A 72,089-nucleotide genomic window follows, 5' to 3' on the forward strand; every position below is an offset into this window, starting at 1 on the left:
TGTGGTTTCTACTTACAATTGAGATGTACAAACTATGGCATAAGGGGACGACAAGCGGATAAGAGGCAATCCGTAATTTCTATTAAGACAATGAGTGAGCTAGGACGGATGTAGTCAATATACAGTTTCAAGAAAAAGCATGTGAACCCTTTGGAATTTCCTGGATTTTTGCATAAATTGGCCATAAAATTTGATCGGATCTTCGTCTAAGTCACAACAATAGACAAACACATTTTAAATGGCTTTTTTATTTTGGAACTTTTGTGTGTAATGTTTACTGTTAATTTTTTGTTTATTAACTATTTCACTTGCTCTGGCAATGTAAACATATGTTTCCCATGCCAATAAAGCCCCTTTGTAATGAGTACGATGGGAGACAGAGAGCTGGTTTCAAGAGCAGGGCACAGCAAGTGTTTATTGGTAAAGGACCACAGGAGGAGGCAGGTAGCTGGGTCCAGGGGCAGGCAGAAGGTCATACACAGGGGGTCCAAAAAGGCAACAGCACAGGCAGGGAAAAGGCTAGTAACATCGTCCGGGAGATCAGGCAATAGGTTGATAACAGGAAATCCGATAGGCTAAAGTACAGGCAGGGAATAGGCAAAATGCATCATACACAGGAGGATTACATTACAATGTAACCTAGCGCTCCAAATAGACGTGTGTCACAAAACAAACAATACGTCACAATGATGGGGTGCAAAGAACTGAACTAAATAGAGTGTGATAATGACATACAGGTGTGTGAACAGGTGATCAGAATTCAGGTGATTGGGATCTGGAGAGTGAGCTGCGTTCAGGGGATCTATGTGTTTGAGAGTGTGAGCTGCGTTCAGGGGATGTACGTGTTTGAGAGTATGAGTTGGAAGCAAACGTTACGCCCTTGAATTGAATTGATTGAGGTCAAAGCCAGGGTTTGCCATATATTAGCAACGGCGACACTGGAGCAAGGGTCCCCGAGCCGACAGATTTTTCACTTTGTCGACTCAGGATTAGACGACCTTTCAGTTACTGCCCCAACGCTCTAACCGTTTTGGCCACCTACCGCCCAACGCCATTGTTCATTTTCTTCATTGACAAGTAAAAGTCCAAAATGGTCTGAGTAAAAAAACTAGACACCAAAATGGTTAACAAAGAATTAAGTTCTGCCATGGTAACAGCTAAAACAAGCAAACATTCAACTGATATCCCCATAATTAATGAATTGTTCAAATATGGCCAAATAGGCAACAGCTAGTTGAGAGGTCACTGCAGATCAACAACCTATCGGTTCTTGTGCCCTCACTTTCCAACGCCTTACCTCTACCACCTATCCTACATGAAAGCTTCAGCAGATTAAAACTTTGATGACCTATTATAATGTTGGCAAGGATGCATCTGTTTTTTATAGCGGCATCTCTCTATGGTAGCAAGAGAAGGTTCCATGAGAAAGGGGAAAAGTGGAGTATTTTATCAGAGCGTTGATCAAATATTTCCCATATAAAACTTTGCTGCCATCAACATACAATCACAGAGCATCCTGTCGGGCTGCATCACCCCCAGATACGGCATCTGCACCGCCCACAACCGCAGGGCTCTCCAGAGGGTGGCACAACTTATCACCGGGGGCAAACTACCTGCCCTCCAGGACACCTACACCACCCGATGTCACAGGAAGGCAAAAAAGATCATCAAGAACAATAACCACCCGAGCCACTGCCTGTTCACCCCGCTATCATCCAGAAGGTGAGGTCAGTGCAGGTGCATCAAAGCTGGGACAGAGAGATAGAAGCTGTTTTTCAATCTCAAGGCCATCAGATTGTTAAACAGCCACCACTAGCACAGAAAGCTGGCTGAATACCTACAGACTTGATATCATTGGCCACTTTAATAAATGGAACACTAGTCACTTTAATAATGCCACTTTAAGAATGTTTACATATCTCGCATTACTCATCTCATGTGTATATACTGTATACTGCATCCTTCACTATCTATTCTTTACTATATATTGCATCTTAGCCGCTCTGTCACTGCTCATGCATATATTTTATACATATATATATATATATATATATATATATATATATATATATATATATATATATATATATATATATATATATATATATATATTCTCATCCCATTCCTTTACTAGATTGTGTGTATTAGGATTTGTTGTGGAATTTGTTAGATATTACCTGTTACATACTGCTGCACTGTCGGATCTAGAAGCGTAAGCAGTTCGCTACACTCGCAATAACATCTGCTAACCATGTGTTTGTGACCAATACAATTTGATTTGATTTGACTGCATTGGATTGTCACTTTAATTTGAATACCGGAAGTGACGCTATTGATCTGCGAAAAAACCCAAACACACGTGTGTCCCGACCAAGCTAAAGTTATCTAGCTATCTAGTGACTGAACCGTCAACAATGGGGAAGAGAAAACAGAAGAATCAGATCTTCAATAATTTATCAAAAAAGCAGAAGAAACATTTGAAAGAATTTGGGGAGGAGCATCCATTCCATGATATGTATGCAGCAATTGAAATTCACTGTGACTTGTATTCCTTAATTAGCTATACTATAGCTAACGTAACTAGCTAGCAAACAGCTAACCATGCTAATCACTTGACCCTGCATAGAATAAAGTACACGTTTATAAATCAGATGTTTTAAATTATTTATTCTAGAGTCACAGAAAAGGCGGAGAAAACACAAATATTGGATCTGGTAAGTCTAACGTTATTGTCTCGTCGACTAACTAGCTTATCTGACTTTCAATGGCTAGTTAGCGTTTTTTTGTAAATGTGTTTTCTCTTTTCTACAGCCAGACAGCCCAGTACAGTCCAGTGCTGAAAGTGACGAGGACAACGAACCAGAGCACAAGTCAGCATACCAGAAGTTGTTGTCTACTCTCAGCAGCCCTGCAGACCACGAAAGCGAAGATGAGAGTGTAGATGATGAAGAAGAGGTAGAAGAGCATCTCAGTGAAGGCAAGTGAAAGTGTCAAAGTGCACACTGATTGAAGCATAGTTTTGCTTACAGATATATTGAGTATTGGTTATATCATGATTGTCTTTAGAACAGTCATGGAGTGACATTGCAGATCAGAATTTTGAATTTTCTATGCTCCTTGATTTTAGAAGGAAGTGATGGAGATGAGGAATATCAAGAAGCAGGAAATAATTTGACTGTGACACCAGAAGAGGCAGATGAGGGGGAAGCAGGACCAAATGAAGGGGGTGAGGACGCTATGGAGGATGAAACAGCGGGAGGAGTGGAGTTTGAGGACAACGAACATGAGTCTCAGTTCTGTCTGGAGAACAACTTCTCTGGAGAAGGAGAACAGGAGGGTGCAGAGAGCACTGCTAAACAAGAGGACAAGGAAGGTAAGCAAACATTGAGAGAAATGTAGTTCTACTTCATTTAATCTTCCTTCATTCTGGTTTTGTATCCACTATCCAGCTCTGGAATTATTCATAGCTCAGTGCAGCAACCAACTCCTGAAGGTGAGTTTGGAGTGAAAAGGCAATGCTTCAGTGTGTTTCCCATCTTTTTTAGACTCCTTTAAGCTGCACCTTGACACAGAGATTAGTGAGGAGGACGTAAAACGGATCACTGCTGGCACTAAGGCCAAGGCTCAGGTCAAGGTAAGCCCACATTCATCTGAGCTTAATTACATTTTTATGTGTTCTTGTTTATTCAAGTTTTACAGACAATATTGTGTAACCTCTCGTCATGTCCACCTTCACCACCCCCTTCCCCACATAAATCACACTACAGTGGCCAAAACTGGGCACCCTCCTCTGCTCCTCCCCTCTGGAGAGGTTTGGTCCTGCCGGCCAGGAGAAAGACAAAAGGCCTCTGGCGCTCCACAAAGTCCTGGAAACTAACTGGACGTCTCTGAACCACACCTCCAACCCTAAGGGGGCTGTGGAGGAGGTCAGTCCACTGCAGCTGGAGCTGCTGTCTCTCATGGGTTCCTACAGGGACGTGTACTTCCCAGAGAGCTCACCACTCACCGAGGGCCAGCAGGTCCGCAGTGCCTACTGCCTCCACGCACTCAACCACGTGCTGAAGGCCAACTCCGGCGTTCTGGGTCATAATGCCCAGACGAGGGAGAACCAAGCCGCGGACAAGGCCGGGGGGAACAAGGTCGAAGTTGAGCCACAGGATGAGCCCCGGGACCAAGGCCTGACCCGACCCAAGGTAAGGCACCTGTTTACTTGTGTACTTTGTCCTAAGTCCCTATCCAGAGTAGCACCAATGTGTGCTGATTAGTAGTCCAGCTCGGTTGGAGGGACTGAATGTTGTTTACACATCTGGTTAGTCTACCCCTTTTCACCACCAAGATATTGTAATCAGTTCCCTCATGGATCTGTGTACAGGTTCTGATCCTGGTGCCGTTCCGAGACGGAGCGCTGCGGGTGGTCCAGACCCTCATCAACCTCCTGGAGACCAAGGGGAGGAAGATGGATGTCAGCAACAAGAAGAGGTTCAAGGACGAATTTGGAGAGGAGCCAGTGGACACGCCACCCAACCTCTTCAGACCAGACGACTACACCGCCATTTTCTCTGGCAACATCGACGATCACTTCAAGATAGGTCAGCAAGCAAATAGGATGTGTATTACACTGCAGGCAAACTCATTGAGAATGTTTGTTGTCGTGTTTATATTTCCATAAAATACCTTTTTTTTTGTACATTTACACAAAACATAGACATTCATTCACAGTAGATTGCACCGACCTTTCACCCCACCCTCTTCAAACCAGGAGTTTCCATCTTGAGGAGAAGCATTCGGCTCTATGCACCCTTCTACTCCTCTGACATCATCATAGCGTCTCCGCTGGGCCTGCGTACGGTGCTGGGGGTGGAGGGCGAGGCCAAGCGGGACTACGACTTCTTGTCCTCCATCGAGATACTGGTGGTGGACCAGGCCGACGTCTTCCTCATGCAGAACTGGGAGCACCTACTGGTAAGGTTACCTAGCTATAGTGTTAGGGTTACCTGCTAGTGTGGTTAGGTAGGGTTACCTATAGTGTTAGGGTTACCTATTGGCTGGGTTGATAAACAGTAGCCTAGATTAAGTTGGGCGCGGCAGGTAGCCTAGTGGTTAGAGCGTTGGACTTGTAACTGAAAAGTTGCAAGATCAAATCCCCGAGGTGACAAGGTAAAACACTGTTGTTCTGCCCCTGAACAAGGCAGTTAACCTGTTATGGATAGGGGGCAGTATTTTCACAGCCGGATAAAAAACGTACCCGATTTAATCTGATTATTACTCCTGCCCAGAAACTAGAATATGCATATAATTATTAGCTTTGGATAGAAAACACTCCAAAGTTTCTAAAACTGTTTGAATGGTGTCTGTGAGTATAACAGAACTCATTTGGCAGGCCAAAACCTGAGAAGATTCTATACAGGAAGTGCCCTCTCTGACCATTTCTTGGCCTTCTATAGCCTCTTTATCGAAAACAGAGTGTCATCTGATGAAGATCATCAAAGGTTAGTGCTGCATTTAGCTGTGGTTTTGTTTTTTGTGACATTATATGCTAGCTTGAAAAATGGGTGTCTGATTATTTCTGGCTGGGTACTCTGCTGACATAATCTAATGTTTTGCTTTCGCTGTAAAGCCTTTTTGAAATCGGACAGTGTGGTTAGATTAACGAGAGTCTTGTCTTTAAAATGCTGTAAAATAGTCATATGTTTGAAAAATGGACGTTTTCGGATTTTAGAGGAGTTTGTATTTCGCGCCACGCCCATCATTGGATATTGGAGCAGGTGTTCCGCTAGCGGAACGTCTAGATGTAATTAACCTACTGTTCCGAGGCCGTGATTGAAAATAGGAATTTGTTCTTAACTGACTTGCCTAGTTAAATAAGGTATTATATATATTTTTTTTAAGTTGCCTCCATATTTCATCAGGTTCTGCTATAAGGACAATGTTAAACCAAGCCAAAAATATCCACTTCTACTATTGTAAATGTGTATAATTCAGGGAAGTATCGCTATGGCATTATACAGGCTGCCCTTTTAGTATTTTAGTGAATTACCTTCCTGTATAAAGGGACCTTCTACAACACAGAACTTTTCAGTGTTGCTTTAACCACAATCCCTGCTGTGCTTTCTTCCAGCATGTGATGAAGCATCTGAACCTGCAGCCCTTGGACCCCCATGGGGTGGACTTCTCCAGGGTGCGCATGTGGAACCTGAACAACTGGGCCAAGTACTATCGCCAGACACTGATGTTCAGCTCTATCCAGGACCCACATATCAACAACATCATCTCTAAGCACTGCTTCAACTACCGCGGCCAGGTCAGTGTGCACTTAGCCTGTGTGGCCTCAACTAATGAGTTATATGCCATTAGAAACATTGTTAATTGAGTATTATGAAAGTCATGTTTTCCACATTCTTTTTCCAGGTTGCCACCAAGAATATGCCTATAACAGGCTCTATCTGCCAGGTTCTGGTTCAGCTCCCTCATGTCTTCCAGATGATCAACTCTAACAGCTTCATGGACCAGGATGCAAGGTAAAGACACACACTGTACTCTTCAGCAGTATCCTACGATGGTATGTAATCTGGGCAGGAAATTAGGATTGGGTTGATGTATGTTTAAATTGGATATTGTGATATTTTACTTTGACGATATATTGTGAAGTGCTTGACAATATATTGTGATGTGCAAGACTATACTCTGTTTGAACTTCAGTTAGGCTTTATCAATATGTTGAAAATGAAATCTAAATTAATTAAGGCATATTTTTTCGCAATACTAATTTAAAAAAAAAGAGAATGCATCTATGATATTGTAAATAAGAACAAAAAATGCACCGTCTGGAATTATCTAGTCATTAACGGTGCAAACCGATTATATTGGATATCGCGATATTTGGAGTAGCATACTGTATTTTACAGGTCTACCCAGCCCAACCCTACAGCAAATAAAAAGTGAAGTCTCAGATTTGCAACAGACAGCCCCGGTGTAAGACACATAGTGAATACTAGAGGGCGCACTGCACTAATGCATTCCAAGTCAAGATCAACCCTACTCTGCAAGTGGAACATTTTAATACCACAAGATCAGATTGGACTACAGAGGGAAATTCATGGTTTATTTATTATAGTGAAATGTCATTGTAAACAATTGGAAGTCATTGACTACCTCCTATTGTGCTTAAATGTTATACTGACATCTTAAAATCAATCAATGAATAAACCTTTTCTTAATTTAACCCCATTTTCCTTGGCAGGTTCCAATTCTTTGTGGACAAGGTCCTGCCCCAGTACAGGGACTCAGTCATGTCCCACACACTCATCTATGTTCCCTCATACTTCGACTACGTCCGACTGCGCAACTACATGAAGAAGGAGGAGATCAACTTTGCCAGCATATGCGAGTACTCGACCAAGTCAGAGGTGTCCCGTGCCAGGCACTTTTTCCAGAAGGGAGATAAACAGTTTATTCTCTTCACCGAACGCTTCCACTTCTACAAGAGGTAAAAGTGGTGCTCCGTTTTTAATTGTCAGGCAATTTTTGTTGTCTGTAAACAGGAAGTTGTCCAGCTGTGTATAATAGTGTTGCATTGAACTTTCCCATTGAATTATTGTCAACCCCCTATCAGATACACCATCAAGGGAATCCAGAACCTGATCTTCTATGGGCTGCCCTCCTACCCTCACTTCTACAGTGAGGTGTGCAACATGCTGCAGGCAGGGGGCCAAGGAGAGGAGGCTAGCTGGACTTGCACAGCCCTCTACTCATGCTATGACGCCCAGCGCCTTGCTGCCATCACCGGGGCCCAGAGGGCCGCTCAGATGCTGCAGTCCCAGAAGCCTGTACACCTGTTCGTCACGGGCGAAGAGAAGGGTCCTCTGGGCCCCTAACACACAGATGGAAAGTGACTGATATCTGTAGGTAGGAAGAGGGAACTTCTCTTTCAACAGCCATTTTGTTTTTACGACACAGGTCATCAATGATGCCGATCATGAAAATGTATTGACTTTAGTCTGACATGCTGTTGAAAAGAATCTCTGCTTTCTAATGATACCAACTTTGTCTCTTTGAATGTCATTGAACAGTGATTTTTATATGAATACACCCAAAGTTTCTGTCAGTGTTTCAAGTATCAATGGTATTAAAGTGATGTTAGTTGAGATTTTAAGTGTCTTCAACATTTTTTACTCAAACGAGTCTATGAAATTGTGAGTCTACCAGCATATTGCTTGTAAATACTTTAAGTGATTTGGTACAATAATTCTCTACACAATGACTGCTTGTTTTGTCACAAACTGAAATTAGGCGCACTATTTTAGCAACCAGGTAAACGCTGAACCATTTCTTCATAGTGCAGTAAGAGTTAAGTAGTATAACTACGTGGACTGACATGGATACTACACCTGCGAGCCACTGCTGCCCCTCATCAGTTCAGAATTTTATATATACACTGAACAAAAATAACATGTAAAGTGTTGGTCCCATGTTTAATGAGCTAAAATAAAGATCCCAGAAATGTTCCATATGCCCAAAAAGCGTATTTGTCTCAAATGATGTGCACACATTTGTTTACATCCGTTAGTGAGCATTTCTCCTTTGCTGAGAATCTATCCATCTGACAGGTGTGGCATAGCAAGAAGCTGATTAAACAGCATAACTATTACACAGGTGCACCTTGTGCTGGGGACAAAAGGTCACAAATGTCTCTGCGATTGGCATGCTGACTCCTTAATGTCGAACGGAATGCTCATTTCTCTACCATAAGCTGCTTCCAACATCGTTTTAGAGAATTTGGCAGTACGGCTAACCGGTCTCACAACGCAGACCCCACGTATGGGGGAGCGTTTTGCTGAAATCAACGTGAACAGAGTGCCAACGGGGTTATGGTATGGGCAGGCATAAGCTACAAACACAATTGCATTATGGCAATTTGAATGCACACGTACTGTAACCGAGGCCCATTGTGCAATGCATCCGCTGCCATAATGCACGGACCCATGTCGCAAGGATCTGTACACAATTCTTGGAAGCTGAACATGTCCCAGTTCTTCCACCATGGCCTGCATACTCAGGCGTCACCCATTGAGCATTTTTGGCATGCTCTGGATCGACAGCGTGTTGCAGTTCCGGCCAATATCCAACAACTTTGCACAGCCATTGAAGAGTGGGATAACACTCCACAATCAACAGCCTGATCAACTCCATGCGAAGGAGATGTGCTGCATGAGGTAAATGGTCACACCAGATACTGACTGGTTTTCTAATCCACATATCCTTTTTAAGGTATGTGACCAACAGATGCATCTGTATTCCCAGTCATGTGAAATCCATAGATTACAGCCTAATTCAATTGGCTGATTTCCTTATAGGAACTGTAACTCAGTGAAATTGTTGCATTTGTATTTGTTCAGTCTAGTTAGGTAATCACTACTGTAGTAATATCCTGAAGGTGTGTTATCCAGTGTCCTATTCCCTCTACCCAACAGACACTGCCTTTCCCCCCCAGAAAGGACCACAACGTTACTCAGCTCTGCACCCATTTTATTTATATAGAATTACATTTAAAATACAAAATAAAAAGTTTCCATAGGAAAGCAATACAAATGTGCAATCCCATCTCTTTCGTATACATCTTAAACATGAATAATTATTAACTGATGTACTACCCAGCAACAAAAAAAAAAACATTAAATACAGAAAAGGAGAAGAGGGACAGTCTGCATGTTGAGTCCCTACACTGAGAGGATTCAGAGAAAATTAAATATCTGTAGCAGCCATTACCCGGCAAAGTAATCAGCACTCAAACAGCCCTTTTAGAGTCATGAGAGGTGGTAGTGGAGTCAACTGAAATGGAGCCTTCTAGGAGTTGGAGAGAAAAACCACTTACAACACCGCCATGTAACATTTACATTGTCATTTTACAAGTGCTCTCATTCAGAGCGACTTAGCTCAGTGCAAATGAAGGAATCCTGTGGCCCCTAAAATAAATGAACATTCAACCTTGGTGTTATAGGCATTAACCAATCAGACCCCCGTAACAATAGGACTACAACCCTCCTAGACATTGAGAGATTCAGCCTCAGCTCAGGATTAGATCTGTCTTTCATACAGAAAAGTAAGAAATGTGCACCAACATGCCCCTCATTCTCCAGTCAAGTAACTGGCCTTTCAACGGTATGAGTTAAAAAAAAAAAACTGAATAGGAAATTAATAACACAGGCTACTGGGCCCGTAGAGTGGCAGTGTGTGGTGGATATGTATGAGATTATGCTGGTGTTGTGTTTAGAGCACACGGGTCTGGCAAGGCTTGGTGGGCAGCTCCAGGCTGCTCTCATGGCCACAGCTGGATGTCACACAGGACGACTCCTCCAAAGGAACGGGCATCCCCTGGGCACAGATCTGCTGCATGCACTGCCTACACAGGACAAGAGCGATTTAGAATCAGAATGAAGGTTGAGGTTTGATGAGACACCACTGTATGGAAACATTCAGCCACAATCGCATTCAATTGGTGTCCATATAATTCTACTACATTTCCAATAACTTACCAAGCTGTGCGGGACATAGTGTAATAGATGTCTGGCTTCTGGAAGCCGTTGAAGGTAGAGGAGGCAGCCACGGTGTAGGCCCCCATGTTCTCAAACAGCAGCCACTCTCCCACCTGCATGTCCGGCAGAGTGCACACCTCAGCGATGCGGTCCAGGCCGTCGCAGGTTGGTCCCCAGATGCTGCAGGGGTACATACGCTCATCTGGCTTTGGCTTCTGTAGGAGGATAAGAGCAGGGATTAACAAACAATAGTCAAACTTATTTTACAAAATGTGCTTTGTGTGTGAGAGTTTGGTTGAAATGAAGTGTGTGAGTGTCAATCATCGTACCTTGTGCAGGGTAGGCAGGGGGTGAGCATGGTCATATAGAATACAGTTGAAGGAGCCGTAGACCCCATCGTTCACATAGTACATCAGAGTCCGGTCACTGGTCCAATCGTCATCCTCTGTAGGGGCACAGAGGAATGAAACTTTGCTAACTTTAAGTTACGTGACGCAATTTTATTTCACACATCAAGCAGTAGCCACAAGTTTGCGGATTGAGTCGAGTTCTCTCTTACCGTCAGAGGCAGACTGCTCGTTCATGATAACCTTCTTGGCAATGATGTTAACAGCTAGGGTGTAGGCAGAGGCCACGTAGTAGCGGCCTGGTTCGGCTATGATCCGGATCCCAGAGTCGGCAGGAAAATACTTGTCCAGCGCTGGGTTGATAACTGCTGTGATCTCCTCAAACTTGAGCTTGGTGTCCTCAGACCCAGGGAAACCACCACCAATGTCCAGGAGGGTCATGTTGAATCCCACCTCAGCCTGAAGAAACAAACCAACAAAGATGAGTTAGGCCTACCGCTGCGGTCCAACTGCGTCCCTTCACTGGAAACGAACCAAACTTACCAGGTTAATGATACATTTTATAAATGGACCCTTTCAGGTGATAGGTTAAAGCAGAAAAGGCAACTCACCCCCATGTCGAAGACACAGCGTGCGTCAGAGATGGCCTGGCTGTAGGTGTCTGGGTCAGTGCAGCCGCTGCCCACGTGGAAGCTGACCCCGATAACATCCAGGCCCAGCTCCTTAGCCCGCTCCAGGAGGCCCCGGCAGGCCTTCAGGGTGGCACCAAACTTCACACTCAGCCGGCACACTGCCTTGGAATCGTCTGTGGCAATGCGCAGTACCAGTCTGGACAAGGAGAGATAAGTAAGAGGTGTACTTTTCTAGAGTAGCCAAATAAGTTCCTGACAAATCCAAGTGTTTTCAGTGTGGCAAAGAAAGGGGGTGGAGGCCTCTTACTTGGCATCGTCGTGGTACCGAGCCACCTTCATGAGCTCCACATCGCTGTCGAAGGTCATCATCTGCACTCCGTGGGCAGAGGCATACTTGATCTGGGACACCTGCTTGCAGGGGTTGGCGTAGATGATCCTGTTAGCGTCCACACCCAGAGACTGAACGATCTGGATCTCAGTCTGATGGGACAAAGACGGACTGGGTCAGTACAGGAAACGCAGTCACAGGGCAGCAGGGTTTGGAGGGGGTCAAGGTAATTTCAAGTCAGGAGCGGTTTAGAAAGAGACAAACCTTGCTTGCACAGTCAAAGCCAGCGTTCAAGGAGGCCAGGGTCGTGACAACAGCCCGGCTGTCGTTGCATTTGACAGCATAGAAGGGCGTGACGCGAGGCATGGCACGCGCCCATCGCATGTGCTTCTTCAGCACGTCACCCAAGTCGCACACGTAGAAGGCATCCTTATCATCCTGGAGGGGCAAAGACACAGACGCAAACGAATAAGAAATACATCTTACACTGACAAATGCCTCGTCATCAAATCACACTTCTCACACCAAATGCAGCAAAATCAGAGACAACAGGAAGTGGTTCTTACAGACATGGATGTCTCGTTGATCTTTTGCTCAACAATGTCACGGGCACAGAACCCCTCCTCCAGGAAGACAAAATCAGGAGCAAAAGTGTTCATGGTCGAAGAAAATATTTAAAGATTGTCACAAAAGAACTGTGGAGAAAGGAGATTAGAGTTAAAATCTTAGCACAGACCCAAAAACACTTGTTTCCCAATGTTGGCTAGTTTATCAGTGGTCTAGTTGTTCAAGGAATAGCCTATCAATGTTGACTCAGTGACTTGCACACTTTACAAGGGCAATTCCCTGATAGTAAAATGTTTGTACAAAATTGCACATTGTCATCTGGAACATGCCTAAATTAGTAGCATTACTCCCAGAGATACAGTACACCAATTTCAACCAACCCCAGTTGCTCATAGGCCTGTACTATAACATCTATTCTAGAATATATTGTGACATGCATGTTGGAAAGCAACCCTTACTTGGACAAGAAAGAGATGGAATTTGGCAAAGTAGTTTAATCAGGTGCAGAGCAGCCACGGTGGTTCACCAGTGAAGTTGAAGCCTTTCAGATAAGACTCTAGGCCGGGGCCTGCAGAGTAGCCAGTGTGCGCTTTCCTAAAGCGATTATTCTGCAAACAGAAAGCTCAAATGTGTGAAAATACAGTAGCATTAAAACAGGACAGTGTCTATGCTGTGTTAGGGTTTAATGGATATTTCCATAATTCATTCAACCAGCCCGTTAACAGTTTAGATAATCATATAGCCTAGTATGACTGAGAAGCAGTTACTGTTAACATCGCAAGTGTTATCAGAGAGCATTAATGGCCAATAGACTTTTTTTTTTTTTTTTACATTATCGGACAATTTGAAGGATTTTTTTTGTTGAACAACCACACCCTCGAGAAGGCCGACTACAGGGCAATCTTTTATCCGGGTCTCAAACGGATACAACGTCTCTCGACAAGTCTCTACTAATCAGCAAGTGAGGAACCGCCTCTATGACAAGGACACGGCTAAAGTATCCAAATAGCAGGGAGACAGTGGCTAAATCGTTAAGTGGCATGAAAAGGAACCAATCAGGAAAGACTGACGCAAAACAAACGCTTCTTGGCTGAACCAATCAGCATTTTATCCGCTTGGCGCGCCATTATAATGGGCGCATTCGACATTGCAGCCGACTTCAAAGGCGAGTCGAGACTGACCGATCTCCAAATCACCCGGCTTCATAAGTAATTACTCCTCAATATAACTTCTAGATCTGTTAGTCTGTCACAATTTACCCATGATACATCACCGTTTTGATGCGCTCGAACACGGCCCAAAATTCTTTATTCATTCACGCCATGCCAGCATGGCCACACGAGCTTCGTCAATGTAGCCCAATGTTACCGGTACACATTTCATCATAAAATATATTTTAGCAAGCTAGTTAAAGACAGTGTGTGGGGACTGGGAGTTGTTCACGAATGTAACAAAAACGTTCACCGAGTTTCTTTGCCAATCTCATTCCCGCGGTCCAAACCATACTTCAAACCCAACCCCAGGTTCGCCAAAGTATACACGGCGTCCCTTGGGGCTGCTCCAAACCCATCACTTCCATTAAACCAAAAACGTAGAAGATAGCGTTACGTTTCTCTCTAACGTTGCACGATGTGGCATATCCTTTTCGCTCCGGGAGACCTGTACTGTTACACAGATCAATGTAACGTTACAGGTCTCCATGAGCGAAGAGGCTAAATATGGCATAACCATAATATTACTTTAGCTAAACACAATTTGGCACGATCTGACTAAGCCAACGTGGATATCGCAATGCATGGATGAATACGATAGCCTACCTAGCTAACCTGTTTAAAATAAATTAATTCGTGAAAATGTAGAATACATTATTGAAGAAGGCCTACCTTAAAAAGCATTTACAAAGAGTGTGTCCATTAGACCAGAATCCTGGAAAATATGACTTGGTTTTTCCTCGTCAGCCGAGTCTGTCACGAAACTGTGTCGCGCTCTCTAACTGAATTACAACTGGAAAGTTGAAGCCAACGTTTCGATACGACCGTATTTATAGAGGTGCCGTCTCCAAGGAAACACGCCAGCTGAAACCGGCCTTCTGTAGACGTAGGAACCGGTTCAGTCTTGTCACCGGCTCCATGTGCTCTAGAAGGAAGTAGGACGCCGTAGCAAGAAAGCGTCTCTTCGTTCTTCTTCTTTGGTATCATGGCATTCGCACATTTTGTTTGTGCATGCCGCCACCTACTGTGTGGTAGTGTGTGGTCAATTACGTAACTTTTTTAATTTTGTAAAAAGAAAAAAGTTGCACCACCAACTAACCCTACACCTATATACCACTATTTAATATTTAAAAATCATCACTCCATTCCTCTACTTTGACCCTAGCTGATCCTACACCAGGCCGAAGGCCTGGGAGGACAGGAGTCTTTCTTTAATCACACCTTGTACCTCTTCTGCAGTAACCCTTACAAGAAAATATAGCAGTTTTGAAACTGCAGTAAAAATGCAGTAACTGCAGTCGACTGTGGCATTTTGGACTCAGTAATTGCCGAATAAATTCAGTGTACCGCACTGCAGAGTCTGCAGTTACACTGCAAAATTACTGCAGTAAAAAAATTGTGTTCTTTTGGAGGCAGCATTTGCAGCATACTGGAGTTATACTGCACTAATTAAGCAATGAGGCATGAGGGGGTGAGGTACATGGCCAATATACCACGGCTAAGCGCTGTTCTCTTGCACGCGGAGTGCCTGGACACAGTCTTAGCCGTGGTATATTGGCCATACATCACAAACCCAGATGAGCCTTATTTCTATTATAAACTGGTTACGAACTTAATTAGAGCAGTAAAACTAAATGTTTTGTCATACCCGTGTTATATGGTCTGATATACCATGGCCTTCAGCAGTTATAAACTGGCTGGTTCAAGCCCTGAATGCTGATTGGCTAACAGCCATGGTATATCAGACCGTAAACCACGGGTATGACAAAACATTCAGTTTTACTGCTCTAATTAAGTTGGTAACCAGTTTATAATAGAAATAAGGCTCCTCTGGGTTTGTGATATATGGCCAATATACCACGGCTAAGGGCTGTGTCCAGGCACTCAGTGTTGCGTCGTGAAAAATAACAGCCCTTAGCCGTGGTATATTGGCTGTATACCACACCCCCACGTGCCTTATTGCTTAATTATACTGCAGTGTACTGCACTCTGACTGCAATCTTTTTTAGTAAGGGAAAACCTTGTACACCCAAGTACTTCTCTGCAGCTGCCGCCACATCTATTTTCTGTGATTTATGTTCCATTTCTGCGGTACAGTTGATAACCATGGCAATGAATGCTAAGAAGCCAACCTTACTGAAGCACAAATTCGTTTCACTCTTGTCCCATCATCATTTACTCACTTCACTGCCTCAGCATATGACATCTTCTGTTTTACTCTGACCCTGGCAACCTCAACCTGTCTCTCTTGCACCGGGCTCTTCTGATCCCCAGCAAGATGGCCACCCCCACAATTGACACAAACCGTTTTTCCACCGATACTACACATTTCTTTGTCTCATGCCCTCCTGCACACTTCTCGCATCTTGGAATCTCCCTGCTACACACTGCTGCAACATAACCATAAGCTTGACATCTGAAACACCTTAGTGGGTTCGGCATCTGAAACACCTTAGTGGGTTCGGCACAAAAGCTCTCACTGGATAATTTACATATCGTCAGCACAGTAATCATTGTTTTCAAAGGCGCCCTGCTCCGGAGAGCAAAGCAAGTCACAGCTCTTGTCCCTAGTCACGTGACGTGCCCGCTCCCTCTAGACAGAAGAAACACAGAAAATCATCACAAGTCCACTTCGAGCTACCTTCACCGATTTCACAATACCCAATTTATTTTCTACCCAGGCTGAGAATACATATGGATCAGCCAAAAGGCAGGGATCCACTTTCTCCAAAAATGTCACTCCCACTGGGCCCAAATCATCCTTTGCATGAGCATCAGGGTGAGGCTCGGACTCGGAGGTATTCACCACACCTGCCACCACAAGTAATTCATCCTCACTCTCGTCAGGTTCAATTTCTGAGCTATCAGAGACAGCCGAATATGGTTTGTACTTGGCGCTATTCTTCTTCGACACACATCTTCCCACTGCATTAGGCTCTTCTACTTCTTCCTCGCAGTCCATAACCACATCTATCCATTCACCAGGCTCATGCCGCGCCTTCATCCATTGTACTGCTTGCAGAACACACACTGATGGCCTTTCTCCAATACCCACTTTCTGTTCCTTAGCCCAATTTAGTAGTCTAGCTATCTCTGGCCTCTCCATGCTCCCAAAACGTGCCACAGTTGTCACCCAGATCTCTTCCTCGTCATCCATATTTGCCAACCCATCTCTTCATTACCCGGCTCATGTTTTGTAAATGTCTTTCATAATGTCAACCAAATTATAGCCTACTTTGCAGTGCAGACCAACATGTTTAACATAACTTTTAAGTTTTAAAACTTAAAACAATTCTGAATAGAAAATAATTGTCTGCTATTGTGCCTTCAGCTACACTGATTGAAGTGGATTTAAGAAGTGACATCAATAAGGGATCATAGCTTTCACCTGGATTCACCTGGTCAGTCTATGTCATGGAAAAAAGTGTTCCTTCCACACTCAGTGTATTTTCTCAGGAATTTGTACTTTTCTGACCACCTTTATTTGTCCTCACACCTCTCTAATGGTCATTTTGCTCTTTCAAATCAAATCAAATTTATTTATATAGCCCTTCTTACATCAGCTGATATCACAAAGTGCTGTACAGAAACCCAGCCTAAAACCCCAAACAGCAAGCAATGCAGGTGTAGAAGCACGGTGGCTAGGCCAAAACCTAGGAAGAAACCTAGAGAGGAACCAGGCTATGAGGGGTGGCCAGTCCTCTTCTGGCTGTGCCGGGTGGAGATTATAACAGCACATGGCCTAGATGTTCAAATGTTCATAAATGACCAGCATTGTCAAATAATAATAATCATAGTAGTTGTCGAGGGTGCAACAAGTCAGTAACACAAGAGTAAGTGTCAGTTGGCTTTTTCATTTGAAAGTGGTTCACGTGTCAAAGTGACATGACTAAAGTTTGTTAAGACATGAGCTGGTTTCTGATACTGGTTGACCTACTATAAGAACAATTCTGGATTTCTTTCCAATAAAATAATCTTAAAATAATAAACCAATAATAAAAAATAATCAATAAAATAATAAACCAAAGCAAATTCACTGAAGCATAGCCTACTGTATATTTAAGCTTGTGAGGGTGTCCAGAGTACCAGCATCCTGAATGACCCGGTCTTAATCAATCCAATCATTCAGTGACTAACTTGGTACTGTTATCACAGACTTACATGACATGTAATAGCAGCCCAGGCTACAGAGAAATGCATCATCTGTCTGCTGTAGAACCTTATCTGTCTGACATGCCTCTCTGGATTTATCTCTAGAGGTCACTGAGACCCGCATAAGCTTACCCAGGCACTGCTATTGAGCAATAAGGGGAGAGCCGAAATGGACAACCAAAATAGGTGCACTACTCTGTAACTGTAATTTGCAGAGTACAGATAGTCTCTCACAAAAAATCCCACAGACATGCTGATACAGTAGGCTACACATGTTGGCGGGGTCACATGTAGACAATGCCCTTGATGCTTAGTTGTCTGGCCCCGTTGGTAATCTGTGACCGTCTGATGCCCGCAGTGACAAAAGGTCCTACTGAAAACTACCTGTACAGGAAAAAAACACAGGAATTCACGTGGTTACATGTGTTTTTGGAATGTTATCACATGTAGTTTCATGTTATCACGTTGCTTTACATGTAATCACACATTATCACATTTACTTCAAATAAGTTAATTTACTAAGATCACGTGAAAACGTGTTTTTGGAACACTTCGAGCGTTAAGCCTATCAGACCTATTAAACCCTACTAAACCCCACTCAACTCCTATTCCTGACCAGGTCTACAACCAGGACAGAGGGACATGAGTAACACTGTTCACTTTAGTGAAAGACTGATTGTTTGACCCCGATCCGTCTTCAAAGTTTCTTCTTCGAGATTCCTTGAAAGAACAGATGGACCACTTTTCCATGCCGCCATCGGCTCAATGCTTGTTTTCTGAGACTTTGGGGTTGGGAGTAGGCTAGACGTTACCACTCTGGGAAATCTAAGAATTTGGTCATTAGTTATCGAATAGCACATATGGAAACATTGGCAGTGGTGTAAAGTACTTAAGTAGTACTTGAAAGTATTTTTTACTTAAGTCATTTTTTGGGGTATCTGTACATTAATTTACTATTTATATTTTTGACAACTTTTACTTTACTACATTCCTAAAGAAAAAAATGTACTTTTTACTCCATACATTTACCCTGACACCCAAAAGTACTCGTCACATTTTTTTATGATTAAGAGGACAGAAAATGGTCCAATTCACGCACTTATAAAAATAACATCCCTGGTCATCCCCACTGCTCCTGAGCTGGCGGACTCCCTAAACACAAATGCTTCATTTGTAAATGATGTCTGAGTGTGCCCCTGGCTAGCCGTATTATAAAAAAAAAACAAGACAATTGTGACGTCTGGTTTGCTTAATTTACTTTCCCTTTTGATACTTAAGTATATTCTAGCAATTACATTTACTTTTGATACTTAAGTATATTTACAACCAAATACTTTTAGACTTTTACTCAAGTAGTATTTTACTGGGTGGCTTTCATTTTTACTTGAGTCATTTTCTATTAAGGTATCGGTCACACCCTGATCTGTTTCATCGTTCTTTGTGATTGTCTCCACCCTCCTCCAGGCGTCGCCCATCTTCCCCATTATCCCGTGTATTTATACCTGTGTTCTCTGTTTGTCTGTTGTCAGTTCGTCTTGTTTGTCAAATCAGCGTTTTTGTTCTCAGCTCCTGCTTTTCCCAGTCTCTCTTTTTCTCGCCTTCCTGGGTTTGACCCTTGCCTGTCCTGACTCTGAGCCCGCCTGCCTGACCACTCTGCCTGCCAGTGAGCCTGCCTGCCGATCTGTACTGTTGCCCCACCTCTGGTTTACTGACCCCTGCCTGCCTGGACCTGTCTATTGCCTGCCCCTGTTGGATTATTAAACCATTGTTAATTCGACGTGACTGAATCTGGGTCTTACCTTCATACCTGATAGTATCTTTACTTTTACTCAAGCATGAGAGTTAGGTACTTTTTCCATTACACTTATAAGAGGCTGGTCATATGGGTTTCAGTTCAAAGCCTCTCATAGGAAAGTTAATGCATCATGAAGACTACATAGAGTATCTGTGGTTTTGTGAAATGTATTCTCCAGATAAAAAAATGGGCCACAATCAAATTGGCATCTTCTCATGACCATGAGTTAGTTTCCATTCAGACTTCCACATTTACCGCCTGCTAGCATATGAAGTCATTCTTTAAACTAGGCCTCAAAACCAAGAGGCGCACTGTTTTTCTCAATGGAATACAAAAGTTGAAAAGACAAAGAAGGGGTGGGGGAATGGAAGGCAACACAATCTGCTATGCTCCAGTGGCGAGAAGCCCCGTCACCGCCCCTACCCTTGCTTCTCATCTTGTTCTGGTGGATGGACGCCCACCTACCCTGAGAAGCACACATTCCTGAGAAGGAAGTAGGCCTCAGGTTGAGGGCTAATTTATTTACCAGACATTTATCTGCTTGTTTAGAATGGCAGGTTCATGGGATATGGAGTATGGAGTATACAGCCATAGTGACCCTGAGTTGAGGCAAAGGAATGCCCCCCTCAAATGCCCCCCGCAAACTTAATGATGGTGTTAGAGTCGTGCGTGGCCACGCAGTCATGGGTGAACAGGGGCTATAGGATGGGAATTAGCTCGCACCCAAGGGGCCCTAGTGTTGAGGATCAGCGTGGCAGATGTGTTGCTGCCTACCCTTACCACCTGGGGGCAGCCCGTCAGGAGGTCCAGGATCCAGTTGCAGAGGGAGGTGCTTATTCCCAGGGTCCTTAGCTTAGTGATGAGCTTGAAGGGCACTATGGTGTTGAACACTGAGCTGTAGTCAACAAACAGCATTCTCACGTAGGTGTACCATTTGTTCAAGTGGGAAAGGGCAGTGTGGAGTGCAATGGAGATTGTGTCATCTGTGGATCTGTTGGGGCGGTATGCTAATTGTAGTGGGTCTAGGGTTTCTGGGATGATGGTGTGGTGGTGATGTGAGTCATGACCAACCTTTCAAAGCACTTCATGGCTACAGGCCTGAGTGCTACGGGGTGGTAGTCATTTAAGCAGGTTACCTTGGCGTTCTTGGGCACAGGGACTATGTATGGCGATCTGCTTGAAACATGTAGGCATTACAGACTCAGTCAGGGAGAGGTTGAACATGTCAGTGAAGACACTTGCCAGTTGTACTCAGAGCATGCGCTGACCATGTCCTGGTAATTTGTCTGAATGTTGACCTGTTAAAAAGGTCTTACTTACCTTGGCTACGGAGAGTGTGATCACACAGTCGTCTGGAACAGCTGGTGCTCTCATGCATGCTTCAGTGTCACTGTCTCCATGCTCGGCACAGTGAAGGGAAAGCTTAACACTACAGCATACAATGACATTCTAGACGATTCTGTGCTTCCAACTTTGTGGCAACAGTTTGGGGAAGGCCCTTTCCTGTTTCAGCCTGACATTGCCCCCGTTCACAAAGCAAGGTCCATACCGAAATGGTTTGTCAAAATCAGTGTGGAAAAACTTGACTGGCCAGCACAGTTATACTTAACTTTGACTGCAATCTTTTTCCTAAGGGAGGATTTAGCATTTGAATGTTAACTTGACCTTCAGATTACTTGTGAATGTTGTTCCTATTTCACAAAATGCATCCTCATCTCACATTAACAGTAAACCCAAACTACCAGTTAAAGAACACACTGTTATTGTGCCTTGTGCTTTGAATAACTATCCTGGCTGGAGGTCTGCGTCACATGTTTAGTGTTGTGTTGGCCATGTTAGCCTTCACGATTCTTTTGTATTGGCCATGCCAAGAACACTCATTGGCCAGTTTATTAGGTTCACAAAAATGGTTCGCTCCTACATACAGTGAGTCACGTTGCTTGCTATATAAAGCAGGCAGACAGGCATCAAGGAATTCAGTTACTGTCCGATTGAACATTAGAATGGGCATAACGAGCGTGGTATGATCATCGGTGCCAAGCCCGCCAGTTCCAGTATCTCAGAAACGTCCGACCTCCTAGGCTTTCAATGCACAACAGTGTCTAGGGTTTACCGAGAATGGTGCGACAAACAAAAAACATCCAGTCAGCGGCAGTCCTGTGGGCAAAAACAGCTTGTTAATGAGAGGTCGAAGGAGAATGGCAAGAATCGTGAAGGCAAACAGGCAGGCTACAAACAGGCAAATAACGGCGCAGTATAACGGCGGTGTGCAGAACGGCATCTCGGAACGCACAACTCGTCGGTCTTTGTCACGGATGGGCTATAGCAGCAGGCGACCACACTGAGTTCTACTCTTATCAGCTAAACACAACAAGAAGTGGCTCCAGTGGGCACGCGATCACCAACACTGGACAATTAAGGAGTGGAAAAACATTGCCTGCTCTGACGAATCCTGGTGTCTGTTGCGTCATGCTGATGGCAGCGTCAGGATTTGGTGTAAGCAGAATGAGTCCATGGCTCCATGCTGCCTGGTACAGGTTGGTGGATCAAATCCCCGAGCTGACAAGGTCTGCCCCTGAACAAGGCAGTTAACCCTGTAGGCCATCATTGTAAATAAGAATTTGTTCTTAACTGACTTTCCTAGTTAAATAAAAAGGTACAATAAAATAATTGTTAGGCTACATTATGAAATGACTATACATTTACAAAGCAATTGCCTGATTTGATCAAATAATGAAGTCTTATCTCAGGCAGGTAAGATGAGATCTTATGAGGTGAGCCAATTAATGCAGTCTGATCTAATGACCATTTGGCAGTGATGAGGTGTGTTTGACTATTGCTGAGTGTGGACTGATACAGCAGTGTTCCCATCTTTGCACTCAATAACTCTCAGCCTCATGTGTGCACATCATGCTCTAGTAACATATTAGCTATGACACTTTGTCACTAGTTAAAAGCCCCTTGTAATAAACGTCTTAGAATATGATAATTTGGCAGAAACCTCTACCCAACGTGATTATCTTGAGCCGAAGTAGAATTAGTTGTTTGAATGACCAACTATTATCAGCCCTGCATTAGTTGTACAATGTGTTAGACAATCATTTAACCTTTCCCCTTTGCTAATGGAATACCCTCAGTTGCAGTTTGGTTAGATACTACTTGCTTTTATCACTCTCTCTCACACACACACACACACACACACACACACACACACACACCTGGGTGGGTAGCTGATGTAGGTCGTTCCTATTGCTCTGGTGACTATATAATAAAATAAGGCATGAAAATAAACTCAGCACATTTAAAGAGAGAGAGACAGATGATTTCACACAACAAAAGCTTTGACCTAAAACTGTTAGGGTTGGATTTTCCACCCGGCAATTTTCCTCTGCTCCAAGTTGCGACTGCTTATGAAACCCGAGCAGGAATCATTGTGTGCACACACAATCACATGTACCGCATAAGTTAATGGATGACGCAGGGCGGCGGTACTTATCCAATAGTGGTGAGTCACTTTTTCTGCCTGGTCACCAGAATTTCACCCGGTGAAAGTGCATTTATCATGTTTGTTGTTGTCTGCAATGTTAATTGGTGAAGAATAAAGTTTAATTAAAATTTAATCGAGATTCCTTGAAAGAGATTCCCTGAAATGATTGTACAAAATACACACTCAAACACATCCATGCATAAACACAGGCACACCCACATAGACAAACATCCACAAGGGTACACTGATCCTGACCACACATACACCCATCTATACCCAACAAAAATATAAACATGTAGGTCCCATGTTTCATGAGCTGAAATAAAATATTCCAGCAATTTCTCTCAATGTTGTGCACAAATTCTCTCAAATGTTGTGCACAAATTTGTTTATAACCCTGTTAGTGAACATTTCTCCTTTGCCAAGATAATCCATCCACTTGACAGTTGTGGCATATCAAGAAGCTGATTAAACAGCATGATCATTACACAGGTGCACCTTGTGTTCGGGACAATAAAAGACCACTCTAAAATGTACAGTTTGTCACACAACGCCACAGATGTCTCAAGTTGAGGCAGCGTGCAATTGGCATGCTGACTGCAGGAATGTTCACCAGAGCTGTTGCCAGAGAATTTAACATTCATTTCTCTACCATAAGCTGCCTCCAACGTTGCTTAAGAGAATTTGGCAGTACGTCCAACCAGCCTCACAATAGCACACCACGTGTAACCATGCCAGCCCAGGACCTCCATATCCGGCTTCTTCACCTGCGGGATTGTCTGAGACCAGCCACCTGGACAGCTGATGAAACTGAGCAGTATTTCTGTCTGTAATAAAGCCCCTTTGTGAGGAAAATATTTTATTCTAATTGGCTGGTCTTGGCTCCCTAGTGGGTGGGCCCATGGCTGCGCCCCTGCCTAGTCATGTGAAATCCATAGATTAGGCCCCAATTTATTTATTTCAATTGACTGAGTAAATTGACTCAGTAAAATCGTTTAAATTGTTGCGTTTATATTTTTGTTCAGTATAGTACCAGGTCGGACCCCCTTTGCCTCCAGAACAGCCTGAATTCTTTGGGGCATGGACACGCGACTCAATTGTTATCAAAGGACCTAATGTGTGCCAGGAAAACATTCCCCACACCATTACACCACCACCACCAGCCTATAACGTTGACGCCAGGCAGGAAGGGGCCTTGACTTTAGCTGATAAGAGTGCAACCCGGTGCTGTCTGCTGCAATAGACCATCAAGGACAAGGACCGACGAGTTGTGTGTTCCGAGATGCCGTTCTGCACACCGCCGTTATACTGCGCTGTTATTTGCCTGTTTGTGGCCTTCCTGTTAGCTTGCACGATTCTTGCCATTCTCCTTTGACCTCTCATGAATGAGCTGTTTTTGCCCACATGACTGCTGCTAACTGGATGTTTTTTGTTTGTCGCAACCTTCTCAGTAAACCCTAGACACTGTTGTGCATGAAAAGCCCAGGAGGCCAGACGTTTCTCAGATACTGGAACCGGCGCGCCTGGCACCAACGATCATACCATGCTCAAAGTCACTTAGGTCAATTGTTTTGCCATTTTGATGTTCAATCAAACAGTAATTTAATTCCTTGATGCCTGTCTGCTTGCTTTATATAGCAAGCCATGGCCACCTGACTCACTGTTTGAAGGAGTAATGCATTGTGAATAGGGTGGTGTACCTAATATACTGGCCAGAGTATATATACACATTATATTTGTACTGTAGGGTTTAGAATTTGATCCCCCCTAAAGACAACACAACCCTTTATTACCACTCAACAATGAGTATGCCTCTGGACAAACACATCTGTTGTAGGAATTCAGCCCGAATTCAATTTATTACAATCCTGCTTCAGTTCTCTTTTTGGCATGTACATTCTCTCCATGCGTGACTTCATCACAGAGATCACACACACACCTCATCCCTTTGGCATTTCCTTCGCATACACACATGCCATTAAGTTGACTACACCCGGGCCCCTATTTCCCAACCATCCCATGATGAGCACGCATTGTCTCCAATTCAGGTGCTCCTGGCATGATATGTTCGTGTGAAATTACCAAATATTTATTTTGTTAACCCCACCCTCTTGCTCTAAACAATCTTTGAAGTTCCAGTGTTATTCATTTGGGGAGGAGTGTGTAGGGGGGTGTGGAAGTGTGTCAATGGGATGTTACAACTATTCATTCATTGGGAAAGGGAACAAATAGGAATGGAGGATGTTCCACTAACTAGCCCCCCAGTCACACAAAACGTGAGACGTGTTGTTGGGGGTTGGCGCGGCTACCAAAAGTAAACTTGAAGCGTCCGGAGTGCTCTGCCAGCTACTACTCAACTTGAGGCACCTAGCGCTTCCCATGTGTTCTCTCACTCATAACTGACCATGAAAGAGGAAAGGAGACCATTTTAGGATATTGGCATCTAGGCCATCTCCTCCCACTATACCGTACAACCTCCCTCCTCCTCTTCCAGTAACCCTCCCTCCCTCCCTCCCCCAGGGCTATGCACATGTACAGACATCTGTTTGATTCACTATTCAGTGTGTGACCTACAGTGTACAACACATTAGGAACACCTGCTCTTTCCATGACAGCCTTCAGTCTATGATCCCTTATTGATGTCACTTGTTAAATCCACTTCAATAAGTGTCGATGAAGGGGAGGAGACAGGTTAAAGAAGAATTTTTAAGCCTTGAGACACGGATTGTGTATGTGTGCCATTCAGAGGGTTAATGGGCAACACAAAATATTTAACTGAATGGGGTAAGGTAGTCGGTGCCAGGCACACCGGTTTGGGTCAAGAACTGCAACGCTGCTGGGTTTTTGACACTCGACAATATCCAGTGTGTATCAAGAATGGTCCACCACCCAAAGGACATCCAGTCAACTTTACAACTGTGGGAAGCATTGGAGTCAACATGGGCCAGCATCCCTGTGGATCACTTTCAACACTTTATGGAGTCCATCCCCCGACAGATTGAGGGAGTTCTAAGGGCAAAAGGGCGGGGTGCAACTCAATATTAGGAAGATGTTCCTAACGTTTGGTATACTCAGTGTATATGTGCCATTCAGAGGGCGAACGGGCAAGACAAAAGTTTGAAGTGACTTTAAACGGAGTATGGTAGTAAGTGTCAGATACACCAGTTTGAGTGTTTCAAGAACTGCAACGCTGCTGGGTTTTTCATGCTCAACAATTTTCCATGTGTATCAAGAACGGTCCACCACCAAAAGGACAGCCAGCCAACTTGACAACTGTGGGAAGCATTGGAGTCAACATGGGCCAGCATCCCTGTGGAACTCTTGACACCTTCTAGAGTCCATGCCCCAACGAACTGAGGCTGTTCTGAGGGCAAAAGAAGATGTTCATAATGTTTTGTATACTCAGTGTATATCCACACTAAGCGTGTGTTGGGCTGAAAAACCTTAATGAGTGTGTAAAGCGGAATGTTTATCCCTATGATCATTGCCTGAACGCTTGTCCCAAGTCCCATTGGGGTCATGCCAGGACATGAGAACCAATGGGGTGACGGTCAAAGCAGCTCACAACACTGCACTGACTATAGTTCAGAATGCCATCTGTGCTACCAAGGATGCCAGCTAAAGTATATGTATCTAGACAGACTGTCATGAATACCAAGTGATAGATTTCACCTTCGGGGATCGATAAAGACTATTCACCAACCAACAACTCCTAGAAAGCAGCCTCACACACCAACATTAATTTTGAAAGCGCAGTAATGCACATTTGCTCAATGCTCAATAGCATGTACGCATAATCAAATGTACAGAGCTGCACCAGTAACTCAGTCGAAGGTAGAAAACAACTGTTTAAAAGAGGGGAGGGGAGCTCAATCTAATTTCACTTCTTGACATGTTTGTGGTTCATCTTTGTTTAACTCAAGTTTTATTTTGAGGGTAATTCAGGAATTTGCTTTGCTGCAAGGAGGCTATTCAGTCAATGATTAAAACCAGGTCACAGTGAAACAGTCAGGTTGGATTTTGTGACACTTGACTGGACATATTCAACCTTTACTACCAATCCATGCCACTCAGTCCACTGTAGTGGGCCATGAGTTGCATAAGGAAGCCTTGTGCAGGCCTTTTCTGCCAACTCAGCATGTCTCCCTGCCCTGGTTGACGGTCACAATGCTTTCATCTCTGAGCCGTCCCTCCCTGGGCCTTTCAAGTCAGAGTCATCCAGAGTTAGATGTGCGGTATGGCAGAGACAGAGCGGAAAAGCTACTTTTTTCATGGGATATATTTTAGGACTATTTAACGGTGTGTAGGGGTCAAGCAGTTTGGGTTCTCTAGTGGCGATGGAGGGCAGCAGCGGAGGTAGGAGAGATGCCCAGACGGCAGTGAGATCATTCTCTCCAGCCAAAGGCCATGTTGGAAAGTTGGGAAAAATGCCCCACATCAGCACATTTCACTCCACCCATCCTTCTGGAAGAGGAGGAGTTGAGACAAAAGAGGGATCAGAGAGAGAGAGATGAAGAGACAAAAGTGTTTCCCTCCAAAAAAGCTCTCTCCCTCTCTTTATGAATTACTACATGTTTTACAGTCTTGGAAGACCTTATTGACATTGGGGAAAATTCAGACCATTATGCAGCATTTGAATTGTATGGCTTTACAACTTGCAGCGATACATTAGCCAAATTGGATGACAAGGCAAAGAGTAACATTTGTGCTCTCTAGAATGTTTGAATAATATACCTTGACTTTTCCTGTTGTTTCCTTAAACGTCTAGGCTATAGCCTATGTTAAATATAATTAGCCACTATCGGTAGCGACCGTAAGTAATAACTATGTACATTTTACTGCCAATTTAGTTTTTGTTCCCTTCTCTACATTTGTATCATTCCATTGTTTTATTTAGCCTAACTGTTGTTTTCTCTAAACGCTGTCACATCCTTCTGGTTGTGGTTCAGGGTCAAGTAATAGTGTATACTGTTTAATGAAGGCCAAATACAAATTGAAGTAAAAATGCAGGCTTATTAAATCATTATGGAGCTCAAACCATTACTTTAAACTTGGCCCCAAGGTGCAAGACTTGGCACATCAGTGAGGGTAATTAAGGTATATTTGTCATACTATTCTCCATATTATAATTATATTGTAGGCTATACTACTTCCAACAAACTACATGTGGCAATTTTCTAAATTAATCAAACCACCTTTCTTTCGTTTGTGCGTAAAGGCTCTATTTTTCCATGAAGTGGGATTCATGATTATTCCCTACACGTAAAATCAGACTGTTTAAATCTAACCACGAGTTCTGAAACGGAGACAAATATGCATGTTTCATGGCTCTCTCTCTATATTCTGAAAGCATTCTCTAGTCTACATTCAAGTCTTGTCACATTCAAATGAAAAAAGGTACACCATATTTAAAGGGATTGGTTTAGAGAAATTAACAGAAAAAACTAATTTAATAAAAATTCCCTGCTAATAAAGGCCACCCATTAGGTGTGTTTTCTGGGGTTAAATTCAATTTATTTAGTGTGCGCAAGGGAACCATGCCCTAGGAAAGGCGTAAAATGTCCTACGTCCGAATCGGCCTCATGGGGGATTTGTCCACACACCTATAAGCATAAGTAGGCTACACAGTTCATTCTTCAGCATTTCTAACATTCCCACACAATGTCACTGCTAATTACTAGGGCACGGGCTGACGTTTACGTAGTGCCAAGAAAGGAACACCAGAGCACCCTTGTCATTTGAACCCTGGATTGCTCATTAAACCAATAAAATTCTCCATATGCTCAGAGGACCCATCTTTGAAAGGGCTGACAAAGAATGGTCAACTGACAATGAAAAAACTACCCAGGGTCAAAAAGCAGTCAGAATTAAAAATGTAATATTTTTCCTAAAAAAAGAAAATCCCCCTCCCCCCCTGCTCTTCTCTTTACACACCATGTAACCCAACGTCAGAGCTCAGATGGTGACGTGTGTGAGGTCGCTTCTCAGGGAGGCCCATTCAAGCACACAGTGGAGGGGATTACTCTGTGAAAGCAGCCCCACCTCGGCTTCTTTTGTCTGGACAGCTTTGACCCGCTGAAGCAGTGCACGCTGGTAAAAATGCCCATTTTGGTTGCCTCAATGGGAAAGCTCTTAATGACTGGTCTGAGGAAGTTACTGCTCGTCTTGCTGTGAATGAGTCAGTGTGGCAGTAGTTCAAGAAATATATCTTTTTTATTTAACCTTTTTAACTAGGCAAGTCAGTTAAGAACAAATTCTTATTTAAAATGACATGGGTTAACTGCGTTGTTCAGGGGCAGAACAACCGATTTTTACCTTGTCAGCTCGGGGATTCGATCCAGCAACCTTACAATTACTGGCCCAACGCTCTAACCACTAGGCTACCTGCCACCCCAATAAATATCTTGATTTGGTGATTCGATCAAATACTTTTCCAATAAACTAATGATGGGATTGTGGTGAAACAATCTTTCACATTTTTTTGGAAGCTCTTTTGAACGTATTCAAAGGAGATACATGCCAAGTTTTCAAACTGTCATCTTACGTTAAATAAAGCATGACTTAGTTAAGCAGGTCAGTTAATTGGCGCATGGAGTATTGAAAATAACACAGAATACAATTCAAGTAAGCAGTAGACTACAACTGCCAAAAAAGGTCAGTGGTAACAGATTAATACACTGCTGTGAGCTGATTTTAGACAGCCTAAACAGACATGCATCCTATTGGTTATTTATGCATTTTCCTTTCTTTGTAATATCTTGGAAAAAGAGTGATGTGCTACAGGAAGTGCCAACTGAGCTTGACCCACTTAGATCTGGCGTATCCATGGTGATGGTTTTGTTGAGCGAAAAAGAGGGTCCTGCCAAAAAAAAACAAGCGTGACCCGCTGTCCAGACCTGAGAAAGATAGACTAACCATTCCCACGTCAGTTAGCTGTCTGAGGATCATTTATCAAACGACAAACACAACCGCAGGCCTGAATGAAATCAATTTCTCCAAAGTTCACTATTTAATATCTCAGTTGACAGCTTGAATGCGCCTCTTACGTAAGTATGATTGGTGACACGCAGTCACCCTCTCACTTTCTTTCCCTCTTTTCTTGCCAAACAATGAGGAAAAAGTAGGCCGGGGCGATCAGTTATGTGACCCCCTGACAGCACACAACAGTGGTTAACATACAAAAGGCTAGGGAAGCTACTGCATCTTCATTGTTCAGATCTAAATCATCTACACACTGCCCATGCTCCCCTAACCACCACCCCACACAACTGTGCCATGAAGAAAGAGTCCCCTGTTCTTCACCAACTGAAATGTATGTCATTATTGTATGAAGACCACAAGCCTCAACTCCTCAAAGGCACTCAATATCCCTTATTATTTCTGTATCTGACTGCATTCAATTTCTTCAGCTTTACTATATGGTCAAGGCCTCCTTTTGAATGATACCATTGAATCTTGAGATATGCTTGCATAACTTGGACGTTTGAGTAAATGCATTGACATCAATAGATTTGCAGACATTTAAGAGTTAGGAAGTTGATTTGTCATAGTAGATAATTAATTGTATTTTGCATTACATGAGTTGAACGGTTATCCTTTGTTTCCCCTGTTATACATCTCTCTGCAGCAACCAACAACGGAGACTAGAATGCATAGCTTAAACTTTCGTTAGACATCTAATATTTGGATTACATTTGTATGTCATACTCCACTCACGATGAGCTGGGCAAAGTAAAATGAGTTTAACAATTCTAGGTGGGACTAGTGAGGGTAGAGGGTCAAGCACCAAAACAGGCGGGAAGGAAGAGCAAGGGAGGCAGACAGTGCCTAAAGTCTCATGGTTTGAGGCCCCAGGCAGCAGTGTTTTAGGGAGGGGGTCGGAGTGAATTGCACAGCACCTCCTCCCATTTCAAAAGGGCCAGGGCAGGAGACAGGAGGGCCAGCTGTGTGTGAACCAGGGGGATGAGAGGTCAAACGGAGAAAGCTGCTTCCAAGAATTGGGGCTCCATGTTCTCAGGACTTGTCTTCACCTTTTTTTTCCCCTCTTCCCTCCTTTCTTTTTTAATTTGTCTGGACTGGAGTGAAATAGTGGCTGTTTAATATCCACAGAAAGTGTTATGTCATACCAAGGAAGTAAAATATACTGCTCAAAAAAATAAAGGGAACACTTAAACAACACATCCTAGATCTGAATGAAAGAAATAATCTTATTAAATACTTTTTTCTTTACATAGTTGAATGTGCTGACAACAAAATCATACAAAAATAATCAATGGAAATCCAATTTATCAACCCATGGAGGTCTGGATTTGGAGTCACACTCAAAATTAAAGTGGAAAACCACACTACAGGCTGATCCAACTTTGATGTAATGTCCTTAAAACAAGTCAGAATGAGGCTCAGTAGTGTGTGTGGCCTCCACGTGCCTGTATGACCTCCCTACAACGCCTGGGCATGCTCCTGATGAGGTGGCGGATGGTCTCCTGAGGGATCTCCTCCCAGACCTGGACGAAAGCATCCGCCAACTCCTGGACAGTCTGTGGTGCAACGTGGCGTTGGTGGATGGAGCGAGACATGATGTCCCAGATGTGCTCAATTGGATTCAGGTCTGGGGAACGGGCGGGCCAGTCCATAGCATCAATGCCTTCCTCTTGCAGGAACTGCTGACACACTCCAGCCACATGAGGTCTAGCATTGTCTTGCATTAGGAGGAACCCAGGGCCAACCGCACCAGCATATGGTCTCTCAAGGGGTCTGAGGATCTCATCTCGGTACCTAATGGCAGTCAGGCTACCTCTGGCGTGCACATGGAGGGCTGTGCGGCCCCCCAAAGAAATGCCACCCCACACCATGACTGACCCACCGCCAAACCGGTCATGCTGGAGGATGTTGCAGGCAGCAGAACGTTCTCCACGGCGTCTCCAGACTCTGTCACGTCTGTCACGTGCTCAGTGTGAACCTGCTTTCATCTGTGAAGAGCACAGGGCGCCAGTGGCGAATTTGCCAATCTTGGTGTTCTCTGGCAAATGCCAAACGTCCTGCACGGTGTTGGGCTGTAAGCGCAACCCCCACCTGTGGACGTCGGGCCCTCATACCAGCCTCATGGAGTCTGTTTCTGACTGTTTGAGCAGACACATGCACATTTGTGGCCTGCTGGAGGTCATTTTGCAGGGCTCTGGCAGTGCTTCTCCTGCTCCTCCTTGCACAAAGGCGGAGGTAGCGGTCCTGCTGCTGGGTTGTTGCCCTCCTACGGCCTCCTCCACGTCTCCTGATGTACTGGCCTGTCTCCTGGTAGCGCCTCCATGCTCTGGACACTACGCTGACAGACACAGCAAACCTTCTTGCCACAGCTCGCATTGATGTGCCATCCTGGATGAGCTGCACTACCTGAGCCACTTGTGTGGGTTGTAGACTCCGTCTCATGCTACCACTAGAGTGAAAGCACCGCCAGCATTCAAAAGTGACCAAAACATCAGCCAGGAAGCATAGGAACTGAGAAGTGGTCTGTGGTCCCCACCTGCAGAACCACTCCTTTATTGGGGGTGTCTTGCTAATTGCCTATAATTTCCACCTGTTGTCTATTCCATTTGCACAACAGCATGTGAAATGTATTGTCAATCAGTGTTGCTTCCTAAGTGGACAGTTTGATTTCACAGAAGTGTGATTGACTTGGAGTTACATTGTGTTGTTTAAGTGTTCCCTTTATTTTTTTGAGCAGTGTATATTTGTGAAGCCCTTTAGAGTTGTTGGACATGCCAGTGGATGGACATGTATTTTCGGGTGCTAATTATTATAAATGGTATGTCAACTTTCCCCATACAACTGAGACCTTGTGTCCAACTGTTGGACTTATTTGTGGATATCTTTTTCCATAGAACTGCATCCCCAGAGATCATAAGGCCACTATAAGAACATAACACAGACCAGGAAGCTATACGTTTAGTACAAATCTTTTATGTGTCAAGCACGGAGCATAATACAGACATGTTCAGTCTGCCCTACAGGAAAATTAGGATTATAAAGTGAAAAAGAACACAGTGAATGTCAGGAGCTTCTCACGGACACACACGTCAAAAAACATGTTTTTACTTTGTCATTATGGGGTAGTGTGTGTAGATGGGTGAGAAGAAAATACAATTTAATAAATATTGAATTCAGGCTATAACAAAATGTGGAATAAGTCAAGGGGTATGAATACTTTCTGAAGGCACACACAAAAGTGTACATACGTGGATGCACAAACCGCATACACCACACAATCACAACATTTTGCAGTCAATAGATAATACACATTGTATCCTTTCATAGCAGCTCCACCAATATATCTTCATAACTGTGTTACAGGACAGGTCACAATCGATCAGATCACTTTTGCATCACAACCTCTCGACTCCCAGACGGTAACAAAGTGTCATTCTACCACAAATTAAGTTGGGAAATGGCTGTGAGCAGCTGCACAGAAAGACATAATTCAAACAGACTTTGAATCATTTGACTTTGGGATTCTTAATCTCAGTAGTGTAACAGAGTAGTTCCACTACCTCTGCCGCAGTAGTGCCCCCTGCCTCTACTCCCACCTCTACCTCTCACACGACAGGTGTCCTGCGGACCTCCTCAGCTTCTTCCTCTCCTCGTGGTGATCACGCTCCGCCTGCTGTTGCCGCTGTTGCTGCTCTGACTGAAGATCATTGAGAAAGGACAGGAAGAGAGAGAGAGAGATACTTTTCATTGGAGTATGATTAAGCGACCTTGTGCAAAAAAAGAATAGCTTTTCTATTGTCAAACCTGTAATCAACGTTGACCTTGGCACTGCTTCCTCCAGCTCATGCTGTAGTCCAGGGGATTTACCCAGCAGACACTCAGTCTCTCTGCAAGTGCGGGAGCCTTACCCAAACCTAGCTTGGCCTTGCACCATCAGTGTCCCATGCAAAACCAATGGTATTGTTTTTTTAAATCTGCAATATCCATGCAACTCATTGATAATTGAAGCATGTTTCGAAGGGTGCTGATACAGGATACAAATACAAGACAAGAGTCAGTCGCTGACTGATTTGGGGGCTCGACCTTTATCTGGGATTATAACAAAGCCTAAACAGTCAAAAATGATCATGGTCAAAACACAGCATTTCCTGTGACATTGGTCCTCTTCCGCATGCACCATTACAGATTATACACAGTGGCTACACTGCAGTGTCAACTTTAACCGGTACTTTCGTATTTTGTGTAAACATCTATGTTTGGGAGAACAGACTGATGGAGGTAAAATGTCAATGACAAGCTCTCTTTGTTACTGTTACTGAACCCAGGATCAGCAGAAATCCAGATTAGTAGTCGGTAGTCAAATGGAAAGTTGACCTCACCAACCCAGTCACCCACACACTCACGTTCCTCATGAATCATTCTGACTGAATGGACTACAAGTGAGAAGAAAATGAAAAGGACTCTGGATAAAAGAGACTGCTCCATTTGAAAAGACAGGACTGTGAAGGTAGCATTTGTTGCACGCAAATCACACATTGTCCCTTTCAGTGGCTTATTATGCAATGGTGTCACTTTCATGACTTACCTTCTTGAGGGTGAAGGTGAGCTGTTTGCTGCCGACAGCAGTGTCAGCCACATTTACTGTTCCAGAATGTTCCTCCAGCTTCAGACGCTCCTCCAGTGATGCTCCGTTAGACAGTAGACACATATGTCAACATGGGACACATAGGCAGGTCTATCACGAGCATGAACAGATGCATGCATGCACACACACAATATAATGGTGTTGAATTGCAGTACCTAGAAAGCCTATTTCCTATACTGCTTTCACATAGGATTCCCGGTATTCTGCCTGTAAATAAATTGGGCAATGTTTCTTTCAAACAGCCCTATTTTATAAAGCATTCACCTTTTATATAGCCATTGCTTTTGCCGGGAAGGAGCAAGAGACATTAAACTTTGACCCGGTTGTTGTAGTCAGTTTAAATTCAGACCCTCCACTGCTTTCATTTCTTCACACTCACAACAGTAGAGCGGGTGGCCGGAGAAAGCAGAGCAAGGTGGGTGGAAAGGACGGATCAGGCAGAGCAGTGACTGTATGCTTGCATGATAGTCCATATCCCCAATCATCTTTGCTGATAGCGATGTGTTTCCATAAGTGGAGGAATTGGTCTAATTTAGTATGTATGGTAACGCTTCAACCCTTAGCTACCTCTTCCAATTCAAAAGAGCCAAAATGCGTCAGAGGATAACCTGCCAGCCCGGCTTCGGTCGGGTCATTATAAATAAAAACAATGCATTCTAAAATAAATCACACACATGCCTCGCATGCTTGCCTTTGGTGAGTTTAGGCCATAAGTTAGCAGTTTGCCTACTTGTATTTGGATACTCAAAACGTTGTCAGATATGTTCTGGTAGGCTAATTATGAGCTGGCTAGACAACAAAATCCATTATTAAATTAGTTAATGCAGGTCCTAAGAAACATAAGACTAACACAATACATTTTTTAAAGAATTGAATAGCATATTTTGAGTTGAATTATGTTATTGGTCAGTGCAGCCCATGGCTACACAGACCATTGTCTGAATTGTGGGTGTCCCTGGCTCCCCAGTAGGTGTCCCTGGCTCCCCAGTGGGTGTCCCTATGCTCTCCCAGGCCAACCCATGGCTGCGCCCCTGCCCAGTCATGTGAAATCCATAGATGTAGGGCCTAATGAATTTCTTTCAATTGACTGATTTCCTTATATGAACTATCTCAGTAAAATCATTGAAATTGTTGGATAATGCATTCATAATTTTGTTCATTAGAAGATCAAAAGGTCAAAGAGGGGTAGAGTGAATAAAGTAAAAATAAATAAAAGACATTTACACCAACAATAACTTGTTTTTGTAATTGCCCTGAAATCTTTGCAAATTGTAAGTGTTGAGAGTGGGGTGCACTACAACTACTGTTCTACTATTTACCATTTAGTCTAATTTCACTCTAAAATATTTGCTTTTTAATGAGTTTGAAGCACGAGAACCAAGTAGAGGGTGTTTTACATAATGGGAGGTAACCCTTGGGACACCCTTCCCTTCAAATATTTGACGAGTGTCCTCATTTTTCCTGCTGCATGTGTCCACCTGTCAATACAGTGATGGATGTGACAGCCTCTCTCAGGCTGTGATCAAGGCAGGCCATACGTTTCTGTCTGCTGCAGAGAACACAGCACAGTCAGACACCTTAAGACAGTCACGTGTTTCCCTGCTCATCATTGTAATGGCAAAAAAAATACCTGACTACTCTATATACCATGTCCATGTGAGGGTTGATTATTTGTGCTGCTTGACAGTAACAATGTGAAAATGCTTGGCATTTGATGCAACCACTGTAGTACAACTCCATGCTTGCTATGGATTGTGTGCTGTGACGTTCCGTGGCATCTATTCAAAATGTTATGGTTCATAGATTGGTGACGCTCTAGTCTCTAGGAACAAAAGCTCACTGGATAAAAGAAAAATGAAACTCGACTCACTTCTGCAACTTCTGCTTGCTGGCCACGTCCCCGAAGCTGTGGAACTCCTCATCAGCCTTAATCTGGAAGAATCGGGGCTTCCGACTCTGTTTCCTGCCCTGAGCCTGGTTCTGGGTGGAGTCCTGGTCAAGCAGGGTTGTGTTGCGGTCCTGCTGCTTCCTCTCCTGTCGCATGCGGTCCCGTCCCTCCTCATATATGAGGTGCCGCTGCTCCCTGACCTCGTCCACCCAGCTCTTATCGTCATCAGAACTCTCGTCTGAGCTGCCACGCCCTTCTGGCTCCTCCTCTTCCTGGTCTGCCTCAGTCCATAATCCATATTCGGTGTAGGCTATGATTTAAAAGCGTATCTATCAAATTTCAGTAGGGTAGTAAGCTAGCTCATCTTGTTACCTTTTCAGAGTCTGTGGCTTGCTTGGCTAGCAGCCGCAGCTTCTTCCTCCTCTTTTGCCCCACTTTGGACACGATGGGGTTGAGCAGGCGGAACTCCTCACTCTGCTCCTCCACTTGGTAGTCTGGGTTCTCAAACATCACCTGGAAACGCTTGTCGCTAAGGATGCTGGGTAGAGCCTGGCAGAGAGAGTGTGAGAGAGGATTTGATTAACAGCTTAGGCAGCTGACATTCGCTAGATGAGCATATTTGAGATATGTAACTGACAAAATAATGGAAACACTTGAGTAAATATGGGATACAAAGTATATTGAAAGCAGGTGCTTTCACACAGGTGTGGTTCCTGAGAATATTAAGCAATTAACAACCCATCATGTTTAGAGTCATGTATAAAAATGCTGAGCAGGCCATTATTTTGGATACCATGGCTATGCCCCCATAAGATGACAATGGTCCCAGGCACAGAGCATGAGTGGTCACTGAATAGTTTGAGGAGCATGAAAACGATGTAAACCTTACGCCACGGCCATCTCAGTCACCAGATCTCAACCCAATTGAACACTTACGGGAGATTCTAAAGAGGCGCTTGAGACTGAGTTTTCCAGCACCATCAACAAAACACCAAATCATGGATTTTCTTGTGAAAGAATGGTGTCACATCCCTCCAATAGAGTTCCAGACACCTGAAGAATCTATGCCAAGATACATTGAGGCTGTTCTGGTGCGCCCTATTAAGACAATTTATGTTGGCGTTTCCTTTATTTTGGCAGTTACATGTACATGCCAGTTCCCTCTACATTACCTTAGAACCCAAAATATATAAACCCAGCCTACAGCTCTGAAAAGACCAGTATAGGGCAGTCCCTGAAAGAAAATAAAAAATCTTGGTCGACCAAGAGTCGTCTGTTCTTTCGACAAATCAATTGGTCTACATTTTTTTGGTACTATTTTTCCCTATATAGACACACCCAATGTGTTTTAAACCCTCTAGAGTCGATGTCTGCGCATAATAAAAAAAATCCCCATAAAAATCTGTCAGTTTAAGCTAGCAATATCTGCCTGTGTAACAGGTGACAGATCTAGAGCGGTGTTTGGTGGACTATGTGACATCCCAAAATGTGTCTGTAGCGTCCGAACGGTTTGGCCTAGAAACTATTATGACCCTTCTATGGTAAGACGATACTCTCTCCAACACGGCTGTGTTCGCCGTTTTGCTCTCGTCTGAAATCGGTTCAGCCGATCTGACAACTTCTGTCTGTAGCGTCCGAACAGTTTGGGCTACACACTAATATGACCCCTCCGTGGAAAAGTGAGACCCTCACCAACATGTCAGTTAATTTTGCTATTGCCAACTATGTAAAAATATCCTACATAAAGCCCCAAAAATGTAACATTGCAGCTTGCAGGTAGAAAATATCCAGATAAAAATAAATATCCTATAAATCACATTGGCTATGCATGGCCTGTCTGCAAGAAACTTGAAACATTGTATCAACTATCAACTTGGTTCAGCCTGAAGCTCTTGCTAGCAAACTTGCAACATTGTATAAAATATTTTGGGCACTCAGTTTCCAGCACCAGTGAGCTCCAGACAGACACAGCTGTAGCCTATTCCACAAGGGATAAGAAGTAATCAGGTAGGCTTATTTCCACCGGATCAGAGCATGGCATTTTTTCCCCCTTTCACACCGAGTGGTTATTGAAAGAGAGCTGGAAAGATTTTTTATTATTTTTTTTTAAATAGGCTATGTTGAGGAACTATTGTCATTCTCAATGGACTTAGTTAACTTGCTGTTTGAAGTGTAGAAAATATTACTTTTGAGAAGCACCACAGTGCTGGTGAGTTAAGACAATCAGAAATACTATCAGATCCCCAAATGGGCATATTTAAATGCCTACATTTGCATGCAGGCCAGGTAGCCTAGGCCTACTTCTATGTATAATCAGGTGCGCGTCCTTACTCAACATTGACAGGAGAAAAATAAAATAAAGACAATGAATAAATTGACAACTCCTAAATTGAATGAAATAAACCAAAACTTGTCCTCACAAGTGTAGCTTAGGTTGTGCAGTCCGCAAACAACATGTCCATTCCGACAATAAGAACAGTAAAAGACTGTAATAGATAATAAATATATTGAATGAAATAACAGAAATTACCATAACCTAGCAAACATTGTAAATGAGAAATTATGGGAATTAACAGTAAATGGTAATACTACTGGGTGTGCCATCCCCGTAGCCTCCACAATGAATTAGTCCACCGAGACAGGAGTGAATCAGACAGGCATCTCGTGTGCCATAAAAAAATATATACATATATTTGGAACTGCTCGACAAAGAAAAATATTAGTCGACCAACAGCCTATCAATCAAACAATCGACCAGTCGACTAAATGGGGTCAGCCCTAAACCAGTAGCATGTGAAACCCGAGTGTGTGTGCAGGTGTATTTTCTCCTACCTTGCCCTTCTTCCTGGCAGACAGTTCCTCCTCATTGTCTCCCTCCTCCATCAGTTTGAGAGCCAGCTCTTTGTTCACCTTGAGCAGCTTCTGTCTCAGCAACACAAAACACAACATATTAGCTATATACACTTCTTAGATAACATTGTCTGTATCACCATGTCCTTCAATTAATCAATAAAATGTACACTACATGAAAATTAGTATGTAAACATCTCATTCCAAAATCATGGCCATTATTATGGAATTGGTCCCCCCTTTGCTGCTATACAGAGCATTCAGAAAGTATTCAGACACATTGACATTTTCCACATTTTGTTACGTTACAGCTTTATTCTAAAATGGATTCAATAGTTTTTTCCCCCCTCTTCAATCTACACACAACACTCCATAATGAACACGATGGTCACTGACAGATCTAGATTTCCTCTGTGGAGATGAGAGAACCTTCCAGAAGGACATTCATCTCTGCAGCACTCCACCAATCAGGCCTTTACGGTAGAGTGGCCAGACGGAAGCCACTCCTCAGTAAAAGGCACATGACAGCCTGCTTGGAGTCTCAGACCATGAGAAACAAGATTCTCTGGTCTGATGAAACCAAGATTGAACTCTTTGGCCTGAATGCCAAGCGTCACATCGAGTGGAAACCTGGCACCGTCCCTACGTGAAGCACGGTGGTGGCAATATCATGCTGTGGGGATTTTTTCAGCGGCAGGAACTGGGAGACTAGTCAGGATAGAGGGAAAGATGAACGGAGTAAGGTACAGAGGGATCCTTGATGAAAACCTGCTCCAGAGTGCTCAGGACCTCTGGGGCGAAGACTGGGGTGAAGGTTCACCTTCCAACAGGACAACGACCCTAAGCACACAGCCAAGAAAACTCAGGAGTGGCTTCAGGACAAGTCTCTGAATGTCCTTGAGTGTCCCAGCCAGAGCCCGGACTTGAACCCGATCGAACATCTTTGGAGAGACCTAAAAATAGCTGTTCAGTGACGCTCGCCATCAAACCTGACAGCGCTTGAGAGGATCTGCAGAGGAGAATGGGAGAAAGGCCCCAAATATAGGTGTGCCAAGCTTGTAGCGTATGAATACTTTCCGAATGCACTGTAACAGCCTCCACTCTTCTGGAAAGGCTTTCCACTAGATGTTGGAACATTCCTGCGTGTACATGGTTCCACTCAGCCACTAGAGCATTAGTAAGGTTGAGCGATTAGGCCTGGCTCGCAGTCGGCGTTCCAATTCATCCCAAAGGTGTTTGATGGGGTTGAGGTCAGGGCTCTGTGCAGACCAGTCAAGGCCTTCCACACTGATCTCGACAAACCATTTCTGTATGGACCTCGCTTTGTGCACGGGGGAATTGTTATGCTGAAACAGGAAAGGGCCCTCCCCAAATTGTTGCCCCAAAGCGTGATTCATCACTCCAAAGAACGCGTTTTCACTACTCCATAGTCCAATGGCGGCGAGCTTTACACCACTCCAACCGACGCTTGGCATTGGTGATCTTAGGCTTGTGTGCAGCTGCTCGGTCATGGAAACCCATTTCATGAAGCTCCCAATGAACAGTTCTTGCGCTGACATTGCTTCCAGAGGCAGTTTGGAACTCGGTAATGAGTGTTGCAACCGAGGACAGACGATTTTTACACGCTACGCGCTTCAGCACTTGGCGGTCTCATTCTGTGAGCTTGTGTGGCCTACCACTTAACGGCTGAGCCGTTGTTGTTCCTAGACGTTTCCACTTCACAATAACAGCACTTACAGTTGACCGGGGCAGCTCTAGCAGGGCAGAAATTTGACGAACTGACTTGTTGGAAAAGGGGCAACCTATGACGGTGCTACGTTGAAAGTCACTGAGCTCTTCAGTACAGGCCATTCTATTGCCAATGTTTGTCTATGGAGATTGCATTGCTGTGAGCTCAATTTTACACAACTATCAGCAACGGGTGTGGCTGAAATAGACAAATCCACTAATTTGAAGGGGTGTCCACATACTTTTGGTGATGTCATGCATTTTAGAAAGTCCTTTTTACATTAGCAGGGGCTATTTTATAAAGCCCTTTTTACATTAGCAGGGGCTATTTTATAAAGCCCTTTTTACATTAGCAGTGGCTATTTTATAAAGCCCTTTTTACATCCTTGTTTGTCTGAATGTATTATATTTTTAACAGTCACAGAGTATGATATCCCACCTTGATTTGTACTCTGTGCGCCCTGGACTCCTCTATCTTTTGGCGAATCTTGTCCTTGCGGTACTCATCGTAGGCAAATGGATTGGCCATGGTCTTCACCTGGACAAGTCACACAAAACGTATTTAGACACACAACTCTAACATCGTCAATCAACTAATAATATGCAGTTATACACACAAATAGGAAGACAAACACACACACACACACCCTACCTTATGGTACAGTCGGATGTCCATGAAGAAACCGTGCATGTAGGCCCGCAGTAGAGAAGATCCCACCAGGTGAGACAGACCTATAGTTGAACACAGGGCAGGTAACATTATAGATTGTATGTACATTAAACATATTTCCTGAACAGCTACATTATACATTTGTAAAATTATTGATGATTTATTCATTTTATATATAGCTCTGTATTCCACCTCCCTGGGACAGGCTACATTTTAAGTGAAATTCATTAAAATATTTATACTCTTTCAAATTGGCTGACATGCAAAGGACAGTAAGGCTTAGTAATGAACTTTGTGAAGCAGCCTGTTTGAATGTGCTGGAAGGAAATGACATGACTGTAGACAACTGTTTCTGTTTTTTTTGCCCTGAGGCTGTGTGACATCAAGGCTGGTTGCTCCCATTTAAACTGACACATTCAGGACCATAGGGAACAGAGGGTAGGCCTATAAGTGGCCATTAAAATCTTAAGCTTTTACTTTATATAACAGATTTTCATTATAACTGTTTTGTCCAAGCTCATGTCTTTCAACAGGACCGTAGTGATAGCTTGTTGAATTTTTCTGTCAAAATAGGCCTTTCTGCTAACATAGCTATTTGGTAAGAAACCTTCTGAGAGAGTTTAGATAAAGTTGTGTAATATCAGTCTCCAGACACCATTCCTTCAGCACTGAATGAACTTGTTAGTGACTGCCAAGAGGCTTTTTGGTCCCTGTAAGATCACTTTAGTTCAGGAATGTGTGGTAGTTGTGGCACACTAGGACTGTGTGTGTTTGTGTGTGTGGTAACCAGATAGAAACCCTCTTTCCCCAGAAATCTTACTCTAGCCGCCCCGCTGCTGGTCTGTTACATAACAAGGACACGTTTCACAGCTGCAGTGAAACGTTTCACAACTCTCCTTCCCTCCCTCCCCAATAACCGCCTTTCTCCTCCGTGTCATTTGATCTCTTTAGTGCTGACCCAAGCATTCCTCTGTTCTTTCAACCCCCTCTGTTCCCCGCCTCTTCATCTTTCCCCATCCCTCCTCCCATCTCTTAATTTCTCTCTCCATTCCGCCAGTGTTTCCCTTTTAGGCGGGACGAGTAAGCCTGGAGTGTATTCATTATGCCGATTCTGTTGCAAAACGTTTCTTAAACGGAAGCAAACGGAACGGTGGGGGGGACCCTACCTTAATTTTAACAAAATAAACTTTTGTTTAGTTGCAAAAATGAGTATACCACTGGCCTAGCAGTGCTGCCCCAACCTGCCTAAATACAAAATGGCCTCCACTGAATGAAAAGTGTAGTGTACACAGCCCTGGAAGGTTCCTTAGGAACTTTAGGCCAAAAATAACTTGAATGCTCCATTCCAATTCAAGGCCCCAAACCTCTATGTAATAGGCACTTGTATTTCTGTAGATTTGAGAGGAACAAATAGATAATAGCTGATAGGTAATATGCCAATATCTCTACCTCCACCCCCCTCTCACCCACGTTCTCCAGGTCCTTGCGGGTGACAAACTTGTAATCATCGTAGATGGTACTCTCAGGGCTCTCCTCCAGCTCCTCTGTCAGGTTGTCCAGGAAAGAGCACCAGCGAGGAGCAGGTCCCAGTGCCTACACAGGGACAACATGTAGGGGAGGAAGGAGAGACAAGAACAAGGGATGAAGTGAAGGAGGGACAAGGAATGAAGAACAAGGAAGATTCATGGAACATTTGGAGAATTCTAATTCAATACATTTCTACTGCTCTTGAGGGCTGGTAAGGGAGGTAGGTGTTGGCAATGTTCCTATGGCTAGGTGTTTGTCTTCCCTGTAGCTCAGTTGGTAGAGCATGGTGTTTGCAACGCCAGGGTTGTGGGTTCGATTCCCACGGGGGGCCAGCAAAAAAAAAAAAATATATAATAATAATAATGTTTTTATGAAATTGTATGAAATGTATGCATTCACTACTGTAAGTCGCTCTGGATAAGAGCGTCTGCTAAATGACTAAAATGTAAAATGTAATGTGTAGTTTCTTGTACTTATCCAATCCTCTAAGGGCTCTGAGGATGAATCGACAAGGATTGCCTGCGTTACCAGATTGGAATCACCCCTTTAAGATAGTTGAATGCTACTGGGTTCAATCCAAACTGACTTCTGTTTGTCTATAAAATCAGAGCTCAAAGTCTACGGAATGTCCACTTTGCTGGATTGAATCCCTGAGCTGACAAGGTAAAAATCTGTCGTTCTGCCCCTGAGCAAGGCAGTTAACACACTGTTCCCCGGGCGCTGAAGATGTGGATGCCGATTATGGCAGCCACCCCCGCACCTCTCTGATTCAGAGGGGTTGGGTTAAATGCAGAAGACACATTTCATCCCCCCTTTCCCTCAGTGTAATCATTGACGAGCCAATGGTTAATGTTAACTTCCAAACGTTTCAATACTGTTCTATAGGCAGCTAGGGAGGCATGCGTTGAAGGCCTTTGCACACCACTCGAGTTAAAAACCTAGGGAGAAATGAACTCTCAGGAACTGGAATCATAAACCGAACAAGTTGACAACTTTGTGTTGGTTACCATTGATGTTCACAGCACAGAACTGTGTGTGATATTTGAGGTTACCCGAGTGCATACCCGAGTGAAAAATGTAGCTATTTATTCAGGGCAGTTTGAGCACTGCTATGTGAATGTTTAATATCAGTCGCTGAAGTATTCTAAAACTCCAATAGCAAATAATATAACACTTTTGCTGTTAACAGATAAACACAATATTTCCTAAGTTCAGTATTAGCCCTCTTTAGGCCCAAACACACGCTAGTTAAGACCTTGTTGTTCTGTAGCTCAACACCACAGTGATCTAATCAGTGGTTGATGGATGGGACAGTACTTAGAAACGAATCATGTGTCAGTGTCGACATCTTTCAAAGCAGACTACTTTACAGTACACACAATCTTACTAAACAGAGACTACTTTACAGTACACACACATCTTCCTAAACAGAGACTACTTTACAGTACACACACGCTTTTCCTAGAATAACTGAAAAGCTGGTATAGGGGTAGGCACAAGACGACCTGTTGCTGAAGAACATTCACAACCCGACAAGGGCACTTTCTAGGTGAAACCAGGTGGGCAGCTTTCTACGAATAGTGCCCTTGGTGTAGTTTTTTTTGCGGACCATAGAAAACCAGCCAAACCAAACTAAACAAATGAATGTCTCAAACACTAAAGCCCTCAAACAGAGATCGTCCTTTTGTGCCTTCTCTATACTGCCTTGGTCTGTTTGGTTTCAATTACCACCCTGGAGTAAATCTATCTCATGGGAAGATTTGACTTTCAAACCAAACCTGCGGCACACTGAGATATGCAAAACTAGCCTGAGGGAGTGTGAGGATTGTAGAACTCACAGTGATGTAGAACAGTGATTCATCTTGGGGTCTTCATTGGCAGCAAAGAGCATACCTGTGACGTTAAAAGAGAAGAAAAGCGTGAGATAAGCTAACGATATAGACAGATCATTTTCAGATACTGAAGTTAGCAAAGTAATAAACTAAGAAAGTGGAACTGTACAAAGGCATCTGCTGGTTTTGTTCGACTCCAGTTAAAAACCCTAACTGCATGTACATGCAGAAAGCAAAGCCCACATAAGCATAGGATGACAGTAGTACGTTTGCAGGCAGTAGACTAGACAGGGACAAGTAGACAACAGCAAAATAACCAAAAAGTCTTGCTGGGTTTTAAAATGTATGTTACCATTACTGACAAAAGCCTGGCTTGCTCATATCTTCACCTGACCACAAATCATTCATATAAATGGTTCTGGGGATTTGCTAAAAATGTGAAATTAGTGATTATATCCTGAATGAATAAAGCAGACAATGGGCCTTTTTGTACAGCTCCATTCTTAGTTTATTACTTTGCTAACTCTAGTATGTGAAAAATAATGTAAGCATGCTTTAACAAAATCAAGAGAGTCCTGCGTGAGGGCCCCCGCCAACCCAGAGGACTGACTGAACTCGCTCTCTGAGGCTGACATGAGTCATGTTTTTAAACGGGCCAACACTTGCAAGGCCGCAGGGCCAGACGGTATTCCAAGGTGTGTACTCAGGGCATACACAGACCATCTGGCAGGTGTATTCAAGGACATTTTCAACCTCTCATTGTCCCAGTCTGTAATACCAACATGTTTCAAGCTGACTTCCATCATTCCTGTCCTCAAGAACTCTACGACATCATGCCACAATGACTACCGCTATGTAGCACTCACATCTGTAATCATTAAGTGCTTTGAAAGGCTCGTCATGGCACACATCAATTTCATCCTTCTCTCAACATCAGCAAGACCAAGGAGCTTATTGTGGACTTCATGAAACCAGGGCGGGTACACACCCCCATCCACAGGGCCGCAGTGGAGCCAGTCAAGAGCTTCAAGATCTTCTGTATCCACATCACTGAGGACTTATCATTGTCCTCTCACACCAGCACAGTCCCTCAGGAGGCTGAAACGATTTGGCATGGCCCCTCAGATCCTGAGGAACTTTTACAGCTGCTGCATCGAGAGCATCCTGATTGGTCATATCACCGTCTGGTATGGCAACTGCACCGCCCTCGACCCAAAGGCCCTACAGAGGGTGGTGAGGATGACGCAGCGCATCACTGTGGGTGAGCTCCCAGCCATCCAGGACATACATGCCAGGCGGTGTCTGAGAAAGGCCTGAAAAGTTGCCAAAGACTCCAGCCACCCGATACATGGACGGTTCTCCATGCTCCAGTCCGGCACCGGTGAATCAAGGCTTAGACCAACAGACTCCTAAATAGCTTCTATCCCCTGGCCATAAAAATCGCTAACAATCACTGCGCCGCCTCACACCAACACTGCTGCTAAAACTATTATTGATTACTACCACTATGCTGCTGTTTACTGATTGCCATTAGTATCTATTTATCCTGCTACTGGTTACTATTACTGAGTGTACAAGATATTAGGAACAGCTTTCTAATATTGAGTTGCACCCCCCTTTTGCCATCAGAACAGCCTCAATTCTTTGGGGCATTGACTCTACAAGATGTCGAAAGCGTTCCACAGGGATGATGGCCCATGTTGACTCCAATGCTTCCCACAATTGTGCCAAGTCGGCTGGATGTCCTTTAGGTTGTGGACCATTCTTGATATACACGGGAAACTGTTGAGCGTGAAAAACTCAGCAGCGTTGCAGTTCTTGACACACTCAAACCGGTGCGCCTGGCACCTACTACCATAAACTGACAAACCAAACTGTTTAAGACGCTCATTCAAGTTCAACTCAAGTGCTCAGTAAAGATTGATGTAATTAGACATAATTGCTGGTAGAGAAGCTGTCAGTGGACAGTGTTGCAGTCTTATTTAAAAAGCACAATCCAAGCCCTCATTACAGTAGCACAGGGGTAAGCAACTAAATTCAGCCGTAGGACGATTTTTGTTGGAGCGAATGGTTGGGGGTACGTAAAATAATTAGTACACTGCAAATTGACCATAACTAAGCCCAAAAGGGATTGTTATTTTCAAATACAATCATTTCAAAACTTGATCACATTGAGATACAATCACATGTATTTTTTTTGGGGGGGGGGACACTTCCAAATTTTTCTGAATTCATGGTGATTTTACAGTTTTTTGTAACATAAAACGAAATCACTTGTGGGCCGTTTCTGTTGCCGACCCTGCAGGAGTGTTAAGGACTTGTTGATCAGGTCAATGGGCACCATCTAGTGGTAGTTGAGCATACTGGTAAATGACTACCCAAGAAAATAACAAGAGTGTCTGTTGGCCAACCCTCAGAGATAAACTTGGTACAGAAGCAATGTTTAGTGTACCTGGCTTATTGCTAATAGAATGTATCTGGTGATCTCACCAGAATCAGGGTAGATGCACACATCGTTGATGTTAGTCTGGGGCTCAATGGAGGAGAACACCTTCCCCTAGGGTGAAACAGACCAGAGGTATGGTTAGAATATCAATTCTAACACTGTGATAGTTAATTAGTGGTCTGTCCTTCATCAACTAAGTGTCCAATGACAAACACATTTTTACTATTAAAAATGCAAAGCTATTTCCCCTAATATTTATTGTAAATACTTAAAGCTAGAATATAACACTTTTTGGGCAACCTCACCAAGTTCACACAGAAATGCGAGTTATAGATCCGTCTAAGAAGCGGTAGATCTGTTCTATGTGCGCCATTTTTTAAGTTTATTTTTGTGTCTTTTATTTTCAGTTTTGTACACCAGTTTCAAACATCGGAAAATAAAATATTTTTGGTTAGGAAAATATATTTCACAGCGGTTTAGACTGTACAATGATTCTCTACACTACATTTCTTGTTTTGTCACGAACTGAAATTAGGCAACCATTAGAATTTTAGCAACCAGGAAATGCCGAAACGATTTCTGCATATTGCACCTTTAATTCAAAGTGAGTTGGCAATATTTTCTAAACCAGCATAAAACAGCTTTGCTGTTTTTGGAACATCCAAACAATAAAAACACTTAGGTTTTCAAATGTCCAATCTGTCAAAATGGTACCAAATGTCTAGTTTAAAAAAACAATCACATATTTTTTCAACATTCATAAATATTTACTGTGTCTTTGTTCCAGATCTTGATGATCTTGGAGTCTGTGGTCAGAACCAGGTCTAAGGAACCAGGTCTAGGTGGTGCTGAAAGTTGACAGACTTGATAGGAAGGCCGTAGTAATGGTCTTTTACCAGCAGGGGATGACTGGAGCGCAGGTCGTAGAGGAGGACCTACAGTACCAGGCAGACCGATTGTCAATAGGGAAACTTATGGGGAGGACTACAGTTAGGCAATAAGTCAAACTCAACATCTATTCCAGAGTTTTCCGCAATATCCCAGCTATTACGTTCATTGTAAAAGTTCATACCTGACCAGTGCTGGTTCCCACAGCCATGGTGAGAGAGCCATTAAACTTGAGTGCGCTGACCGACGGCAAGCCCTCCACTCTAAAAACAAACACATTCACATCATGGATTAGAACAATGGTGTTTTTCTAGATGCAACTAACTGTTCATGTTCTAGTGGTGTACTTACTTTGTTCCCTCTGTGACGCTGCTCAGGGCACAGTCTAGCATCCCCACCCGACTTCGTACACGAGGGTCCCAGCATAGCACTTTCCCCTAACCACCGACAACACAGGGAACACGGTTAGACACACACAGGCACACACACTCAAAATATTCAATCCATTCACTTTGCGGCACATAGGCTCCACCCACCTCCGCTGTTCCTGAGGCCAACACTTGATGGACAGGGTTGATGTCACACACATTGTGCTCCCTGTCAGTCATAGAAAGGGAAAAACGAGACATGATCACACTACATGCATACTGCCGAGTCTTGTAATGACGGTGTTTACAGTATTGTATTTTAATGTACAGCTGCATTCACAAATAAAGTATTGTACATGTATACTTACACAGCATCTGTCTGAAGGGAGTTGAGGAACCTGCCTTGCTCCAAATTGAGTCTGAATATCTCTGAGCTGAAAGAGACGAAAAAGGTCTGTCTTACTGTAGTGTCAACAGTAACACAACTCCAACTTGTCAAGTTGAAGCCAAGTCTAATGATACATAGGAAATCAAGACAGTGAATGATCCAGCTTCTTTTGGCTTTTAACCCTTACCTTGCCCCAACAAAGTAGAGGTCGCAGGAGGAGTGGTAGGCAAAGTCCCTACCAAACTTGGGAATACGTGTCTTGTAGTAGTGTCCATGCTGCAAGTGGAACTCCACGTACCTGTTACAGTGGAGAAACACCAGCTACACACACACACACACACACACACACACACACACACACACACACACACACACACACACACACACACACACACACACACACACACACACACACACACACACACACACACACACACACACAATATCAGGTCACATTTATTTATTGAAAAAATTAAAGTTTGGGTAACCCCCACTGTAGGAAACAACCAAGGAAGTCTGTCTTACCTTCGAGTAGTCGTCAGACAGAATATCAAAGGCCACAACTGTGAAGGGAAAAAAAAAACACTTTCAGAACTAGCTACAAGAAAAAAATAACATCTACCGGCAAAGACTTTTGCACAATGCAAAAGCTGTATTTATTGGTGTCCATCACAGCATGGCCATTGTGTACATTGGGTGTGTGTTTACTGAGAATGTGTGCCTGACTGCACCCTAGTTAAATATTAAATGTGAGACACCATCACTGAGATAGCTGGATCCTCTTCTTATGGACCAGCCACTCACTTCACCACAAAAGGAGGGACGGATACTTGCAGGGATTCCGATAGCACATTGGAGTTCCAGAGGACCATAGAAGCAAAACAGTTTTAAAAAATGCAACTAGGGTGTCTATCACTTACAGTCTGAATCCAAACAGCGCTCAAACTTCAAGGACAACTGATACGTGTCATAGCATCGGATTCTGGGTTTGTATGTGCCTGAAAGGATGTTAAAAGAAGTTGACAAAACCATACATAACAGTATTATAAGTAATTACTGTCTACTCTAGTGATATATGCGAAATTTAATCTGAACGTGACAGCAAGCCAAATGCTCACCTGCTGCTAGAATGAACTGCCCATCCCTTGACACTTTGATAGAGGTGCACACTGTGGGCATTTCAAAGTCCTGGATGAGCTCGATCCTGCGTTGGATGTCTGAGAAAAAGCCGTTAGGGAGGTGAGGCATGAAATAATAGTCGGGCCACTTTGCCAGCATACAAACACCTGTAAGCCATTAGTTAATATCTTTATTTTGCAATGCCCGTTTCTTCCGATCTGAGAGCCACTGGGAAACAAATATGGAGACGTGTGCTATCACATACTGTGGTTGTTATTAGAAGCTACTGCATACTTTGTGACCTCAAACACAATTTTACAGCAATATATAAATATCCATGCTTGATGACATGGCTGCAGCGTTAACCTGCTGCCTGACTGGCTAGTTGCTTAGCATGCCTTTGCTTCAAGAGCGCAATAACTCATGAAAAAAGGACTTAACGACGCAATTTAATTGGTTATCAAATAATATTAGCAGTAGCTAACTGGCTTGCTTTTTTTATTGTAAGTTAACTTGCTAAACTAGCCAGCTAACATTAGCTATTCATGCAACCGTGTCTTACCTCTGGAAGACTTTCCGTGACTTAGGTTATAAATCTTCACATCATTCACGCTGGATATCTGCATTGTCGAGGCTGTCAAAGACACTTTCCACTCATAACACCAATGTATAATATTTGTACATTCTGAGCATTAGTAAATATTCATGCCCCACGTTGCTACAAACAACAGAACGCGTTGGTCTGTACTTTTAGGTCCGTGTGGAAACGTGGACGCCACAAAACAACAGATGGTGTTCCCATTGATTTCTGTAAAGTCTGTAGGTTTTGTTTTTGGATGTTATATCAATTTAAGAATAATGATAGCGCAAACGAACACACTAAAGCATGGTAATACAATCCTCCTGATAATCATTTTACATTCTAGTCATTTAGCAGACGAACAATTAGGGTTAACTTCCTTGCTCAAGGGCACAACAACAGATTTTTAATCTAGTCGGCTCGGGGATTCGAACCAGCGAAATAATTCAACTCTACAGTACTGTACCATACTGTACTGTAATGGTCACTCACACGTTCACTTACAAGCAGCCTGGTCTCATAGACTAGACATAACATAGTAAATGTACATCCTGGACACATAAATTAGTATGATATGTTATGTTTGGTATGGTTACATAAGACAGATGGTTACTTAACCAACAATACAGTGTTAAGAAAAATATTTACTAAATAAACGAAAGTTTGAAAAAATAACAATAATGAGGCTATTGTGGGTACCGGTACTGAGTCAATGCATGGGGGTAGTCGAGGTAGTTTGTACATGTAGGTAGGGGTAAAGTGACTATGCATAGATAGTAAACAGCGAGTAGCAGCAGTGTAAAAACAAAGGGGGTTGGGTCAATGCAAATAGTCCGGGTGGCCATTTGATTAATTGTTAAGCAGTCATATGGCTTGGGGGTAGAAGCTGTTAAACCTCTTAAGGATCCGCCCCTTTTTTAAATTTTCGCCTAAAATGATATACCCAAATTTAACTGCCTGTAGCTCAGGCCCTGAAGCAAGGATATGCATATTCTTGGTACCATTTCAAAGGAAACACTTTGAAGTTTGTGGAAATGCGAAAAGAATGTAGGAGAATATAACACAAAAGATCTGGTAAAAGATAATACAAAGAAAAAAACAACCGTTCTTTTGTAATTTTTTTGTACCATCTTTGAAATGTAAGAGAAAGGCCATAATGTATTATTCGATTTTGGCCACTAGATGGCAGCAGTGTATGTGCAAAGTTTTAGACTGATCCAATGAACCATTGCATTTCGGTTCAATCTTTTGTATCAAGACTGCCCAAATGTGCCTGATTTGTTTATTAATATCTTTTCATGTTCAAAATTGTGCACTCTCCTCAAACAACAGCATGGTATTCATTCACTGTAATAGCTACTGTAAATTGGAGAGTGCAGTTAGATTAACAAGAATTTAAGCTTTCTGCCAATATCAGATATGTCTATGTCCTGGGAAATGTTCTTGTTACTTACAACCTCATGCTAATCGCATTAACCCACGTTAGCTCAACCGTCCCGTGGAAGGGACACCGATCCCGAAGAAGTTGGAGTCTTTCGGATCTAGACTTGGTGCTCCGGTACCACTTGCTGTGCGGCAGCAGTGAGAACAACCTATGACTTGGGTGACTGGAGTCTTTGGCAATTTTTGGGTCCTTCCTCTGACACTGCCTAGTATATAGGTCCTGGATGGCAGGAAGCTTGGCCCCAGTGATGTACTGGGCTGTACGCACTACCCTCTGTAGTTCCTTACGGTCAGATGCCGAGCAGTTGCCATACCAGGCGGTGAGGCAACCGGTCAGGATGCTCTCGATGGTGCACCTGTAAAACTTTTTGAGGATCTGGGGACCAATGCCAAATCTTTTCAGTCTCCTGAGGGGGAAAAGGCGTTGTCGTGCCTTTTTCACGACTTTCTTGGTGTGTTTGGACCATGATAGTGTCGTGTCTTTGGCATCATTAAAACGGAAGACATGTTTATCAAATAACTCTCTGTAATTATTATTACACGATTAAACTGATTAATCATGTAACTGTAATTAACTAGAAGGTCGGGCACCAAGGAAAATATTCAGATTACAAAGTTATAATTTTCCTAATATAACTTTCAGATATTATAATATCTGATCGATTAGTCTTCTGATTTAATGACGTATTCTTTACCTTGGTCAGTCTCATCCCAAACGTCGTAAATTGTTGGTTATCTGCACGAACCCAGTCTTCACTATGAGTCATCCATACATCAATTGTCTTAAATAATGTATTTACTAATCTAAGTAATTCACAGAAATGCAAAACAAACAGATATGGTTACAAGGAAATGATAGGAGAATGTGCCCTAGTGGGCTAAACCGGCATGGCGGCTTGTTACACAAAGAAAGGGGGTTGGGCTTGAATGAAAGAGCGGGAAGACTGAGGAACGAAAGACACAGCTCCGCTATCGTAAATACAGAATCTTATGCATTCTAAATTACCGGCCATTTGGAAAAGGAAAATGCAATAAATATTTACTCTGAGCTGCGCTTCGGTAGGTTGGTCGTAGATGCTGGCCGTGTTGGCCAACAGAGATCTTCCTGTCCTCGGAAGAATGTCACTGGTGGTAAAATGGATACGTTGTAGTATCTTCGTTGCGTGTTAGATTGGGTCCGTCGTTCGTCCTTTCCTAGCCCATGTCTACAGCGGCCGCTGCTAACTCAACGGCTAGGAAGTATCACTTCTGTAGTGAATAAGGGTTCAAAGTTCATACCATTCGCAACCAAAGCTTACGCCGAGGTTGGCTTAGTTTTGTACTTGACATGTGTGTCCTTTTAACGCAGAGGCTGCAGACCTCACGTACCCGGAACAGGCTGGCTACTTTTTGTCACTGACTTATATAGTGGCGAGGGGAGAAGGGTGTGTTTCATCGTTTATAACCCCTGTCTCTTCACAGGGGCGGGCCACTGATTGGTCAGGGCTCTTTCCTTATGAAAATCCAATTCTCTCATTTGGAAGCTAAAATTACATTTAATCTCCTAACAAACAGTTTCAATATCAAACATTTAAATTGCACAACAATTCCATGTGAATCTGATCTATGTGAATTCACATCCATGTGAATGTGAATCTGACTAGAATGTGTAGACTTTCCCAGGTACAGTTTATGTCGTCCTGTCATCAGTCATAATGTCTCAGATGACAACTGAACTGACATCCATACTTATTAAGTACCTGGTATATTTCCAACTGGTTCTATTACCGAAATATGGTTCCTTTCCACCCACTTGTTTGATGTTCCCAGACTCTCTATATTTAACAAAGGCTATTCAAAAGTCCTTCAGTAGGGTCAGAGAGAGAGGGGAAGGGAGAAAGGTATTTATGGGGGGGTCATAAACCTTACCCACAAGCCAACGTCATGACAGTAGTTTATTGGTGATGTGGACACCAATGAACTTGAAACTCTCGACCCGCTCCACTACAGCCCTGTCGATGTGAATGGGGGCGTGTTCGGCCCTCCTTTTCCTGTAGTCCACAAACATCTCCACGATCATGACCATGTACAACCTTGTGTTACAGTACAGTATGTTGATTAGGTGAATGTGTTAAGGGTCTAGCCTCATTGTCTACAGCTGGACAGCCATTCTCACCGATGTACCATAGCAGGAAAGTCCTCATTGAAAGTCCACTACACAACACAAGGTTAGGTAATACCATGAGGGTCTAGCCTCCAAAGAATATTACAAACTAAAACAGCAAGGTTTTGCTGTTTTCTTTCTTCACAATTTACAAATCACAATAAAGACTACCATAATGGCAGTCACTTCATCCAAGTGTGTAGCTCACAACATGATATATAAACAGTCACCCCGCTCCTCCGCTCTCTCCACTGGCTTCCAGTTGAAGCTCGCATCCTCTACAAGACCATGGTGCTTCCCTACGGAGCCGTGAGGGGAACGGCACCTCCGTACCTTCAGGCTCTGATCAGTCCCTACACCCAAACGAGGGCACTGCGCTCATCCACCTCTGGCCTGCTGGCCCCCCTACCTCTGAGGAAGCACAGTTCCCGCTCAGCCCAGTCAAAACTGTTCACTGCTCTGGCACCCCTATGGTGGAACAAGCTCCCTCACGACGCCAGGACAGCACAGTCAATCACCACCTTCCGGAGACACCTGAAACCCCACCTCTTTAAGGAATACCTGGGATAGGACAAAGTAATAATAATAGTAGAGAGAATGATTTATTTCAGCTTTTATTTCTTTCATCACATTCCCAGTGGGTCAGAAGTTTACATACACTCAATTAGTATTTGGTAGCATTGCTTTTAAATTGTTTAACTTGGGTCAAACGTTTTGGATAGCCTTCCACAAGCTCCCCACAATAAGTTGGGTGAATTTTGGCCCATTCCTCCTGACAGAGCCTGGTGTAACTGAGTCAGGTTTGTAAGCCTCCTTGCTCGCACACGCTTTTTGTCACGTCCTGACCATAGTAAGATGTTGTTTTCTATGTAGAGTAGGTCAGGGCGTGACAGGGGCTGTTTTGTGTTTTTCTATGTTTTCTATTTCTATGTTCTTAGGTTCTAGTTTTGTATTTCTATGTTGGTTTGTTTGGGATGGTCTCCAATTAGAGGCAGCTGGTCCTCGTTGTCTCTAATTGGAGATCATACTTAAGTAGGGGTTTTTCTTCCTGGGTTTTGTGGGTGATTATTTTTGAGTAGTGTTTGTTTCTCCTCTGCATCATGGTTTGTTGTTTTGTTAATTCAGTTTATTAAGTTTTTGCAAAGTTTCACAGATTAAATAAAATGTGGAACGACACACACACTGCACTTTGGTCCGCTCCTCCTTCAGATTACAACCGTGACACTTTTTCAGTTCTGCCCACACATTTCCTATAGGATTGAGGTCAGGGCTTTGTGTTGGACACTCCAGTACCTTGACTTTGTTGTCCTTAATTAAGCCATTTTGCCACTTCCTTTGGAAGTATGCTTGGGGTCATTGTCCATTTGGAAGACCCATTTGCGACCAAGCTTTAACTTCCTGACTGATGTCTTGAGATGTTGCTTCAATATATCCACATAATTTTCCTCCTCATGATGCCATCGATTTTGTGAAGTGCACCAGTCCCTGCTGCAGCAAAGCACCCCCACAACATGATGTCGCCACTCCCGTGCTTCACGGTTGGGATGGTGTTCTTTCTTCGGCTTGCAAGCCTCCCCCTTTTTCCTTCAAACATAACGATGGTCATTATGGCCAAACAGTTCTATTTTTGTTTCATCAAACCAGAGGACATTTCTCCAAAAAGTGCGATCTTTGTCCCCATGTGCAGTTGCAAACCGTAGTCTGGCTTTTTTTATGGCGGTTTTGGAGCAGTGGCTTCTTCCTTGCTGAGCAGCCTTTCAGGTTGTCGATATAGGACTCATTTTACTGTGGATATAGATACTTTGTACCTGTTTCCTCCAGCATCTTCACAAGGTCCTTTGCTGTTGTTCTGGGATTGAGTTGCACTTTTCGCACCAAAGTACGTTCATCTCTAGGAGACAGAACGCGTCTCCTTCCTGAGCGGTATGACGGCTGCGTGGTCCCATGGTGTTTATACTTGCATATTATTGTTTGTACAGATGAATGTGGTACCTTCAGGTGTTCGGAAATTGCTCCCAAGGATGAACCAGACTTGTAGAGGTCAACAATTCTTTTTCTGAGGTCTTGGCTGATTTCTTTTGATTTTCCCATAATGTCAAGCAAAGAGGCACTGAGTTTGAAGGTAGACATTGAAATACATCCACAGGTACACCTCCAACAGGCTAATTGACATCATTTGAGTCAATCAGAAGCTTTTAAAGCCATGACATCATTTTCTGGAATTTTACAAGCTGTTTAAAGGCACAGTCAATTTAGTATGTGTAAACATCTGACCCACTGGAGTTGTGATACAGTGAATTATAAGGGAAATAATCTGTCTGTAAACAATTGTTGGAAAAATTACTTGTGTCATGCACAAAGTAGATGTTCTAACCGACTTGCCAAAACTATAGTTTGTTAACAAGACATTTGTGGAGTGGTTGAAAAACAAGTTTTAATGACTCCAACCCAAGTGTATGTAAACTTCAACTGTAAGTGTATGTAAACTTCCGACTTCAACTCTATGTGCGCACATTTTCCAAACCAAATTCCAACATTTACTGTAGGGTGCCACGTGTGATAGCAGCATCCTGCAAAGACACTTGACCAGCTGGTGTGAGGAAGTAGTCCTTGAGGTTGTTGCGCTTGTCTATAGCAACTCTGGTTGCCCTGTATGTTTCTTGGGTCCAGGAAGCTGATGTCCCCTTGTACCAGCTGTCTCCACTCTCCAGGACGCAGGTCCCCAGTGGGTGTGAAGCTTTCAATAAACGTGAGGTGGAGGTATTGTGTTGATGACTGTGTTGTCAGTGTCTGTAGTGCAAAGGTAATTGTGGAGAGCCATGTAGGCCTTCACAATGGTCTCAGCTTTCTCTGGGGCAACCTCAAGGGCTCATCCCAGGATCCATCTTGCAGAAAGGATCCCAAAGCAGTTCTCTGAAATTCTTCTGGCTATTGAGTGGTGGTAGTTGTAGATCTTCTTGGAGTCATCAAGGCCAGAATAACCTTTGAATAAAATAAGCGTTTCCAGGATTCTGAATTGCACAGCAGTCTAAGGCACTGCATCTCAGTGCTATAGGCGTCACAACAGACCCTGGTTTGATCCCGGGCTGTATCACAACCGGCTGTGATTGGGAGTCCCATAGGGCGGCGCACAATTGGCCCAGCGACGTCCGGGTTAGGGGAGGGTTTGGCCGGGGTAGGCCGTCATTGTAAAATAAGAATTTGTTCTTAACTGACTTGTCTAGTTAAATAAAGGTAAAAAAACAGGAACATGAAGGCTATCAAATGTGTACTGTAACAACTGTGTAGCCCCGGGTTTCCCAAACTTGGACCCCAAGGGGTGCACATATTGTTTTTTCCACCTAGCACTACAAAGCTGATTCAAATAAACAACTAATCATCAAGCTTTGATCATTTGCATCAGCTGTGAAGTGTTAGGGCAAAAACCAAAACGTGCACCCCTTAGGGTCCTGAGGACCAAGTTTAGGAAACGCTGGTGTAGCCTATGTTTTGGACATACAGTAGGCCCTTATTCTCTTTCTGGGATGTCAGATCCCTTTTATGTGAGGCATATAATTACAACGTCTATATTGGTATAATTTTCACATCATATGTACAATCAAATGTATTTAGTATATCTTACATGGATATGGTCGCATCAGGTTTACCATCAGCGGGAATGCCTCGTCTCCCACAAAGACATAAGGGCTCGGTGTTTGGGTCCCCCGACAAGCACTCTGGCCTTGGTAGCAGCAGCTGGCCTGCAATAAGTTGGGAGCCTAACTTGCTCCTGACTACGATCCCTCTTCGATCATGGTGTAACGCAACGAAAAGAGTCAGCTACCCCCCAAAACCGACTCCACCTATGAACATGCACACACGTAGATCTACGCACGTAAACCGTGTAGCCGCCTTAACCCCTAACCCTAACATCTAGCTTAGCTAACGTTAGCCAGCTAGCTAACGTTAGCCACCTTTTGCATATGTGTAACATATAATACAAATTTTCATTTGTAACATACTGTATATAGGCCTAAGGCCGAGACAATAAAAAGACAGAGTGGCAGAATAAATTCAACCACACATTTGTTTCATTATAAAACCGGAGATCAACATCTGTCTGGTGAAGTCCACAAAACATATTGCACGTAACAAACAGTTACATGACCTAAAGCATGTTCAAGCTAGGTAAGTCCAAATCCCTATCTCCATCGATGGCTAATTTAGGAAAGGGACGATTTTAGCTAGCTAGCTAGCCACTGGAGGATAACAACACAACAAAATGCAACAATTCAAGTTTTTTTTCTGTCAATAATGACGTTTGGCTTGTGATGTGATTTGTCTGAAACCAAATCCAAACTGGCTTCCCATGTTTTTTTCTTTTTTTCTTGGTCATTTTTTGGGGGAAGCCTGGATTCCCTTGGCAGCCATAAATACACGCCACTGCATACAGAATAATACGAAATGCTCTGAGACCAGGTTGTTAAAATAAGTCAGTGCATAGATATGGGAAACTTGAGAGGATGCCCCTGAATAAGCAATGAGTCACTGGCTGTATGTAAATGTTTGCGCATTCACCTGTTCGTTCTCAATGATGTAACAATGCTCATTTTAGCAGATGGCTGTACTGTCTTCGCCCAGAGTTTCGGCGCGGGAAGCTGTGAAATTCTCTCTTCCCACGCCACCAATGTCTGATCACTGTGAGCGTACAGTAGCTCGGAATAGGGGATGGGCGCTCATAACTAACAATAAACTGATGTATATTTTTACAGTAGCCTTAGCTGTCAAATGTGTTTATTTTCTGATGTAGACCACTTATTGACATGTCAATTATTCGTTTTTGTCAAACTATTAAAGTGCTCTTCATTACGGCGATGGACTCAATGATAACAATATAGGAAAGAAATCCGATTTTTTTTCTTCACGTAAAGTCCACTTGAGCTAGCCTGTTAGATTAAGGTGTATGGTTCCTCCTTATTTTATTAATGGCCATGATGACAAAACCATGTCCAGTAGCTACATGTTCTGAATGATTTAATAAATTACAGTATTCTATGCTGTGTTATAAATCTGCATTTTCCTATATAGCCTATTTTATATGGAATGGGGTCCACATAATAAATTACTATTTCATTTTCTATGTTTTTGGAGATTAGGGGACGCCACATGTAAGGCAGAGAGAGGTGGCACCAGGCTGCACAAGTCATGACAGACTTCTGGTTGATATCTGTTCCCCTGGACAGGACCAGCTCACAGTCTCTGGAGAAACTCAAGCACTCTGTAGCCAAAACCAAACTTGCCTCCAGTTTCAAGATCTCCATCCCAGAATTGAAGGTTAGGATTTGTGTCTCATAGCTACTAAGAGGCTCAAATAGACAAACAAAGTCACTTGGCTTGGAGTGTAGCTCCTTCATCGACCTCCCAAACATGACATAACATTAGCATTTTCTATGTACAGTAGCAACTCACATCTGACAACACAGCAGCTCTGTGTAATGAATGACAACACAGCAGCTCTGCGTACTGAATGACAACACAGCAGCTCTGTGTAATGAATGACAACACAGCAGCTCTGTGTAATGAATGACAACACAGCAGCTCTGTGTAATGAATGACAACACTGCGATCCACTAGAAATGAAAGTTTAACGAGACCACAGTTGGACAAGTATTTCCACCTCACAGTCAATATTCCACACAATACATCTGCGATGACTGATGGTGTTCAGGTCAGCAGTGGTCAGACTCAAGAGTATTATATATTTACAGGACAAAGTGTTCAGTTGCCTTCTCTGGTGAAGTGGTGGGCTCAGATTTCATTCTTCAAGTGGTGGTTCATTCTTCAAGTAGAGGCTTGAATTCGATTTTGGCCACCAGATGGCAGCAGTGTGTGTGTGTGCAAAGTTTCCGACTAATCCAGTGCAGAATTACATTACTACACAAAATGTTGTATCAAGTCTGCCAGGAGTTTGCCCAAATGTGCCGAATTGGTCAATTGATACATTTTCACCTTCCAACAGAACAACGACCCTAAGCACACAGCCAAGACAATGCATGAGTGGCTTCGGGACAAATCTCTGAATGTCATTGAGTGGTCCAGCCAGAGCCCGGACTTGAACCCGATCTAACATCTCTGGAGAGACCTGAAAATAGCAGCGCAGTGACACTCCCCATCCAACCTGACAGAGCTTGACATTATCTGCAGAGAAGAATAGGAGAAACTCCCCAAATACAGGTGTGCCAAGCTTGTAGCATTATAACTAAGAAGACTCGAGTCTGTAATTTCTGTTAAAGGTGCTTCAACAGAGTATTGAGCAAAGCGTCTGAACACTTATATAAATGTGATATTTCATTATTAGAATTTTTTTTCATTTGCAGAAATGTCTTAAAACCAGTTGTTGCTCTATTATGGGGTATTATGTGTAGATTGATGAGGGAAAAAACTATTTAATCAATTTTAGAATAAGGCTGTAACGTAACAAAATGTGGAAAAAGTCAAGGGTTTCTGACCTAAGAAAGTTCTGACAGCTGACATTCTACAGCTAAGAGACTAGCAATAGTATGCTCACTGTTCTCCCCTCATCTCACCACCACATCTACCCTCATCAGAGGGGAGATCTTTTTGTCTTTGACAAAAAATTGTCAAAGACTCCAGCCACCCTAGTCATAGACTGTTCTCTCTGCTACCGCACAGCAAGCGGTGCCGGAGCGCCAAGTCTAGGTCCAAGAGGCTTCTAAACAGCTTCTACCCCCAAGCCATAAGACTCCTGAACATCTAATCAAATGGCTATCCAGACTATTTGCATTGCCTCCCTGGCTACCCAGACTATATGCATAGTCACTTTAATAACTCTACCTACATGTACATATTACCTCAATTAACTTGACACCGGTGCCCCCGCACATTGACTCTGTACCGGTATCCCCTGTATACAGCCCCATTATTGTTATTTTACTGCCGCTCTTTAATTATTATTTATCTTTATATAATACTTTTTCTTAGGTATTTTCTTAAAACTGCATTGTTGGTTAAGGGCTTGTAAGTAAGCATTTCACTGTAAGGTCTACACCTATTGTATTCGGCGCATGTGACAAATAACATTTTATTTTATTCAATCATAAAGTCTCCCAGTCACCCTCGAAAGCCTACTTCAAGGCCTTGCTGGGTATTTTGGCTTGTTTTGGGGATTTTATCTTCTTTGTTTGCAGGATTGTAATGGTGATGCAGAGTTTAGTTGGTTTGATGGATGTGTTTTGGATAGTTTTCTTAATTTAGTCTTTACTCTCATGCACATGTATACTGAACAAAAATATAAACGCAACATGCAACAATTTCAGAGTTACAGTTCTTATGAAGAAATCAGTCAATTTAAATAAATTCATTCGGCCCTAATCTATGGATTTCACATGACTGGGAATACGGATATGCATCTGTTGGTCACAGATACCTTAAAAGAAATGGACCTCAGCATCTCGTCACGGTATCTCTGTGCATTGAAATTGCCATCGATAAAATGCAATTGTGTTCGTTGTCTGTAGCTTATGCCTGCCCATACCATAACCCCACCAACATCATGAGGCACTCTGTTTACAGCGTTGACATGAGCAAACTGCTCGCCCACACAACGCCTGTCTGCCATCTGCCCGGTACAGTTGAAACTGGGATTCATCTGTGAAGAGCACATTTCTCCAGCGTGCTAGTGGCATTCGAAGATGAGCATTTGCCCACTGAAGTCAGTTACGACACCAAACTGCAGTCAGGTCAAAACCCTGGTGAGGTTGACGAGCACGCAGATGAGCTTCCATGATACGGTTTTTGACAGTTTGTGCAGAAATTATTCGGTTGTGCAAACCCACAGTTTCATCAGCTGTCCGGGTGGCTGGTCTCAGATGACCCCGCAGGTGAAGAAGCCAGATGTGGAGGTCCTGGGCTGGCATGATTACATGCGGTCTGCGGTTGTGAGGCCGGTTGGACGTACAGTACTGCCAAATTCTCGAAAACAACGTTGGAGGCGGTTTTTGGTAGAGAAATTAACATTAAATTATCTGGCAACAGCTCTGGTGGACATTCCTGATGTCAGCATGCCAATTGCACGCTCCCTCAAAACTTGGCATTGTGTTGTGTGACATTTTGGAGTGGCCTTTTATTGTCCCGAACACAAGGTATAATTAATGATCATGCTCTTTAATCAGCTCTTGATATTCCACACCTATCAGGTGGATGGATTATTTTGTCAAAGGAGAAATGTTCACTAACAGGGATGTAAACAAATTCGTGCCATTTTGTTTTTTTTGGTGCATATGGAACATTTCTGGGATCTTTTATTTCAGCTCATGAAACATGAGACCAACACTTTACATGTTGCGTTTATATTTTTGTTAAGTGTTAGTAGATTGTCCCTCCTATCACTGCGGAACACTGTTGAGATATTATGCTCTCTGTCTGCCTCTGTCTGCCAGGTGGCCCTTGAAATGACAGGATTGAGCACTGTGTTTCCGCAGGACTACTACTCCTATTTCTGTGTCCAGATCAGTGTCACGCTTCTGGATCCTAGCTAGCTAGTAGCCAATGAGGAGTGGGCCCCAATCCCAAATTAACCTAGTTAACTTCAAAAGCCTAAATAAGTATTAACAATATGGTGGGCCCTCTACCTTGCCACCAGAGGGTTAAGATTGAGAGATTATCATATTGTTAATACATATCTAGTCCTTTCAGTTGGATGAAGGGAAGTCAAAAAGGTTCTAGGGTTAGGAAGGAGGGATTGGTTTGGGATTGGGTTGTCAATGCATCCTGAACTCCCCGTGGACCAGAATAAACCCTGTAAAAATACCAAAACCCTTTAAATAAGTGGTTGATCTTAGCAAAGATTCTTTTAAAGATTTAGATATTATTAATATCAAGATAGCCAGGAATTCAAATTTCAGATACACTTTTTCAGCTTTGTTGATCTTCAATGACTACAAGCAAGCAACCTTTTTCAGATTTTGAGAATCCATTTCTAGATATGATCTACAGACCAAAGAAAATATATGTACTGCTGATCCTTGATTTGGCCCCACTTGGCCTACATGGTATTATGTGACCTTATGAATGTATACAACATCTATTGCAGGTCGGGACCAATGATATGCAACAGAAAATACATCCATGTTGTGCCTACAGAATTCACCCTAAAAGTGTGGACTAAACTACCAAGTCAACAGCAACAGTTCTATTTCTTGCGCCCAATCTGAAATCCACCCAGTTCTAGACTCGATCTGAGAGGATTGGTATGAAGCTCATGACACCAACTATCTTGTGTGTATATCAATTAGGGATGTGATTCTGAGGTATTGCTGATACATGACTGCGGATCTGTGATATTGTGATACTGATCTTTTTGCCTCACAAAAACCATAACAGAAATGTCATGTTTTTACACTTTGTGACTGCAATAGAAGTTTTTGTATGGTAACTGTGATGTCCTTGTGTTATCTATAATTGTTCATGCTGAACATGCACAGGTAACTAACAAAATAATGGAAACACGAGTAGGTCTAAATGAGGGACACAAAGTATATTGAAAGCAGGTGCTTCCACACAGCTGTGGCTCCAGTTAATTAAGTAGCTAAAATCCCATCATGCTTAAGGTCATGAATAAAAATTCTGGGCAGGCCATTTTTTGCCATTATTTTGGCTACCATGGCTATGGTAGGCAAAATGCCCTCATAGGATGACAATGCCCCCATCCACAGGGTACAAATGGTAACTGAATGGTTTGATGAGCATGATGCCATGGCCATCTCAGTCACCAGATCTCGACTCAAATGAACACTTATGGGAGATTCTGGAGCAGCGCCATCACCAACACACCATCAACCAAACACCATTTGTGGAAGAATTGTGTCACATCCCTCCAATAGAGTTCCAGACACTTGTAGAATCTATGCCAAGGAGCGTTGAAGCTGTTCTGGCTCGCGGTGGCCCAATGTCCTATTAAGACACTTTATGTTGGTATATAGGAAAATGCCCTTTGTCAGTGGTGGAAAGATGAGATAGGTTCAGCACCTGAGCACGAGATATCACCGTACATTTAATCTGACCCACTGGACTGGAATCTTACAGTATGTCAGAGCGTCTCAAATTGTGCAATTGTATCTGTTGTTAGCAGAGAGCGTCCTAACTCAGTTTTCTGGAGACCTGTGTTTTTGCGCAGCTGTCCCGTTATCAAAAGTTATCAAAAGGGCAACAGCAGATATTGATGTAATTTAGTGGTTACGCTTTGACATTACCCCTGACAATAACTTCGTATTAATTTCCCAGACTACGTTTTTTTTCTTCCTATGTGTTGTCAAGACATATGTATTGTAGTGTGCCATGCGCTCACCAACAAGTTCTGCATCAATTCCCACTCACACAGCGACGATTTTAGCATGTAAATCTTGGTGGGGCAAAAAAGAATAATAATAATATGCATGCCAGCAAAGCCACTACACAACACTAAACAATACATGAATTGCACCATAACGGTGACAAACGGTGCCCACAAACTGTTAGTGCCTACATAAAGCTGTCCCAACAGCAGTCCCAACACCTTACCACTGCTACACCTGGCTATCAGCGGAGCCTCTTGCAACGAAACAGTTCATTCAGCCTCATTTTCTGCCTTTTAAAAAAACATAGCTGATATGGCTGACTTGCTTAAACAAATGTGGTTTCTACTGACAATTGAGATGTGGTGGTTCATTTCTTTACCATCAAATGCAGAGAGACAAACTTATCACACAAGTCAGAGTTATACTTAAACTACATTTTTATTCACTTATTAATAAGGGTGCAGGTCAATACAACACACACATATAATGTGAATCGATTGAGTGCTCTACGATAATGAAGGCTGGTTGAAGAATCACCCTCAGATGATTCGTTGAGAGCCCTGAAACAAAAGTATTGTAATGAAACTGGCAAGGAACAGGTCTCGAACCCTCGACCTTCTAGCCCGAAGTCCAGCGCGTTATCGACTGTGCCGCAAAAACATGCTCGTGTGGCAGAGTAGATATCCACGCTTATAAACCCAGGGTTGTTACACTACTCCCTCCTTTCAAAGAGCGCGTCCTCGCGCTAGCTTGCAACTCAACGTCTTATAGGAACGCGCTCACCGGCCAAGCACACGCACTGTCGTGGATGCAAGGTCCGATCACTTCCGACACCAATGTAATGAAACAGGCAAGGAGCAGGTCTCGAACCCTCCACCTTCTAGCCCAAAGTCCAGCGCGCTATCGACTGTGCCGCAAAAGCATGCTCGTGCGGCAGAGTAGATATCCGCGCTTATAAACCCAGGGTCGTTACAGTATAAAGGTATTTTATAGCCAAGATACACCGCTTTCAGTCTACATGACGAACAACAGATGCATGTATTGGGTCACAAGGTTACGATTTGTATGAAAAATACTAATAATTCTCAGCAGACAGTATCTGCTGTAAAAACAGTTATCTTTGTGTAGAGACCAAGGTCTGGCCCTGGGGTCATCTCTCCCTGGTACCATATAGAACAGAAACATTAACTCATGCTCTGGAATGCGGCTTCTTTAGGTTTGATCACCCAAAAGACATCGTAAATCTCCTGTCAGTGTTATCTCCCAGAGGCCCACTTTCAGTTCACACAGACACAAGCGTTATAAGAACCCTCTATTCTGTTGCATAAAACAACCATTTGATGCAATAAAAGTATTATAACGTAATCTTGTAATTTCCAAAATAATGTACAAACCACGGCATAAGGGGACGACGAGCGGATAAGAGGCAATCCGTCATTTCGATTAAGACATTCATGAGCGAGCTAGGACAGACAAAGTCAATATAACTATTTGTTCAGTACTTTTGAAATGTACAGCTACAGAATTCAGAACATGGGCCATTCTTACAGTATTCTCTCTGTACACCAAGTCAGAATTGTAGGATAAATAAAGGGGGCATATAAGCAGACAATGAAAGCTCTTACAATATTTGATTATGACATTTCTCTAAAACAGGCTATAGGCTATATGTGCACCACCAAGTCAGAACAGTAGGATAAGCTATGAGGAGAAAAGGGACCAAATTATTAGGGTGAGGAACATGGGCTACAAACAGCTTACTTCACAACAAACACTTAGTATTACTTTCTTAGCAATGGTGTACATATCTCCCTGGTATATTACATAATTTATGCAGCAGCATACGACATTTTTGGACTCACCTTGTTGTGCTGTGCTCACTTGAACAGGAAGGTGGCGCGGTGGTCCTTCATTGAAAACTTTGTCATCGAACTTCGTCATCAAAGTCTGGCATTCTCTGGATTTATGTTGCTTTCAAGACAAATGGGAACTCAGAAAAAACAAGGTTGAATCATGATGTCAGTGATCTTCAGGTCACAGCTCTAGAAAGAGGCCCGGGTTCCCGACTTGGAATTCTGAGTTGGATGTCCGTTCAAAACTTATTTCCCAGTTCCGAGTTTCCAGTTGTTTTGAAGGCAGCGGAAGTCATGCTGGATTGACAGCATGGCTAAATGTTGAATGTTTATCCTTTTAAGCTTGAAAAATAGACCCTTAAACCCAGACTTTGACCACACACCCACTCCAATGAATTGCAGGCTAGTGATTGCTTTACAATGCTTGCAGATAGCTACTGATTCCTTCCAAACCACTCAATGTTGAATTTGGGATTTCCAACTTGTTGTGTTATGTTTATGTTCAATGGCCGATGAGAACCGATACTTTTTATCTCTAATTTCTCTTCATAATTTCTCTTCATATAACAACGATTGAAAAGGATTTGTCAGTAGATAGTCGACTTGATTCATGATGACTGCTAGCTTGCTAGCTAAGATTTTGAAAGTATGATGTTGACATGATCAGTCCAGTCAAAGCTATGGTAGATATAACGTGATTTGACGTAATTTTATCTGTGGCCAATAACCTTGAGCCTTCTTGGATGTGCACTTCTAATGTAACTCTATGGCAGCACAGAAGGGGCTTGAATTTTCGAGCTCTCCCCGTAGATTTTGCGATGACATAGTGTCCCCATGAGTGACAGAACACTGAGCCAATCACGGCGCAACTAGAGAACATTACCAACCCCTATGTTCCGTATTTTCCGCTGGTTGCCCCACCCCCACAGAAAGCTCTGGCCTAGGCTGAAACACCTGCATTTTCGAGCTGCCTTACTCCAGAAAACAAAGAGACCATGTTTGTATGTGGCTTTATTAACTAAATTATAATTTCTTTTTTACATTGTTTGCGAACTGATATGTGACACGTATTAATGTCAAAATAACATGGAAAACAGGTAGCCCCAACTGCCCTGAATGACGGGTCGCCACTGTACTCACGTCATATCACCTCACTTCAACCATACTGAATAATTGTGTTAATTGCCCATGCCGGTTTGGTAAATTCAAAACTTCAAGCAGAGTAATATCCGCCCACAGAGGATATCCGCCCACAGAGCTCAGAGGCGCAGCAGCAGTGTGTGTCAGTGTGAGTGTGTGTGTGAGAGAGAGAAAGAGCGAGAGAGAGAGGAGAAAGGAGAGACAGAGAGAGAGATGACTTAATTGCAGCTTTGGTAATGGGAGAGCACGGAGCGGGGTTTTGCGCAATGGCTTTCCTCCTTTTTAAAATTAGTATACTTTATATGTTACCTGCACTTTAAACTGTTCATGCACATGAAACACAAGTCTGTTTATTGCATTTCGACATTTTCGACGCCAAAAATAGCTTACGACAGCAGGAAAGATGTGGACTATACCCAAACCCCGATATAAGAACTGCAACAGCTTGGACACGAGGGATGAAGCCGAGATAGCCGTGAACATTGGCGGAGTGAAGCTCGTTTTATACGGGGATGTGCTTAACCGCTACCCGGAGAGTCGACTTGCAGAACTTATCAACTGCTCAACTCTGAATTATGACATTATCTACTCACTTTGTGATGACTACGACCCCGGTAAAAGGGAGTTTTATTTTGACCGGGATCCTGACGCTTTCAGATGTATCATTGACGTGTACTACTTCGGTGAGATTCACATCAAACGAGGTATCTGTCCCATTTGTTTTATTAAAGAGATGGAATTCTGGAAAATTGACCAAAGCTATTTGGACGAGTGCTGTAAAAGTGACTTGACTGAAAAAGAGGAAGAGCTGGCTGAGATTGCCAACAAAGTGAAGCTTATCTTGGATGATCTAGATGTGGTCCCTTCTGTCAACCGCTCAGCGCGGTACCAAAAGTTCCTTTGGAAACTCATGGAGAAACCGGAGTCCTCATTGCCTGCACGCATTATCGCCATTGCATCTTTCCTCTTCGTCCTTGTGTCATCCTTGGTGATGTGTGTGGGTACCATTCCAGAAGTCCAAATGGAGGACGACGAGGGGGATCTTGTGGAACACCCAACGCTGGAGGCCATCGAGACAGCCTGCATAGGCTGGTTCACCATAGAATATCTGCTGCGTTTTATGTCCTCCCCAAACAAACTGCACTTTTTCTTATCCTTTATGAACATAATAGACTTCATGGCTATCATGCCCTTTTACGTGGTGCTGACCCTAACTTACCTGGGTACGGCCATGATGGATCTGGCCAAGGTCCAGCAAGCGGTCCAGGCGCTTCGCATCATGCGTATTGCCCGCATCTTCAAACTGGCGCGCCACTCCTCCGGGCTACAGACTCTCACCTATGCACTGAAGAGGAGTTTCAAAGAGCTGGGGCTGCTCCTTATGTACATGGGCATAGGGATATTTGTGTTCTCAGCACTGGGCTACACCCTGGAGCAAAGCCACCCGGAGACCCTCTTCAGTAGCATCCCACAGTCCTTCTGGTGGGCTATTATCACCATGACGACCGTAGGCTATGGAGACATTTATCCCAAAACCACGCTCGGAAAGTGCAACGCAGCCATCAGCTTCCTGTGTGGGGTGATAGCCATCGCGTTGCCCATTCACCCCATTATCAACAACTTTGTTATTTTTTACAACAAGCAGAGATTGCTCGAGACTGCGGCCAAGCATGAGCTGGAGCTCATGGAGTTGCAGTCTAGCGAGGACTCAATGGTGAAGGCCACGCGCAAGTCTGGCGCATTGGGTGCATTGGAGAGCTCTATGCGCACCTCGCGTAGTGATAATTCTATACCACTTATTGAGGAATCGACCAGGACTTTGAAGTCGAAAAAGTATTGCTCCGAAACAGAATCATTTTAACTTGACATAGACATAGGCCTATTGTATAGTGACATGTTTCAATTTTATGAGGTATTTCCTCCTGTAGCTTCTACACAGTAAATCAAGGATAGTTGAAATCACAGTGTTAAAAACATTTGGGTTAAATTGACTCTACTGGGAGTTATTTTATCCCTCAAGAGAGTGATATGCTCTGTGGAGTTAGGGTTGACTGGAGTTGATTGGGACAGAGTACTTTTAACTCCCTTAAGAGCAACCAGAGACAAGGAATTAAATATATGGAGTTATCTACGATGTGGGAGGAGCATCATTGGCATATTTCCCAGCTTGCTCTGTTGAAGCTTGATTTTTAAATTGTTTGTTTCAATATCTGTGTTTTTGCATGCACATTGGTAGTTTTTGATCTTATGCTACACAAAGACAAGAAACTTAGATTTGTCTAAACTAATCCAATCGGTAAATGGTTGGATTTATAGCAACCAGTAGTGAGATAGTTGTTCCAGTTTACATGGTGTAGTTGGTAGTCTCCATGTACTGTATTTTCTTCCCTACTATGACAAATATTCTATAAGCAAATTGTGGGGATGTAAAATTGTTGGATATCTTCCTGCAAGTTGGATTCCAGTAGAGATTTCATTTCACATTACAAACCACCATAATGTGAAACATTAAGAAATATTCATATATGTTTTTAACACCCTTATAACGCAAAGGAAGTAAACTGAAAGAGAAATGTACTCTGCTGGAGTTGATTGTTAATTCAAAACAACACTGAAAATAGTAAAATGTCAATTGGTGTTACATTTAAGCAACTCTCTGAGAGTTGGACATTTACTCCATTTAGTGTTGTTTTAAATCCCAAAATATCAACACCATGATCAGAGTAGTTTTAACACAAAATGGGGGTGGGACCATATAAACCCCAAAATAGTGTTACATTTCACTCCATAGGAGTTGAATTAACTCTTGTGATTTTACCATGTACATGTGGGTCTAGTGACTAGTCAGTCTACAGCAAACAACAAGAATGGAGTTTTTCGGGGAGAATTGTAATTTTATTTATTCAATTAGCATCGAATAAAGCGTTTGCATGAGAAACATTGAAATGGACCTGAGTATCCAAATCTGGAGACATAGGCATACTAATGTGGAGCTTAACCACCCCATTCCCATTTCTTCTGAGGAAAGTCATTTTGAAATACCGTGCTCATTCCTGAGCGTCATGTGTTGCTCCTATGTCTTTGATGTTTGTACAGGGGGATGCCTGCGGGGGCGGAAATCCCGGGGGGGGGGGGGGGGGGGGGGGACGACGACACGACCCCCCCATCCTGGGAGAAATATGATTTGTCCCCCCCAATATATCACTGAAACATAACTATGTAATTTAAATAATATTAATAATACGCAATGAAAGCAATTGTGCTGATTATAGACACTTAATAGCACGTTTTTAAGTTTCAAAAGATTGCGACCCCCCCACCCTTTGCCTCACAATGGTTTGATCCACTGCCAGTTCCTTAGTTGGCAAGGTAACAGAGGGGTCGTATCCACTGTCTGAAATGCACTCAATGAACGTAACTGACGTGAGGTTAATCCAGTCAATCGCGCACACACACTAGCTGAATATGCAGAGCTAGCGCGCAAATATTAACTATTAAGCTAGCTAGTACCTATTCCATTTATGTGGCCTCGTCAAAGATGGAATCTTTGCTATCGTCAATTTATTCCAAGATCAGCATGCAGATGATGTAAGTTAGTGCTTCAAAGTCCCTGTGATAAGGTTAGCGATAAACTGGAGTCCAAACTGAACAGAACTACACTCTCTTCTACCATTGTCTTAAATATATTTAATGGTCTCATTGCAAAAGCTAAATTGTCGCAAGGGAACTTTTATTTATTTATTTTATTTCACCTTTATTTAACCCGGGTAGCAAAGATTATAGCAAACACCACTGAAACGGAATTGGTGCTCGCTAGCTTTGCAAATTCAGCTATTGTTGGAAGCCAGCCAATATGAAACAAACTATTAAAATTACAAAAGGTTGCAGCATATGTTGTGTAAATGGTGAACTCATACAGCTGTCAACTCTTGTCATTTTAATCCGTTTTACATTTGCTAGCTACCTTTTAGATCGAAGCCCAAATAGAATGATAAAAGATATGATAGAAGCCCATCTCCTACTGTAAATAACCTACACACTGTGTGTGGGTGTAGCCAACCAGCCAGGTAGAAAAATGGCAGAAAAATAAAAGACGGACATCAGAGTATTTTTCAGTACACCAAAATGCAAAGTAAGAACCCTAGTAGCCTAATATCTCAAAGACTAGTTGATAAAATGTTCATAAGAAAGAAATGAAATTCTAATGGAAATGTT

The 72,089-nt window shown here is 43.2% G+C and overlaps 3 protein-coding genes and 1 pseudogene across 5 annotated transcripts; 2 read left to right on the top strand and 2 right to left on the bottom strand.

Annotated features, from left to right (window-relative positions):
• The first annotated feature begins 2,324 nt into the window (after positions 1-2,324).
• On the top strand, positions 2,325-8,146 carry utp25 (UTP25 small subunit processor component). 2 transcript variants are annotated; one of them, XM_082955698.1, is made up of 12 exons: positions 2,325-2,515; positions 2,675-2,714; positions 2,812-2,981; positions 3,135-3,373; positions 3,546-3,634; positions 3,768-4,193; positions 4,373-4,589; positions 4,760-4,962; positions 6,119-6,301; positions 6,409-6,518; positions 7,241-7,486; positions 7,613-8,146. In XM_082955698.1, the coding sequence occupies exons 1-12, from the start codon at positions 2,415-2,417 to the stop codon at positions 7,872-7,874; spliced, it is 2,286 nt and encodes a 761-aa protein (XP_082811824.1). In that variant the 5' UTR covers positions 2,325-2,414; the 3' UTR covers positions 7,875-8,146. The 2 variants fall into 2 exon arrangements, with proteins under 2 accessions (XP_082811824.1, XP_014066503.2); XM_014211028.3 differs by having other exon boundaries at positions 2,812-2,977; positions 3,128-3,373.
• Positions 8,147-9,508: 1,362 nt separating this feature from the next.
• On the bottom strand, positions 9,509-14,540 carry LOC106611136 (ornithine decarboxylase 1). Its single transcript, XM_014211026.3, has 10 exons — positions 14,290-14,540; positions 12,865-13,014; positions 12,406-12,534; positions 12,104-12,277; positions 11,819-11,991; positions 11,491-11,707; positions 11,092-11,338; positions 10,862-10,977; positions 10,533-10,747; positions 9,509-10,399 (listed from the first exon to the last, which is right to left on the bottom strand). The coding sequence occupies exons 3-10, from the start codon at positions 12,496-12,498 to the stop codon at positions 10,267-10,269; spliced, it is 1,368 nt and encodes a 455-aa protein (XP_014066501.3). The 5' UTR covers positions 12,499-12,534; positions 12,865-13,014; positions 14,290-14,540; the 3' UTR covers positions 9,509-10,266.
• An 18,449-nt stretch (positions 14,541-32,989) lies between these two features.
• Positions 32,990-53,441, bottom strand: LOC106611135 (nucleolar protein 10-like; annotated as a pseudogene). The gene is made up of 21 exons (XR_014378647.1): positions 50,944-53,441; positions 50,549-50,635; positions 50,381-50,479; positions 50,183-50,260; positions 49,788-49,825; positions 49,450-49,583; positions 49,243-49,308; positions 49,043-49,103; positions 48,858-48,943; positions 48,691-48,769; positions 48,390-48,553; positions 47,663-47,729; positions 45,198-45,233; positions 43,280-43,423; positions 41,796-41,875; positions 41,583-41,681; positions 39,398-39,487; positions 36,938-37,114; positions 36,547-36,837; positions 34,618-34,737; positions 32,990-33,729 (listed from the first exon to the last, which is right to left on the bottom strand). The product of XR_014378647.1 is annotated as a nucleolar protein 10-like (transcript).
• A 14,581-nt stretch (positions 53,442-68,022) lies between these two features.
• LOC106611134 (voltage-gated potassium channel regulatory subunit KCNF1) lies at positions 68,023-70,824 on the top strand. Its single transcript, XM_014211025.3, has one exon. The coding sequence runs from the start codon at positions 68,278-68,280 to the stop codon at positions 69,733-69,735; it is 1,458 nt and encodes a 485-aa protein (XP_014066500.1). The 5' UTR covers positions 68,023-68,277; the 3' UTR covers positions 69,736-70,824.
• Positions 70,825-72,089: the final 1,265 nt, after the last annotated feature.

The sequence above is a fragment of the Salmo salar genome, chromosome 09, assembly GCF_965601325.2.
Source record: "Salmo salar chromosome 09, fSalSal1, whole genome shotgun sequence".
NCBI classification, from domain to species: domain Eukaryota; kingdom Metazoa; phylum Chordata; class Actinopteri; order Salmoniformes; family Salmonidae; genus Salmo; species Salmo salar.

Bases quoted from the DNA above. Each gene is read 5' to 3' on its own strand.
- LOC106611134 (XM_014211025.3), top strand. From the start codon at position 68,278: ATGTGGACTATACCCAAACCCCGATATAAGAACTGCAACAGCTTGGAC.
- LOC106611136 (XM_014211026.3), bottom strand. From the start codon at position 12,498: ATGAACACTTTTGCTCCTGATTTTGTCTTCCTGGAGGAGGGGTTCTGT. The intron at 12,278-12,405 runs GTAAGAACCACT...TTGCCCCTCCAG, and splicing joins TCAACGAGACATCCATGTCT to GATGATAAGGATGCCTTCTA. The intron at 11,992-12,103 runs GTTTGTCTCTTT...TTGTCCCATCAG, and splicing joins GCTTTGACTGTGCAAGCAAG to ACTGAGATCCAGATCGTTCA.
- utp25 (XM_014211028.3), top strand. From the start codon at position 2,415: ATGGGGAAGAGAAAACAGAAGAATCAGATCTTCAATAATTTATCAAAA. The intron at 2,516-2,674 runs GTATGCAGCAAT...TATTTATTCTAG, and splicing joins GAGCATCCATTCCATGATAT to AGTCACAGAAAAGGCGGAGA. The intron at 4,963-6,118 runs GTAAGGTTACCT...GCTTTCTTCCAG, and splicing joins AGAACTGGGAGCACCTACTG to CATGTGATGAAGCATCTGAA.